General features: G+C 45.6%; 2 protein-coding genes across 2 annotated transcripts; both read right to left on the bottom strand.

Annotated features, from left to right (window-relative positions):
* Nucleotides 1-16,617: 16,617 nt before the first annotated feature.
* CUNH5orf15 (chromosome unknown C5orf15 homolog) lies at nt 16,618-25,869 on the bottom strand. Its single transcript, XM_042688782.1, has 3 exons — nt 25,696-25,869; nt 20,981-21,498; nt 16,618-18,082 (listed from the first exon to the last, which is right to left on the bottom strand). Exons 1-3 carry the CDS (start codon nt 25,829-25,831, stop codon nt 17,951-17,953), a joined length of 786 nt encoding a protein of 261 aa, XP_042544716.1. The 5' UTR covers nt 25,832-25,869; the 3' UTR covers nt 16,618-17,950.
* A 3,646-nt stretch (nt 25,870-29,515) lies between these two features.
* Nucleotides 29,516-62,704, bottom strand: Vdac1 (voltage dependent anion channel 1). The gene is made up of 9 exons (XM_042688783.1): nt 62,596-62,704; nt 49,360-49,432; nt 47,544-47,593; nt 45,872-46,024; nt 45,734-45,786; nt 37,362-37,589; nt 34,354-34,504; nt 31,542-31,599; nt 29,516-30,467 (listed from the first exon to the last, which is right to left on the bottom strand). Exons 2-9 carry the CDS (start codon nt 49,424-49,426, stop codon nt 30,376-30,378), a joined length of 852 nt encoding a protein of 283 aa, XP_042544717.1. The 5' UTR covers nt 49,427-49,432; nt 62,596-62,704; the 3' UTR covers nt 29,516-30,375.
* Nucleotides 62,705-71,485: the final 8,781 nt, after the last annotated feature.

The following is a 71,485-nucleotide window of genomic DNA, read 5'->3' as shown; positions in this document are numbered from 1 at the left end:
GAGGAAAGCAGTAAGCAGGGCTACCATATATACAGCCACACCCCCATTTTTCCAGATGATACTAAGGCCCAAGAGGTTAAAGTGGCCTGTTAGCTAAAAACATCTGAGAATCTGAGTCAGGACTTCTCATGTCCTATGGCATATGGCAAGTGCTTAACGTGTTTTGTGACTGTCACTAACCTGAAGGTCAGTTTCTGAGCTTTTGTGTCCCTAGACTAAAGACAGCTTGTTAGGCCTAAGGAAAGCGGGGCGGGGGGAGGGGGGAGAGGAGCACGGGGAGCTTGAGAGAAGACCTGCTGGTACAAGCGTTATTAGGAAGGTCTGAATGGGTAGTGGAAAGGATAGTCCTCCCTCAGGATGGTCCTCCTCAGTGCAGTACCTCATGTTATATACATGTTGTTGGGACTTTCTGCTTGGGGGAATGGGACCATGGGTGATGTCATGTGTCCAGAAAGCTACTAATGACAGTCCCAATAACCAGTAGACAGGTATTGACTGTAATTCAGTGTTTTACATCTCAGCACTTTTTTCCTTATGGATAATTTCTCTAAGATAAACATACAAGAAGAAAGAGAAGATGAAGGGCTTAAGTGTCAGCTGGGCGGAAATATTTCAGACTCCTCCTGTATCTACACTGCTTGACCATCTGAACTTGACTTAAAGGTGGCTCACACCACTTTGGTGTCCTCCGGGTAAGTTGGAGTTGGCGGGGAGGGGGGGTGGGGGAGAGTGGGGAGAGACAGGGACACATCTTCACTGTTTGCCCTGAGCTGGAGTCCCCCGGGTAGAAGAACCATGTCAGCCACCCTCCTCCCTTACTGATGTAGACCAGGAAAGTGGTCCCCAGGGATCACACCCTATACTTCTCTGTCTTTCCATGGCAGCAGTTGGTAATTGTCAGCTTTGTGAATATGTAGGGAAGGTTGTTTAGTTCTATGAGATGTTTATTCATTCAACAAGTGTTTGTTAAGTATCTACCAATGGATTAGCTTCCCACTGGGTAGGAGAGAATGCATGGATAAACATCATCATGCCTACAGCAATCCTGGCTGAGATATGATGTCTACTGAGGGCTGGGATAAAGATCAGAATAATAACAAACACCATTTGCCCAGGATTTGGTATAAAGTACATTCATTTGGCATATTTTTTATCATTTACATTTTATACATGAGGAAGACAGATCCAGAGGATGTAAGAAACTTGCCTAAAGTTACAGATAACCAGTAGGTGAAGGAGCTGAACATGGAATTCACGCATGTGCTCCCAGGGATTATTCTTTTACTCTAGGACTGTACAGAGCACTTTTCAGCAGTACAGAGTAGGGAGAATACACAAGCCAGACTCTTAAGGAGAGAAAGGTAGAGCTTGAAGTTGACTTGAACACTGTTGTAGTCATCCATGGCAAACCACTTAAACTTAAGAGTGTAAAACAATACAGTTTTCTCCCATTATCATCAACCAGTACTGACAGGCTCATTTAGGGGTCTCATTTGGGGCTCTATGTACTTAACCAGTTGGTGGCTGGAAGAGATAAGTCTTTGAAGACCTCCTCATTTACCTGTGTGGTTCTGGAGGTTGTCCCCAGCTAGGGCCGAGATGATACCTCTATGTAACCGGAACTTCCCTAAAGCCCAGCTCCTATCTACAGGAAGAGTCTTCCTGAGACAATCTGGCAAACATTACCTTGCTTTTGTAGTTTAGCCATGGAAGTGATTTAGTATCACTTCTGTACTTGATTCATTAGAAGTGCCTCAATATGACCCACCTCTATGCAGGCGGAATGGAGTTCGACTCTATACCTCTCCATTGGAAGAGTGTCAAGAAACAGGCAGACACGGCACAAACTCAGAGCAGAAGCCCAGCATAAGGATAAGAAACAAGTAGCAAAAGAGAAGGTAGGCTGAAGGGACCTTTAGAGAGAAAACTTGGAGGGATCAGTGCACCTGGATTAAGTGAAAAAGACCAGTGAGGGAAGTGTAAGGGATGCCCTATGCAGAACCGAGAAGAAGTGGCAAGAGTGTGGACTTTCTGAGAAAGCCATGTGGGCCATTCCAGGCAGTAGTATTGTAATTGATCATTGTTGGAGTTTCCCCCTTCATTATTGCTTCTCTAATTTCTTCCCTTCCTCCCTTTCTGATATTCATTTTCCCCCATGAATCTGATCCTTAAAACCCAGAACCAACCAGGCACCAGTGGCTCACTCCTGGAATCTTAGCTACTCAGGAGGCTGAGATCTGAAGATTGTGGTTCAAAGCCAGCCTGGGCAGGAAAGGCCGTGAGACTCTTATCTCCAATAAACCACCAGAAATCTGGAAATGGTGCTGTGGCTCAAGTAGTGGAGCTCTAGCCTTGAGCTGAAGAGCTGAGGGACAGTGCTCAGGCCCAAAGTTCAAGCCCCACAACCAACAAAAAGAAAAAAAAAAACAGAAGGGAAAAAAACCCAGAACCAATCTAGCTCTGTTGAGCTTGCTGAGACTTGTATGGTAGGTTAGTCCCCAGGGAAGCTAACTGAGAGATACAAGGGAACTCTGTCTACCCTCTTAGAGTATTCAGTCGATGAGTGTGAAAGAGTGTGGAACTATAATTGATTCTTTTGGGTTATTTGTTTGTTGTTATTGTAACCCAGGCCTACCTAGAACTCATTATGTAGCTCTGTCTGGCCTTGAACTCAACAGTGCCAATGAGAGGCCAACATAATAGGTACGCTAACACCTGTGACACCAAAACCTTCTATACTGTCACTGCTTTCTCTTAGAGAAAAACATTTGTAAAATGTTTAGTACTTTCAGAGTAGATCTAATAATGACACAACTTTTGTCTAAAAATGTGTTTTGAGAGTTTTCCACATGATGCAAGGCAGTGTGATAGGTTGCTTTCATCATTCCATTCTTTTCAAGTCTGAATTAGTGACAGGTTCTCTGTTGCTTTTTTTTTTTTTTTTTTTTTTGGTCGGTCATGGGGCTTGAACTCTGGGCTCTGTCCCTGAACTCTTCAGCTCAAAGCTAGCACTAGCACCACTTCTGATTCCTGGTGGTTTATTGGAGATGAGTCTCACTGACTTTGCTGCCCAGGCTGGCTTTGAACCATGATCCATCCCAAGCATGGATGATGTAGATTCCTTATGATATTGGCCTCTTTTATGACCAGAGTGGGATGCCCTGCCTTCTCTAGACTTTTATTACCACATAGGGATCAGAGACTCAGTGGTAGGCTACTTTTACACACCCAAAGCTACCTTTGAAGATGGCCATCATGTGATATTGATTGGTGAGCATCTCTTCCACAGAGAAGCTAGACAAGAAGTTATTTGGGGCTGCCAACCTCCTATTCACCAACATGGGTACCAGTGCTCCCTGGTTAAGATAAAGATGAATAAAGAAGTAAAAAACAGCTAATGATAAGATACTGATCAAAAACAAAACAAAAACAATAACAACAAAAGACCTTCAAGAGCCGGGTGTGGTGGCTCACACCTGTAATCCTAGCTATTCAGGAGGCTGAGACCTGAGGATTGCAGTTCAAAGCCAGCCTGGGCTGGAAAGTCTGTGAGACATTTAATAAACCACTCAGAAAACTGGAAGTGGCACTGTGGCTCAAATGGTAGAGCACTAGCCTTGATCTGAAGAGCTCAGGGACCACCCAGGCCCAGTTCAAGCCCCACGGCCAACAAAAAAAAAAAGAGAGAAAGAAAGAAAGAAAAAAGGAAAAGACCTTCAAGACCTTGTCCTTAAACAAGTGGCTATGGTGTCCAATTGGCTGCAGGAGATCTCACCTGCTCTCTAACTTCTAGGCCAGGTAGATGTGGTCAAATCCTCTCATCACCTGGAATTCCTTCATCACATATGGGTAATGCAGATTCTTTATAATGCTTACATTCCTTACAACCAGAGCGGCTTCTCTTTCTTCCACAGCACCCTGCTACCTGGGTGTCAGTGACTCTCTAGTAGATTGTTTTCATACGGCCAAAGCTGCCATGGTCATCACTCTCACCATGTGATATTGATTGGGAGTCATCTCCTCCCAAGAGGATCTGGGCAAGAAGCCGTGCTGTGCTGCCTTCCATATACTAACTATTCTGAGAACCTAACCTTACACTAAAGAGAAGAAAACCAACTAAAATAAGAACAAGAAAGAATAAATAGCCAGGCACCGGTGGCTCACACCAGTAGTCCTAGCTACTCAGGAGGCTGAGATCTGAGGATCACAGTTCAAAGCCAGCCTAGGCAGGAAAGGCCATGAGACTCATCTCCAATGAACCACCAGAAAACTGGAAGTGGCACCATGGCTCAAGTGGTAAAGCGCTAGCCTTGAGCTGAAGAGCTCAGGGACAGTGCTCAGGCCCAGAGCTCAAGCTTCATGACTGACAAAAAAGAATAAATATTAAAGTCATAGAAATCCAAACCAAACAACAAAGTAAGAGTCTCATCCTACAACAAGGACCAGAAGTGTTGGATTCTCAACAGAACGTCTATCTTGCTGGTCTGTTCTGTTGAGCTTCCTCATGACTGGACTTCCTTCATCCCAAATGTGGGTGATGCAGATTCTTTATGATATCTGCTTCATTTGTAACCAGTGGTTTTGCAGCCCTTTTACTGTCAGCTAGGTGTCAGTGACTCTGTGGTAACCCCATGACTGGTGATCCTCACTGTAGGATATTGACTAGTGAGTTCATCAGAACAGCTTGAGCAATAAGTGATTCTGTGCCATCATCCTTGTGCTAAGGATTGTGGGGACCTAGCCCTCACTAAATGGGGCAAATCTAAGAACTAAGTATAAACAGGAAAATACAATGAGTTAATGAAAAGGAAAGAAGGGCCTCAGGAACTTGTCCAGAAACAGGCAGCAGAGATCTCCCCAGATGGCCAGTCAAGTGGATTTGGTCAGTTACCTTGATCATCTGGAACTATATTGGCATCACTTACAGAACTTGTCTTCAAATAAGTGACTATGGTGTACCATCTGCTGTAGGGGGGGTGTCTCCTGTGCTGGCCAGATTCTAGGCCAAGTAGATAAGGTCAGACCCACTGACCACCTGGAACTCCCTGACTATGGGTGCAACCAGAACCGGCTGTTCTCCCTTCTGCTGCACTTTTACTAACACCTGGTTGACCATGGATCTCTGATAAGCCATTTTCATATGGTCATAACTGCCATGTCTCTAGCTCTCATCTTGTGATATTGATGGAGGAGCATCTCCTCATCAGAAGAGCTGGGCAAGAAACCGTGCTGTGCTGTCATCCATGTACTAACCAGATAGCTCACAGTGTGAGAAAAATAAAGTAAAACTCACTTTAAAATAAGCATAAAAACAGGAGAAAATAATTAAAACAACCAAAAGAGAGAGATTTGGAGCCTTGTCTTCCTACAATTGGCAGATGTGTTCAATTCCCTACCTTGCCTGCCAGTTTTATCACAGGTAGATGTGGTGAGCTGCCTCTTTAACAGATGTGAGTTATGCAGATTATATGTCTGCCTCATTTGCAACAAAAGTAGACTGCTCTTTTCTTTCACTGCCTCCTGACTGCCATGACTTTACATGTACGTGCAAATGACTTGCAGACAAGAAGTGTAACTTTTTAACCCTAATGCCATCTTCATTAATACTTGAAACAGGCAACAAGTGGAAACAACCAATAGCTGAATAGTTAATAAAATTTGAAGTCCATATACAATGTGATATTATTCATCCACACATATAAACAATGTGAATGGTCACAATGTGAATGGTCACAAAGGATTATTTTTATGCCATTTATGTGAAGTGTATCCAAGGAACCCAAATTATTGAAACAAAGTAGATTAAAAGTGTTCAGCAGCAGAGTGTTGGGGAAGGTATTGATCAAGGATTCTGGGTTAAATTTCAAATGTAAAAGTTTTGAAATAGTGGTATTGGTTGCACAATAATTGGAATGCAAGTAGTGTCACTGGAATTCATACTTAAATGTTTCAGATGATTTTAAAAATTGGTGAAATAGAGTCTGGAATTTAAGTAATAACAATGTACTATGGTTTGTTATTTTAACATACTGGCTATGTGCTGGAATATGAACACCTGGGGATTGAGGAGAAAAACAGGGAAACTCTGTTTACAACTTTGAAACTTTTTGGTAAGTCTAAAATTATTCTAAAACAAAACTTGTTTTTAAAGTGCAGCTGGGCCAGGTGTGGTGACAAATCTGTAACCTCAGCTCTCAAGAGATTAAGGTAGGAAGAGGTAAACTTTAAAGTCAGCCTAGTCAGCCTAGGCTATGGTGAAACACTGCTTTGAAAAAAAATAAAGAAGAGAGACCTTCATAGTATTACTCTAGATTTTCCCGGCAATCTTTCCAAGCACTATTCTATGTTTCATGTGGTACACAGAACAACATGTTTTTCTATGTATTAAAGTCACAAAAAACTTTTTAAATTGGTTCAGATTCCAAAAGTACACCAATGAAGTTACCCTAGTCCTATAAATATTTCCTAGTCTACTTTTCAAATGTGCTGTTAACCCTTTTATGGATCAAGAAGCTAGACAAAAAAAAAAAAAAAAGAAGCTAGACAAAGACAACAAAACTTTATGTGAAATGTAATATTGAAGCTGCAAATTACTAGTCTAAAGTATTTTGGCACAGTCTAAGGGGTTTTGTTACAGCAGCACAAAGGTACTGAGGCGCTTGGCATGGTTCCAGTTCTTCTATAGGAAGACACCTTCTCTGTCTATAGGATTTTTTGATTTATAGGATTTGGGTGGTACTGGGGTACAGGGCCTTGAGATTGCTATGCAAGGCTCTACCACTTGACCCCACCCCACCCTTGTCCTTTATCACTTGGAATCTATCAACCCACTGCCTTCTGGATTCCAAAGCATCTGATGAGAAACTTGATGAGGATCTTATGGGAAATTATGCTTTTTCTCTCAGCCTCACTGATATTAATACTGTGCAAGGAACTCTTAGTGGAAGTGGATATAGACGAGAAGTTGCCCACCTCTCTGCCACCAAGTGACTGTGAGTGAGGCCACGTGACCCAGTGACCCCAATGCAGTGAAGCCTACAGGAAAGGAAGGAAATGCTCAGAAGGTAGAGAAAAGCAGCACCTGCTTTTCTCTGCACCCCGGTTTCTATTTCCTGACTTCCATCTCCTCCACCTTTCAGTCCTTCCTGACCATATTTGTCACAGATGTCCCGTTTCTTAGCATCTGAGCACCCCCCTTAAGCCTCAGCTACTTGTTTGAATTTTCTCTTTATTCAGAGGGCCTGTTTCTAATCCGGGTGTCACTTTACTGTCGTTTTCAAATGGGACTCTTTGCCACCCGCTCGCACACCTAGAAGTGTACAGTAACCCACCATGTTTCAACAGAGCAAGTCCCAGAGCCCGCCCACGAGAAGGAGGGGGGCACTGGCCAGTGTCCTGGCAGCTGGAGCCAAGGGGGGCAAATCACAGGCCACGTGTCCTCGAGAAGGACGAAGGCCCCTGTCCCTTGTCCTCACAAGAGCAAAGACACAGGACGCGGGCAGCCCTCAAGAATGGAAGCCATTGGCCAGCGCCCCCCGCGTCAGCAATTCATATGCCGCAGGGCTCCTCGAGAAGGACGAGGCCATTGGCCACAATCCTCGTTGGTTCCTGAACCGCTGCCATGCCGGTGACCTCAAGCCCACCAGGAGTCCATGTAAACAAGTCCTGGAGGCCTAAGAGACGGCCAGTGGGCCTGTGCTCGGCTGTGATTGGTCCATTCCTCCCTGACGTCACTGGACCATCAGCGAATTGGCCCGTTTCCTCCCTGACGTCACTGAGGCCATTGTGTAGCAGGGTATATAAGAGGCATCTGCCCTTTATCTTTTGCCAGTTGCAACGCTGGGAGCTCTTGGTTAGTGACCCGTTGGAATAACTCGGAGCTAGATTGACGTGCTTTTGGGGGGCGTGGTGGGTGAGGGGGTGTTATTTGGGGTTGGCTTGTTGTTTATTCTGAGCTCTACGTTTGCTTATTAAGCTAATTTTCGCCTTGCTACCTGCCATCCTAACAAAGATTGGCAGGTGAGAACAAATTAACCACAAGCCCCTGGATGAGGCGCTAGTCCTCAGCGCACAATACCCTATCAAGGAGATTATTGGCACTGCTGGCCAATCACCGCCTCACAGATATCCAGGTGGGGTGAAAGTACTCCACGGAAGGGAGAGTTCTAATGTTCTGATCGAAAATGAGGTGGACATTGTTAAGAGTCTACATCACCCAAACTTGATCGGGTCCTACCAGGTGATCGAGGCAGCCAAACACGTGTATTTAGTAATGGAACTGGCCACCAAAGGAGATCTTGTGTGGTAGATCCGAAAATCCCAACGCCTATTTGAGGATGAAACCAGTAGGATCTTCAAACAGATCGTGAGGCTGTGCACTGCTTTCACCAAAAATGGAATCACACACTGAGACCTAAAGCCTAACAATGTCCTCCTGGGTGCCAACAACAGTGACCTTGGTTTGAGCACCATGGGGCAGTTGCTGGAGGAAATGTGTGGCGCCTTGATATTGCATGCCCTGGAAATCTTCCTGAGCGAAGGATCTGAAGGCTGCAAGGTGGACACCTGGAGCCTGGGTGTTCTTTTGTTTTTAATGGTCACAGGAAAATATCCATTTTATGGGGGGGCATTTTCCCCCAAATAAAGTCACAGATCCTGGAAGCAAAATACACCATTCCAACGTAAGTATCTACAGAATTATGAAATGTTAGGTTGTTAACCATGGACTCAAAGCAAAGGCCCACCACAGAACAAACCACAGTTAGGCCAAGTTGAGGAGTGTCCCTCAAATCCTGATGAGCCACTGCCAGATCACCTGGACAGCACCATTGTCACCGTGATGGGTGACCTGGGATACAACAGACGATATCTGCAGATCTCTGCTGGACAGAACATACGATGAAGTTATGGCCACATATCTGTAGATTAAAGAACATTTAAAGCAAGAGAGTTCTAGCTGAAGTTAAACCAGGCATCTGAGTGTTCCATCAGGCCCAATTCCTGCTAACCTTTCCATCTTTCCTCTCCAAGGAGGAGAGCCAGTTCTCCTGACCTGCTTCACAACTTCACCCTGTCCTTTGAATTTCAGCTGCCCCGCCCTGGCAAGTATTCAGGGCAGAAGCAATGCAGAAGTGCCACTCTGCCTGCCATTCCCCTCTTCTTCCTGTAGAGGACCCCCAATCAGCGTATATTATCCCACCATAATTCTGTGATTTCCTCTGACTTGCTCTTTTTGCCTAGAGAGCTGTTGATTAGACAAAAGAGCTCTCACTCAGAAGAGATGGACCTGTTTCATGATGAGACACAAAGAACAGGACTGGAACAAGCCTGAAATGGAATGTGGGCGATTTGCCAGCTATGGAAGTCAACAGTAGCAAGAGGAAGCTGTACAGGAATTTCACACTCCTATGTTCCTGTCATCCTAGGTTCCTATCATCCCCAGTAAAGACCTCTGACTGCTCTTTCTTCCTAGACAGAGATCAAATAGAGAATCCTCCATCAGAGGAAAATATCCTTCCCTCTGGGCTGCCCCATGCTGAGGCCATAGACTCCAGCCCGAATAGGAGATGGGGGCTTCAGAAAAGTGGTTACCATGATAGCTAATGCTCTTCTCAGAGTATGCTGCTGTGTGCAGGCCCAAAGGAACCACCATTGGAGTCAGGAACACAGTCATTCTAGAGAAAGAGGTGGAGAACCCTGAAAGAAACGAATTGAGATGCAGAAGACCCTGGGCACCATGAAGACTATCACTGAGGCAAAGGAGATTTGCCAGATGGAGCTTGCAGGAAGTTCACACTGCTGTTGTCCAACACAGCTAGCACAAACCTTGTTCTAGCACAGGAGGGACATGTGCCAACTGCCATAGGCTTTTCCATAATAGATTACTCACACAGATGGTCCACGAGGACCTGTCACCAATCTGCCATTTTCTCACAAACTGGATCATTTTTGTTTTTTGTTTTGGTTGGTCTTGGGGCTTGAACTCTGGGCCAGCTCAAGGCTAGCTCTCTAACACTTGAACCACAGTGCCACTTCCAGCTTTCTGGTGGATAATTGGAGATGAGGCCCACAGACTTTCCTGCTTGGGCTGACTTTGAACCATGATCCTCAGATCTCAGCCTCCTAAGTGGTTGAGCCACTGGTGCCCAGCTTGGTTCTTTCTTGAATACTGAATTACACACCTTTGGACATATTCCCAGTTTGATATGATGGGGTCCTAGCAGTAGGTTTATTTTGAGTTTGTCTTGAAGAATCTCCACATTGATTTCCATAGTGATTGCTCTAGTTCAAATTCCCATTGATAGAGCATGAGGGAGGGTACCTTTTGCCCCATTTCCTTACCAGCTTTTGTTATTTGTTGTTGATTGACATTCTGACTGGGTGAGGCATTTTGAAGCCAGTCCTGGCAGGAAACTCCATAGGACTCTGATTTCCAATTAATAGTCTAGTTTTGAGCTGCATTTCTTTATAGTTAAGGCTTTTAAACACTTCTTCCTGTATCTATTAGCTATTTTATTTCTTTCTCTGACAACTGACTCTGGTTAGTTGACTTTGTCCTTTTATTAATTAGATTATTTGCTCTTTTTCTGTATTTTTAGCCCTTGTATACTCTGGATGCTAGTTCTTTATCTCTTGACTAACTGATCCTCTCCCTTTAGTATTGTGTTTTGGTTCTGGTAATTGTTTCTGCTAGACAGAAAAAAATTTTAATTTCATACAATCCCATTGTTATATCGCCACAGGTGTTTACACTGTATTCCAGTCTATTTCACCCCTTCTAACACACTCCTTGCTGGCCTCCCCATGAAAAATTGCATCCCCAATAGGCTTTCTTGGTCCATTTTCATGGCTAGAAATAATCTAGTTCCACAATATTCATTTATCTTTAGATTCCCTGACATTACATCCCTGTAAGTTTTATTTAGTAGTAGTAATTGTTGTTTTGAGAGAGATTGGTCTATAATCCTATTTTTCTCTTTCTGTCTGGTTTGGAAAGAATGTAACGCTGGCTTCAGAGGACTAAGGTGGTGATCTCTTCTTTCCTTTGGTAGGAAAGGTCAGGAATGTGAAGGCTGGTTCTTCTTTAAAGGTCAGGTAGGATTTACAGTGAAGCTGTTAGGTCCTGGGGTTTTCTTTGTTGCTAGACTGTATTCCTGCTTCAGTCATTGCTCGTTGTAGACCTATTTAAGTGTCCTCTGTTCAATTTTCATGGGTCAAGCTCATCTAGAAATGTGGCCATTTCTTCTGAATTTTCTAGTTTATTTGCATGCATGTTTTCAAAGCCTTCTCTTAGGGATTTCTTGTGTTGTACACATTTTTATGTCTGTGTCTTAGTCTCTCCTCCTTTTAGTCTGATTACCTAAGGGTCTTATTTTTCTCCTCAAAGAACCAATCTTTCATATAGTTTTTGTGGTCTCCATTTCAATGATTTTTTTTTTTTTTGCCAGTCCTACGGCTTGAATTCAGGGCATGGGCACTGTCACTGAGCTTCTTTTGTTCAAGGCTAGCACTCTACCACTTGAGCCACAGTGCCACTTCTGGGTTTTTCTGTTTATGTGGTACTGAGGAATTGAACCCAGGGCTTCATGCATGTTAGGCAAGCACTCTACCACTAAGCCACACTCCCAGCCCTCAATCATTTTTTAAGTTTTAAAAATTTATATACAGCCAAATACTGGTGGCTCACACCTATAATTCTAGCTACTTAGGAAGCTGAGATCTGAAGATTGGGGTTTAAAGCCAGCTTGGGCAGAAAAGTCCCTATGAGACTCGTCTTCAAATAACCACTATAGTTCAAACCTCACTTCTGCCCAAAACAAAATGAATTTTAAAAAAGGAAAATAATGTGTTGGTGAGGATATAGAGAACATTGTTAGTGGGAATGTAAAATAGGGAGTTTGGAAGATCCCATTTAAAATAATTATACATGAGTTGTAGTAGGGGTTCATTGTGACATTTTCATACAGAGAAACAATGTATCCTTATCAACCTCCCACCTCTTAATCTTCCACATCACTGTCTCCATTCTTGAAACACTTTCAATGGATTTTATTCAACAATAAAGTAAATTAGAAAAAAACAACTTGAAATTATAAGCAACTCAAGTATCCTTCAATGTCAGACTTGAGGAGCATATTGTAGTATATATATTTTTATAATAGATGCAATATGGAAAGCAATGAGTTCTGCTGCTGAACTAACATGGTGAAGGTTGAATGACAGAAGCCAATTATAAAAGTATATAACACATAGAGTATCATTCGAGTTACGTGAAGCTGCAAACCATACTAAATGGTGGTGTTTAGGGAATGTACTTAGGTAACAAATGTAAAAATGAATGTGGGGGTGAGAAGGGGTGCAATAAAGTCAAAAGAATAATACCTGAAGGAGGACTAGCTTAAGGATCTAGGATGGTATTTGGGGTGTTAGCAAAATTCCATTTCCCTTCTTTGGCAGAAGCTACACGTGTATTACTTTACAATAACATGTTAGGGCCAGGTGCCAGTGGCTCATGCCTGTAATCCTAGCTACTCGGGAGGCTGAGATCCAAGCGAGTATTGTTGTTCAAAGCCAGCCCAGGCAAAAAAGCCCATGAGATTCTTAGCTCCAATTAACCACCAGAAAAACCAGAAGTGGCGCTGTGGCTCAAGCGGTAGAGCACTCCCCTTGAGCTGAAGAGTTCAGGGACAGTGCACAGGGCCAGAGTTCAAGCCTCACAACCCACAAAAAGAAAAAAGAAAAAACTTGTTAGGCTGACCATTGGATGAATTTTCTAGAGTATGCTCTTAAAATAAGATTTGCCAGGCACCGGTGGTTCACACCTGTAATCCTAACTACTCAGGAGGCTGAGATCTGAGGATAACAGTTCAAAGCCAGCCTGGGCAGGAAAGCCTAGGAGACTTATCTCCAATAAACCACCAGAAAACAGGTAGTGGCACTGTGGCTCAAATAGTACAACACTCACCTTGAGCTGAAGAGCTGAGGGACAGTGCCCAAGCCCAGAGTTCAAACCCCATGGCTGACAAAAAAAAAATTAAAGATTTATAATATTTTATAATCATAATAAAAGAAGTTTTAAGTGGAAGAAAAATTCTGATTTTTCTTTAAACCATATAAATCTTTCGCCTTTTACTGATAGGACTAAAATGCTATCCACCCAATGTTGAGGACTTTTGGACAATCTTTTCTTCTTACCTTTCTGGGACACTCTCAGCAACTGAGAATCTGGAGCCATACCAAGTCTGAAATCCAATCCCAGTTCTCTCTCATTTAGCCATAGGACCTTCTGCAAATTGCTTAAACTCTCTATGTGTGTCTCTTCTTCTCTGTAAAATGGGGGGGGGGGGGTGGTGATAATGGTAACTGCCTTATTGGATTGGTATGCATATCACACAGAGTCACAGTCCATGGCGTCTGTTACCATGAAAACAGCGAAATGCAGCATTGCACTGCTTCACCCTTCACAGATTCTCTTTTCCTCTGTGCCTGAAAGCACAAGGGCAGAGAGACAGCACCTGTCATGGCCTCCCAACACCCAGCACAGAACCTGAAAGAGTTCAAGCATTTGTTTCAATAGTCATGACAGAAGGTGGGCACACCTGGGGGGGGGCATTTGTGGTCCAAAGCCCAGCTCCATTCTCCCTCCCAGAGAAGTTTAGACAGGCATACCCTACAAGGAACCATCTCTCTCTGGAGTCCTGGGTACTTGGGAATCATTCACGATGATGGAAAGGACCCTTTGACTTTTTTTTTTCCCCCCTGCCAATCCTGGGGCTTGAATTCCGGTCCTGGGCACTATCTCCAACCTTCTTTTGCTCAAAGCTAGCACATTACCTCTTGAGCCACAGCACCACTTCTGGCTTTTTCTGTGTACATGGTACTGAGGAATCAAACCCAGGGCTTCATGCAGGCTAGACAAGCACTCTACCACTAAGCCACATTCCCAACTCCTTTGACCCTTTTTTTTTTTTTCCAGGGAAAAACCCAAGGATGAACAGGGAAAATAGTTGGGAAGCTCCAATGTAGCTCCATCTGTAACTTAGCAGGGTCATGAATCCTAGATAGCTCAGGATAAACCCAGTTCTGACAAGCTGTGCACCTCAAGGGAGGGGTGAGGGGGGATAGGAAGGGGAGAAGTTGGGAAGGCAGCTAGGACTTTGAGCCACTCCTGCACAATTCCCTCCCCAGCTCCCTCTTCTCTGTGTCTAAGGCTACTGCTGACTCATCCGTGGTCAGTGACGTGAATGTAAATGCCTCCTCATGTACAAAGTCCTTTCAAAAACATTCTTTTCCTCAACAGTTCTGTGAGTTAATCACCCTTCTTCCATAGTACGAGATGAGACTGATACAAAAAGCTCAGATCAAGATCAACCCTCTCCTCCCCACACCCTTGTGCATTCCGTGTTGACCTTTCTAGGGGCTGCAAAGTGACCTGGGGAAGACTCAGTTTGGGGATCAGATCCAAAGTGGGAATCCAGCTCAATCAATACTGCCTCCCTTGAGGGGGATCTCATGTATTCGGTGCTGTTAGGTTGACACAAGGGCATGTGACCAGGGGCACAAAGCATCCTGGGAGGTTATCTAGGAAGTCAAAGATTCCCAGAACCTAACATCTCTGTGGCTCCAAGCAGACAAGTGAAGGCATTTTAAGGTTTTAGAGTCGAGGAATGAGGATGGAAGAATTCTGGAGTGGGCAATGGGCCTTTCAATATATAGCTTTTTGGATGAACACAAGCAATTCTAGGACTCTGGGGAGCTGGAAGACAGGCTTAGAACTCACGGGGACATGTTACTTAACTAAAATCAGACCCCCACCGAGTCACTTCACTAGCCTAGACAGCAGGAAATCACACTACTAAGGTAGGTCATAAATTGTCCCTAGTTCATTTCTGGAATCTGTCTTGGCATCTCCTCTCTTAGTTAGTTGAATAAAATTCAATTAGTCACCAACCCATATATTCTGGCTGAAACTGGATAGACCTCAAACCTTTTCTGTTCTCTGGTAGACATCTGGTCTTCACAATAAGATGGAACTACCTCATACAGAAGCCAGGACAAATGGCTCCAGCACCAAACCAAGCTGAGAAAGCAGAAGTGCTACCATTCACCCTTCACACATATCACACACACACACACACACACACACACACACACACACACACACACAAAACAACAACAAAAAAAGTGACCTCTTTTACTTCACCAGGGAGCAGCTGGTCTGATTTGGGGGGAAAGATGGCACCTCAGTGTGAATTAGTGTCTGGTAGGAATGTGGGTGTATGATATACTATATCCTGGCCCTCATCCCCAAAGTACAGGTGTGTCCAGGACCAGATGTGTGATCCTGCGCAGAGCTAAGGCTGCCTTAGTTCCCACTGCATCTAGTTTCTCAAAAACTTTATCTAAACAATTTAATCCTGGGGCTGGGAAGGTGGCTCAGTGGTAGAGTGCTTGCCTTGCATGCATGAGGCCCTGGGTTCGATTCCTCAGCGCTACATAAGCAGAAAAGGCTGGAAGTGGCACTGTGGCTCAAGTGGTAGAATGCTAGCCTTGAGTTGGAGAGCTGAAGGGTAGCACCCAGAGTTCAGGCCCCACTACCAGCCAAAAAGAAAAAAAGAACAATTCAAGCCTGTTGCCAATGGCTCACACCTATAATCCTAGCTACTAAAGAGGCTGAGATCTGAGGATCATGGTTCAAAGCCAGTCTGGCAGGAAAGTCCATGAGACTCATCTCCAATAAACTACACAGAAAAATCAGGAAGTGGCTTTGTGGCTCAAGTGGTAGAGCGCTAGCTTTAAGCAAAAGAAGCTCAGGGACAGCGCCTAGGCTGAGTTCAAGCCCCAATTCAGGCCTGGAAAAATGCCAGGCAGTACCAAGTTGGAAGGCAGGAAGGAAGTAACAGCCATATCCTGTCCTCAAACACTCTGTGAGGCAAGTCATACATTCCACAAAAGAGCCTGTGCACACTTCTACAACTTGATTCCTAAAACCCAGTCAAGACAGGCCAGCCTGCCTGCCAGGACAAATCTTCAACGTTTATTTCCTTTTCAGCTAAGACACAGAAACTATGGGATAACCCATTATGCCATCACGGCAAACACTGAACACTGGTCTATGCAGAAAGCATACCTAGAAGATGTGAGCAGATCACAGATAGATGAGTAAGGTGCTTCAGTGTTGGCATCTCAAATGTGGGTTCTAAATTCCTCCCCTCTGGCAGCTCAAATACCTTGTCAGTCCAGCAGCATTTTCAATCTATGTTAGACATGATGCTCCAAGCCAAAGGCCATTGGATGGCAGCAGTGGAACTTGTACCGCAAACTGCAAGAAGAAATACAGTGCTACAAGGCCCTAGATGCACCAAGAATGGTCCTGCAGGCAGAGGCAGCCTTCTAGAAAAAGGGAGCCAAGGATGCTACTTTGCTAAAGTGTCAATACATGTCAGCACCCAGCAGTAAGCCTAAGAAAACTGCTGAAATGGACGCGGCATTCCTTGCAGGCAGGGTTCTACAGCTGACAGGGACTACAGGCTACTCAGGCTCACTTCCTCCCAGATGTGGGACTATGCTGTTCCTACTACATGTGGCCAGTGAAATGAAACATGCTTGGAAAAGCACTGATTTATATCTTTGCCATTTATTTTTTAAAATCTTATTCAAAATATTAAATAATACAATTTCAGATATGAAAAAAATTGCTGCAATAAAACAGTTCAGGTGTATATCCATTGTGCTTCCCTTATTGAAAGTCAGCTGTCTGCTGGAGAGGACGGTGGACGGCACTGCTACTCCAGCTCTACCCAAAGCATGTGACCACTGGCTCCTCTGGGCTTTGGTTAGCACACAGTAAAGATAAGGTTTCCATGACAACAGGGTTCAAATCACATATTTACATACTGATCAATTCTTTATGATAGAAACACAGGCTAAAGTGAAATATAGTAAATAATTTCCAGTTGCTGTAAACAACCAACAATAAAACAAGATAGGCCTGGGAAGATCAATGTGCATACATACATATATACTTGTATACATACATATATGCGTGTACACAATGTATACTATGTATGGATGGATATATATCCTTTAAGTTTACAAACCACTTCTAGTAATTTTAATTTGAAAGGCCTATATATATTAAATGATATATTTAAATGATAATGACCTAAAAGTTTATTCCATCTTATTACACAGTAAGAAACAAAGTGAACAAATGTAACTTTAAACTCTTCCCATTGCTTGAAACCTTTGAGACCAGAGCTACAAATGAACTGCTAAAATTAACTGTTCACGCATTTAGTTCTTTATCAGTTTTCACCTCTAAATTTAATTCAGTAATTCAAACCAAAAACTGCTATCTATATGATATTTTATCTTATGTTCACTGCAAACTATATTCTCTTTTGCCAGAGTTTCTGACATATTTAATGTGTTGCCTAAAACTGTGGTCAGATTGAACAAGATCACTATTTTGTGTTTTAATTCCCTAAAAATATCCAGAGTTCTCTTAAGAGAAAAAAAGTATTACTTTAATGCAAAACATTATCACACATAATACCCTTGTACTTTACAGTGTGGGACCAATAAGAAATAAGTGCTTTAAAAAATAGCATTTGGATGGCAAAGAGTAGATCTGAATCAGCAGTATTATATATGTTAGAATTTTTTTTAAGTTTGGAATCTTTTACAAGTAGTATTAATTTCAGAAAAAACAATAAATGGAAAATAATAAAAACTGTAAATATAAGGTGATGCTTAACTCATACTTTGGACACCTGATTAATTCAGCTCTAAAAGTATTTGTGACATTTAATTTCCAAAGCACCAAGGCAAAAGAGAGATCCACCTCTCATTTAAGTACCAAATGCCTGTGGCAAACATCTGCACAATATCATATATAAAAAGTCAAGCAAATAAAATGACATAATAAGCAAACTCAAATCACAGTGCTTTAAAAAATATAATCATTGGTAATCTTTAGAGAAGGCATAGCCTCATTAACATTCTGGTCTAGACGATGATATTCCACTGTTTTGGAACAAAGGCCATCCCGCCATTTCCTGCTTTGAACTAGAAGGAAAATCTGGAATAAAATAACATTAATTAGATATGCAAAAGAGAAAACAGAAGATATATTAAAACTTTTTGTAGCAAGTTCTCTCCTTCTCTCTTTCTCTGTCTCTCTTCTAGGTTCCCAATCACAAAAATGAAGTAACATCAAAAATACTATGTTGTTTTCTATCTTGTTAACAAGATCAGACAATGCTTCTGAAATGTCAGGATACTCAAAAGGTTTGGGAAGACTCCATTCCATTGGCTCTATCTTCAGAGCCTGAGCTTAGAACCTGAGGTGGAGCCCAGGAGCCTGTGTGTTTCATTAATGCCTGAGTTCATAATAAAGAAAGCTAGGCACCAAACACTGACTCCAATACTTACAAAGCTAGGAACACAGCTCAGTAACCACAAATAACTCAGTTTCTTTGCTGATTTCTATTGTTAGATTCACTGATTCTCAAAGGTAGAGGGGCATTTTGAAATTATTTGGCCCAGTTTTCTCATTTCCAAGTAACAAAATCAAGGTCTTCCAGAGGAAGATGGCTTACAAGAAATCACAAAGCCAGGGAATGGGTTCGATTCCTCAGTACCACATAAGCAGAAAAAGCCAGAAGGGCGCTGTGGCTCAAGTGGTAGAGTGCTAGCCTTGAGCAAAAGAAGCTCAGGGATACAGCCCAGGCCCCAGGACGAGAGAGAGGAGAGAGAGAGAGGAAAGAGAGAGAGGAGAGGGAGGGAGGGAGAGGGAGGGAGGGAGAGAGAAAAAGAGAGAGAGAGAGAGAGTGTACACACTGGGCGCTGCTGGCTCTTGCCTATAATCCTAACTACTCAGGAGGCTGAGAATCGAAGTTCAAGGACAGCCCGGGCAAGAAAGTCTGGGAGACTCTTATCTCCAATTAACCACCAGAAAACCTAAAGTGGCTATGTGGCTCAAGTGGGAGAGCTCTGGCCTTGAGCTGAAGAGCACAGGGACAGTGCCCAGGCCCAGAGTTCAAGCTCCACAATCAACAACAACAACAACAAAAAAAACAAACAAACCAGAAATCACAAAGCAAGCTACAAGTCAAGAATTAAGATTTCCTGAGCACTAACTATTAAAAAGGAAATATGTGCTTCATTCCCCACTAAGACTTTTGAAATGTTCAACTGCTCAACTCTGGGACTGTGATGAGTTGTGCCCTCATGTTAAATGAACCACCTATCTATGCCTCATTTGCCTCATGGAACCAAACAAACACCAGCACAGAAATGCTCACTACAATATTATTTCTGAACCAAAAAGAGAAATAACCTAAATGTCTAACAGGAAAATAACTGAATTGATTCACCACACTTTTTAAATATTATAAAAAATGCTCATGATTTATTAGACAAAAATCAAAATACAAAACTCTATGAGATATGAAGCTGGGCACTAGTGGCTCACACCTATAATTCTAGCTGAGATCTGAGACTCAAGGTTCAAAGCTAAGCCCAGGCTGAAAACTCTGTGACACTCTTATCTCCAACTAACCAGTAAATTAAAGCTACAAGTGGAGATGTGGCTCAAGTGGTAGAGCATCAGTCTTGAAAGAAAAGGCCAAAGGAGGGCATAAAGACCTAAGTTCAAGCTCCAGTACTAGCACCAAAAAAAAAACCAAAAAAAAAAAACACAAAAACTATCTAAAAGTTGTAACATACATATACATTTATATTTGTAGACCAGGAACACATTAAATGTTGTATAGGCTATATTCAATTTTTCCTCAATGTCTCCAAAATCATTTTTTGTTTGTTTTTTTGTTTTCGTTGGTCATGGGGCTTGAATTCTGGACCTGGGCACTGTCCCTCAGCAATTCAGCTCAAGGCTAGCATTCTACCACTTGAGCCACAGCATCACTACACATTAAATGTTAATAATGCTCTAGATAGTAATGAGTTGCTTAAATTCTTTCTTTTCCCCTGAGTACTGCCCTTAAACTGCTAGCACTCTAGCACTTGAACCACAGCACCATTTCTGGCTTTTTCTGTTTATGTGGTGTTTATGTAGTTCTGAGGAATCGAACCCGGGGCTTCATGCATGCAAGACAAGCACTCTACCACTAAGCCACATTCCCAGCCCTTTCTTTGATTTTCTTGAGACCAGGTCTCATTATGTAGTTCAGATTATACTAGAATTCACTATGTAAACTGGTCTCAAATGTATGATTCCCCCAGCCATAAACTCCTGAATCCTAGGGTATAGATATGTGCCAGTATACCCAGCCTAAATTTTACTAAGCTCTTGTATTTTCTTAATTAGATAAAATAAACATGTAATACTTTCATAACCAGAAAAGCTACTGCAAAATCACTGGGGTCAACAATAAAAGGTAAAATTAGTAAATAAACTTTCTTGCTCCACAAGTATTTCCACTGGAACAGTGATACTAGATAAACCATTTTTTAAAAAATCACCAGGGAGCAAAGTATAATGACACATACCTATAATCTTAGGACTCAGGAGGCTGAAGCAGGAGAATCATGGGTTCCAGACTAGCCTTGACCACACAGAAAGATCTTGTCTCAAAACACATGCACCCATGTACACGTGCACGCGCGCGTGCGCGCGCGCGCGCGCGCGCACACACACACACACACACACACACACACACACACACACAAGTGAGCTTTGACTTTGTCCGTTCAAAGAAATAAAGACTTTTTTTATCTTTTAGCAGTATGGGGATTAAACTCAGAGAGCCTCACAGTTGCTAGGCAGGTGCTCTACTACTTGAGCTATGCTGCCAGCCTAATTCTTCCTCTATTGTCTGTAATTTGTTCAAATACATCATAGATTTATAAACTGATTAGACACCCAACTTTTTACCACCACTTTTAACCTGACTAAAAAGTAATTTGAAAATAACTGATAGTAAAACTAAAAGGACTTAAAAAGTCTCAAACTTACCTTCCTTTTGTTGTGATATGTAACATAAACAACAGCAATACAAAAAGCAAAAATAATAAGGTGGAAAAAGAAGTGGCTATCTTCCTCTTCTACTTCTGAGGATGGGGCCTTAAAAGATTTCACTGACTGTTCGATTTCCATATAACCCCTGTTTTCTTCCAAAGTCTCATCAGGCTCATCGTCCCTGGGGCTGGTGGTCCAGTCATAGTCTGGTTCTCCATAATCCCCATTGTCCAGAGAGTCTTTGACGGTAGATGGAGAACTATTCAGTGTGAGAAGATCCTCCTCCTCCATGCTAGGATCCTCATTGTTCTCAGCCTCCTCTTGGGACAGTGAGGTAGTAGGTGAGGGACGGGGAGCTACAGATGTTCCTCTACTTTTCCCTGTACTAGTTGGAGGAGGGAGAGTGGTACTGATTTGAGAAACAGAAGGTTTGGTTTTGTTTTCCTGTGAGAAAGTATTCGTGTTTGAAGAAGAAATATCTGTATTTTGTACAGGTTGGCCAGTGGGCTCTGTTCCTAATACATAGGAAATAAAGATAAACATTATATAAGAATCTCCACCTTTAACTCCACTAAGCAAAAAGCTTCTGTACCCATTTTCACTAAGCATTCCTCTTTGCTAAGAGTTATAACTTTCTGCAAGGTAGTTAAATTTCAATGGCTATCTGTTATATTTCTTTAGTCTCTTGACTGCCTGGCTCATGGATTTCACTACCACAACTGGTCCCTTACTGCTATTGTTAAGTGACAGTTGCTTTGCCAGATAGTAACAATGTGCAGCATAATATCTGTAGCATAGCCTGTACTGAAAAAAGAGTCAGATCTAAATGCCCATCCCCACATTGTTTTCCTTTAACAGAGGCTGGACTTCATCACCATTTAAGATCACTCATCCCAGAACAGATGGAGAGGTGGCCTGATCCTGGCTCAAGCAGATCACACACAAAAAATAAAAGATAAGGAATTCTGACCTAATACTTTCAACACTATATAACAAATTTAAGCTATAGCCAGAGGCTGGTGGCTCACATCTGTAATCCTAGTTACTCATGAGTCTGAGATCTGAGGATTAAGGTTAGAAGTCTGCCCAGGCAGGAAAGTTTATCTCCAATAAACTATTGAGAAAAAGCTGGAAGTGGTGCTGTGGCTCAAGTGGTAAAGCAAGTGGTAAATGTTAGCCTTGAGCACAAAGAGGCTCAAGGACAGCACTCAGGCCTTGAGTTCAAACCCTAGAACTGGAAAGAAAGAAAGAGACAGAGAGAGAAGCTATACGCTGCTATAGATATCATTTCTAAATGATATTTGAACTGAAAGACTCCTTCCTTCAAATTTAAAAGAAAAAATGATACAAAGGAAGCAGAAGGAGAAAAATCCTTAAAGACAAGAATTAGAAATTGAAAGCTAAGTGACAACTAGACAAATTTTAAGATTGAGGAAGGCAATGTAGGTATAGGAAATGGCACCAAAACATATAAATTATTTTACTGTGCTGCTACCTATTCAGCACAGTGCGTTTACTGAAGTACACAAAAGGATCCGTCACATCCATCCCAGGGGACCATGCGGAGGCAGGCAGGCACAGAAGAAAGATTATTACAAGGTTTATTAGAGGAGCCATATGTGCCCCGGAGAGAACGCACATGGTAGCCTCCACTATCTAGATAGTAGTGGGGTCTGGGATAGGAAGTGAGGTAGATGGGAGTTCAGGTGGGTCTGGGTGGAGAGAGGGAAGATACAGCTGTATGGCAGGAACGGAGGGCAGGGAGGAGGCTCAGGTCTGGGTGGAGCTGAGGAACAAAGGTGGGCATAATGCTTACAGTACATGAAAAAATTTAACCATTAGGGACACAAATTAAAACCACAAGCCAGGCACTGGGGGCTCATGCCTGTAATCCTAGCTACTCAGGAGGCTGAGATCTAAGGCAAACTGTGAAGGGCATATACAGATATCCGAATACTCTTTGTATATTTGTTTTTATGTGAACTTAAAAACTTGTCTAAAGATCAGAGGTTAACAGGTGAAAAAAAATACAGCAGAGGGGCCCATCAGCTACACTGGACAGTGATGAAAATAAGCCACTCATGGGCAGCTATGGGAGGGAAGGAATGAGAAAGAAGGAACAGCTTACACTAAACAAAAGGAAATGTACATATCACCCTGTTTGGAAGAAATAGTGTACTGTCAAAGTTTGTGGAGTTCACAAGCCTTATAGGCCATGATGATAACAATTTGCCTTGTGAAGGTTAAAATGTGTTTGTGACTTTAGCTAAGTATCACTATCCCACAGTATTATGAAACTTATGTAACCACAATCTCAATAAAGTAATTTAAAAAAAAAAAACTTGTCTAAAAAAGTCTGTTCTAGGGCTGGGAAGGTGGCTCAGTGGTAGAGTTCTTGCCTTGCATGCATGAGGCCCTTGGTTCGATTCCTGAGCACCACAGAAGCAGAAAAAAAAAAGCTGGAAGTGGCCCTGTGGCTCAAGTGGTAGAGCACTAGCGTTGAAGTGAAGAGCCGAAGGACAGTGCCCAGGTCCAGAGTTCAGGCCCCACGACCGACAAAAAGAAAAAAAAAAAAGCAAACCAGTGAAAAAATAGACTATTATGGCATTTTCCAAATTTTAGTCATTACTCTACTGATACCTTCTTATGATATTAAGTTCATATTAATGGCACTTAAGGCTACTGATTTCCAACAGTCATACTTAAATAACAAGGAAGTATTTTCAATAATTCTGAAGGTAAGTGTCAATGAATACAGTATTGATTAGTAAAAGCAATGATAAACAATTCTGGGCTGGAAGTGGTGCTGTGGCTCAAGCCACAGAGCGCTCGCCTTGAGCTGAAGAGTACAGGGACAGCGCCCAAGCCCAGAATTTAAGCCCCACGACCAACAACAAAAAAAAAATTCTGGGCTGGGAATGTGGCTTAGTGGTAGAGTGTTTGCCTAGCATGCATGAAGCCCTGGGTTCAATTCCTCACTACCACATAAACAGAAAACACTGGAAGTGTCCCTGTGGCTCAAGTGGTAGAGTGGTAGCCTTGAGCAAAAGAAGCTCAGGGACAGTGCCCAGGCCCTGAGTTCAAGCCCCAGGACTTGGGGGGGGGAGGGACTGGGGGGTAACAATTCAACATTCTTTAACATGTTAAATAATCATTAGAATATTCAATGTCTAAGGAGAGAAGAAAAAAGAGAAGCAAAAAAAAAGTCTTTTCCTCAATGCTGTATAATTACAAAAGTCTCCCATCACTTGTTTTTCTTTTTTTTTTTGTCGGTCCTGGGGCCTGAACTCTGGGCCTGGGCGCTGTTCCTCAGCTCCTCAGCTCAAGGCTAGCGCTCTACCACTTGAGCCACAGCACCACTTCCAGCTTTTTCTGCTTCTGTGGTGCTGAGGAATCAAACACAGGGCCTCATGCATGCAAGGCAAACACTCTACCACTGAGCCACCTTCCCAGCCCCAACATCACTTGTTTTTTGTTTTGTTTCATAGCCAGTCCTGGGGCTTGAACTCAGGGCCTGGGCACTGTCGCCAAGCTTCTTCTGCTCAAGGCTAGCCCTCTACCACTTGAGCCACAGTGCCACTTCTGGCTTTTTCTGTGTATGTGGTATTGAGGAATTGAACCCAGGGTATCATGTGTGCTAGGCAAACACTCTATCACTAAGCCACATTCCCAGCTCACACATCACTGGTATCATATCCCAAAAGATAGCAGTTCAAAGCCAGCTCAGGCAGGACAGTCCATGAGACTCTTACTTCCAATTAATCGCAACAAAAGAAATTAAAATCAAAATTGCTACGTATCTATCAGCCTGGCTAAAATAAAACCTAATAATGACAATATCAAAAGGTGGTAAGGATGCAGAGAAAACTTGTTACTGGTAAGAAGGCAAAATAAAATAACTACTCTGGAAAACAATTTAGAAGCATGTCAAAAAAAACAACTTATCTACGCAACTAGCATCTAAGTCAAAATTTTACTCTTGGACATTTATCCCAGAGAAACAAAAATGCACGTTAAGGCAGAAACCCATACACCAATGTTTATAGCAGGTTTATTCTTCTTGGTGGTGGTCGTCATCGTGGGGATTTAAGTCAGGGCCTCTGGGCGCTGTCCCTCAGCCTTTTCAGCTCATGGCCAGCGCTCTACCACTTGGAGCCACAGCGCCACTTGCAGTTTTCTGGTGGTTCGGTGGAGGTAAGAGTCTCACAGACTTTCCTGCCTAGGCGGGCTTTGAACCCTGATCCTCCCATCTCAGCCTTGGGGGTGTAATTAGGATGACAGGCGTGAGGCACCAGCTCCGGGCTTAAATCATCCTCCTTTCCGTCTACTGCATGTTGAGTTTAGGATTTTTGAGTTCGAGCCTCGGGAGGTCCAGCACAAAAATAAATCAATAGATGAAAATAAACTGGAGATTTCCACGGCCGCCATTGGGTCAAGAGGCTCGGGACGCCGCCGCCACTCCCCCTCGCCGTACATCTCCTAACCTGTCCTCCCAGGCCTTGGGAAATCCCACCATCTCGGACCTCTCCCCGCCCCACTAGCCCCCCTACCCCCCCCCCAGCACCCGCTCCTCGCCCCGGCCGCCCAGAGACGGCTCGGTCCGCTCGGGACACCCGGAAGCGCCTTCCCCGGCCCGGCCCGGCTCCCGACCGACCCCGCGCCCCGGCCCTCGCCGTCTCCTCACGCCCGTCGGGCCACCGCGTCCCCTTTACCAGCAGGCACGGCAGAAGCCAACAGAAGCGCCAGGACGAGCGGCCCCGCCAGGCCGCCGGGGACCCGGATGCCCAACACCGGCAGCAGGTTGGTTGGCATGGCCCCTCTCATCTTCCCCAGGGCGGCAGCCGCCATAACGGAACCAGCCGGGAACCTGCGCTGTTGCTAGGTTCTGCGTCATGACGCCGGACATGCGTAAGGCGCCGCGCCCGAGCCGTCTACGTCCCAGCGTGATGACGTGGTGCCGGAGCCGCTGAAAGGGCGCCGGTCTGCCTCCCACGTGACAGGTCACTCGCGAGAGCGAACTCAAAGGAAGATGTCGATGGAGGGCAGCTGTAAGTGATGGAATTTTAATCATTCTTATCCTCCCCTGCAGTCATTTATTATCTCAACAAATACTCACTTCATAGTTCGGGTACAACAGTGAATGAACCCCAAGCATATGCAGTTTACTTCCTGGTGAGGGAGACTGTAATGTAAAGAATACATTACCTAAGATGGCAAGTATATATGTTACAGTTCTATGTATTGGTTAAGTTATATATAGCTATAGTTGATTAGTTATTAGTTTATATAGTTACCTAATTATAAACCATATATATGATAATAATAGATATAATACGCACACACGTATATGTTTATGAAGGGAAACCAGGGAAGGCAGTCCTGAAAACTAGCTTCCAGACTTTCTAAAATACACTCCTATTGCGGTTTAAATTTTGTAAGCTAAAAGCCTTGCTAGATGAAGATTCAGAAACTCCCAAGAAGTTTTGTGAGGGCCCTGACACAATGCTGTTGTTTTGCATGTTCTGTGAATGTTTCCTTCATAAACACCTACAAGCTTCCATTCATCAATTTTTAGGAAATCAATGTAGCACAAAGTCCATATTTATTGTGTCCACAGCCCTGTGTCATTTCCTCAGAAGAGTGCCGCTGTCCCCAAAGACAACCGAACTAAATCTACAAAGAAGGGCCTGTGTTCCCCATCAGGTTTCCCCACACCATTTATCTGGCCCCAGGACAGCACAGAAACACACAAACTCTTGTTAAGAAAACTAAGAAGTCATTCATCTCATTTTCAGAAGTCTACCACGAGCCCTTTGAGGGAATGGTGCCCTTACTGCAACCCTCCAGGTTAGCCAAAGCACACAATCTTGCCAAGTGCCCAGGAGTTTGAGTAGACAGAAAACACCATTCATTTTCAGGAATAAGCCGCTTCAGTCCTAACTTGTTTGGAGATTGTTTCAGACTTGAAGAAGGCTATTATAAATTTAACACACTGCAGTCCTCTCCTTTGATACTTTGCTCATTTGTCCCCATAACAAATTTGCCTCAAATCTTTTAATGAATGTTTTGCATGGTGATATATCACAACACACTGCATACAATAGGCATATAATAAATAACTTGTATGTAAAATATTTTCTCATATTCAGAGGACTCATATATATATATATATATATATATATGTATATGTATATTTCAAAATATAACAGCTGCATGTCCTTATAAGCCTGATGACATTATGACAAATACTGAGGGGCACAGTGTCTGGACAGCTTAACAAAATACTAAAAGTCTGATCATTTTTTCTTCTTTGGGAAGTATTAGGGTTTAAACTCAGGGCTTTGAGCTTATTAGACAGGCTATCATTTGAGCCATGCACCCAGCCCTTTTGGCTTTGGTCAATTTTGAGATAGGGTCTTATATGCTATTCCAGCCAGGACTGCAGTCTATTTATGCTTACCAAATAACTGGGAAGATAAGCCACCATACTCAGCATATTGGGGTCTGCTTTTACCCAGGCTAACCTTGTTTCTGACTCCTGATCTCAGCCTACCAAGTAGCATGAGCTACCTCACAAAGTTCTGATACTTTAGAAATACCACTTTCAAACATCAAAAAAGTAAAAAAAAATTCAGGGTCTGGGAATGTGGCTTAGTGGTAGAGTGCTTGCATACATGAAGCCCTGGGTTTGATTTCTTAGTACCACATACAAAGAAAAAAGCCAGAAGTGGCACTGAGGATCAAGTGGCAGAGTGCTAGCCTTGAGCGAAAGCAGATCAGGGACTGTGCCCAGGCCCTGAGTTCAAGCCCCAGTACCCCCCTCCCAAAAAAAAAAATCTGCCTAAAAGCAAAAATGGAGTTATTTGTTGAGGTTGGACAATGTGCAGGTAGAAATCACTGACATTATGGATGAAATTCTACAATCAAGTTAATTTTAAATCAGGGAGTGTCAGACTCAGAGGGATAACAGCTGTTATTTCTAAATGTGACTATCAGATGTTGATGTATGCTTACACACACACACACACACACACACACCATATTCAGTTGAAGACAAAAAAACGTGTATCAGGAACATTAAAATGGACAAATTTACACAAACATAAATTTAATTTGCATGTATGTGAACTTCTAGAGCAAACTCCAAAATGACCCCTGGCTGTGGCCTACTGGTAGAAACTTATGAATATAATGGGTTTTTTATACCTGATTAGGTTATTTCACCAAGCACGTAACTTTCTGGAAGAGAAAAATCATCCTTGGGTAGGGAGAATGCCTAATCTAATCAGCCCTTAAAAGGGACAAGGTAGCTAGGTGCCAGTGGCTTACGCCTGTAATCCTAGCCACCTGAGGATCGCAGTTCAAAGCCAGCCCAGGCAGGAAAGTCCATGAGACTCTTATCTCCAATTAACTACCAGAAAAACACAAGTGGTGCTGTGGCCCAAGTGGTAGAGCACTCACCTTGAGTTGAAGAGCTGAGGGATAGCACCCAGGCCCAGAGTTCAAGCCCACAACCAACAACAAAAACAGGGGTGGGGGGAAGGGGGACACGGTAATGGCTCATTCCTGTAATCCTGGATATGCAGAAGGCTGAGAGCTAGACAGTCAGTTTGAAACCAGAAAAAGTCCTTGTCACTCCCTCTACAATTAACTAGCAAAAATAATCCTTTACCAGATGTATGGTTCAAGTGGTAGAGCACCAGCTGTGAGCAAGAAAGCTGAGAGCATAAAGCTCTGAGTACTGACACATAAAGAAAAAAGGATGAGATCTTCCTGGAAGAGATTTCAAGTATAAGAGGAATTAGACAGGAGCAGTTTTTGTATTCTTGGTACTAGATATAAAGATAACATTCTGGTGTGCTCCAGGCCCAGAGAATGGTCCCGAGCTGTTGACAAGGAAATAAGGACTTCTACGCTACAACCAAAAAAGGACTCCTGCTAAACCATGTGGAGGATGTCAAGCATTTTGCTGATGAGAACAAAACTTGGTTGGCAACTCAGTTTCAAGCATTATGAGAACCTGTGCAGAGCCCACACACCTGCCCAGGCTCCTGCAAAAAATATAAACAAGTGAAGGTTTTATGATTTGCTTTGGAATAGGGTCTGGCTATGTAGCCCAGTCTGGCCTCAAAAATCACAATCCTGCCAGGTGCTGGTGGCTCGCACCTATAATCCTAGCTACTCCGGAGGCTGAGATCTGAGGATGACAGTTTGAAGCCAGGCAGGGCAGGAAAGTCCATGAGACTCTTATCTCCAATTGGCCACCAAAAAAAAAAAGGGGAAGTAGTGCTGTGGCTCCAAGTGGTACAGCACCAGCCTTCAGCAAAAAAGCTCAAGAACAGCATCCAGCTCTGAGTTCAAGCCCCACAACTGACCAAAAACACAACAACAACAACAAAAACAAACAACTCACAACCCTAACAGGTATATAGTCTTTTGTATAATGAGAGAAAAACCAATAAGGGAACAACGAATAAATCAAAACCAATGCTCTGTTCATTTCTATTTTTATTAATAATGACAACAGGAGGGTGAGGTTTCAATATTTTATTCAAGTTTTATTTTAAGTGATGTTAATTACAGCATTGGAAGGGGAAGGACCTAATTCCACACAAAATGGAAGACTCTATAATGTACCCATTAAATTGCTAAAAAATAAATTGAGTGGTGAGAATATAACAGAAGTCCAATTTAGATTTTTAGTGTTGTCACCATGTGATTACAGTCATACAGGCTCTTTCCAGTGTGTATCTGGAGCTCCTGGAAGTGATTTCAAACTCCGTGCAAGGGTGAAAAGAAAAACCACAACACGAAAAAGAATTATGTCCTGAATTATTGGCTTCATCATACCCACCCTCTCCACCCAAAAATGGCACGAAAAGAAATAACTAAAACACCCTGCTGACTACTTTTGGTTGTAAAAGAGGTTGGATGATGGGCTAGGGTGGAAACTGGGGCATGAAGATCTGTCTGAAAAGTCCCTTTCAGATGAGTCTTACACACCATCGAGCAATGAGAACTTCTCATCAATAAGAGTTAAGGAGAGCAAGGTTCAAATCTCAGGAAGTCACAATTTCATTCACTGACTCAATACAGATTAACAAAGAACCTACAGTTCATTATTAGTTTCCATTTGCCGCAATTCCTAGATTTAAAAACGAAGAAACCTGGCATCTTTAGAGGGGCTACTAAGTTCTCCCCTATGCTACAGCTGAAAGGATCTTTTTTGGAATCGGGTTTCTTCTGTAACACCTTAAAGCTGAATCATCTTTAAACCTGGAGATCTAACATAATATTTAGCATTCTTGCATCCCAAACAGACAACATTAAAAGGTACACTAAATTCTGAAGGTAGCTATGCTGCTTAAAATTAACAATTGTACAGTATTCATTTATGCTTGAAATTCCAGTCCTAGACCAAGCTTGTGGCCGCCGGCGTTGACATTTTTGCCATCCAGCAGAGCTGACAGCGTCAGTTTGATACCTGCAGGGCAGAAGCCAGAGAGAATAAAGGGGAAAAGATGGAGGAAAGAAAAGAGAAGTTAACCCCAAATTCAGAACTTGCTCCAAACATGATTGGTCAAAGCCAAACTACCTGACTCTTGTGCTGCTCCTTTTAGAATGCCATTTGACCAGCAGATGTCCTAGCAGGAACTTACATAAGAACTAGCCCTGTTCCACAGAGCAGAGAATCTACCCAGATACACTTCTGGGCCTCCCACTTTTTTTTCCCTCTCATTGTCTCACTACAGCAATTTAGCCTGTCTCTCACTGGTACCACACAGTTTACTGCTTGCACAATCATCCCCAGAGGAAATTCCAACCCTGAATCAGGCCTGAGGCTTGGCATTCACCTTCACAGAGTGTGCATACATGCACAGCGTGCATGCACACATAAACATAATGAATGTCCTGTGAGTAGTTTGTAATCTTAAATTTAACGGGCTAATTCTCCCAAAGGCAACTTGATTCCAACATTATGTTAGTCAACCTTACAGGGTTCAAGGTGGTGGTGCTCCTGGATCTCTCACACACCACGGACTGGCCTAGCCAGCGGTGCAGAACAGCTGCAAACCACTCATTTTATTTTATTGTCTTTGGGCAATGTGATGATTTATAAGCTAGCTGTGAGGACCTATTAGAGATAAATACCACATATTTTATACACTGCAAAGAAAGGACAGGAGAAAATAGCCCCCCAAAAAACATATCTCAGTGCCAGCAGCTCACACCTGTAATCCTACTCAGGAAGCTGAGATCTGAGGATTGCAGTTCAAAGACAACCCAGGCAGGAAAGTTTGTGAGACTTATCTCCAATTAACCACCAAAAAAACCTTGAGCTATGTGGCTCAAGTGATAGAGTATCAGCCTTGAACAAAAAGGTCACGGAGAGCACCCAGGCCCTGAATTCAAGCCCCACAACCAACCAAAAAAAAAAAAAAAAATTCCTTTACAATTATCCTACTACAGGCATTTTATAAGCAATGGCATATATCAGCAAGCCAACACCCCATTTTTTTTAACAGAGAACTGACTTCTCACAGGAGTTAAGACATACCTGGCTTTAGGGTTTGAGTGTACCCTAGTCCAATCAGGCTGGAGTTGTTCACTTTGGCCTAAATAGAAAAAGAGATAAGGCCAAGCAAGTGAAAACATGAAGGGTTTTGAAATTACATCTTGAAAGTGAATAAGAGCTTTTTAATCAACCAACTCTAAGCTTCAGAATCAAATTACCTCCCCTGGTGACCACTTCCTTTATAGGATTCATTAAATTCAATTTGAAAATGTACCAAATGTAAGCACACATTTTCCTGCTCAAGTTGTTGTGCACTCTTACACTGGAAACAAAGCAAGGGAGAATGAAGGCTTTTGGCAGGCAGTATTCCTTCTAACTATTCTGTTTTGCTCATCACATCCAATCAAGTCTCTTCTGCCTGTGTTTTAATGTGCCTCATGCTAAGGAGAGAAGTTCAGTTCCCAGTTCAGGAGAACCCAACTCTCTCCAGATTAAGCAAGCAAGAACTATTTGGCAACATGAGACTTCCTCATTCCACCCAGAGCAGGGTGCAGGCTACAGTGTCCCCTGACAACAGAAATTAGCCCAGCAGGAATCATTGCAAAAACTATAACCATTCAAGCAAGACTCATGAGAAATGCTATAGTGTAAAATGACATCTGATCAGTGATTTTTTTTTTTTTGGGGGGGGGACAATCCTGGAGCTTGAACTCAGGGCCTGGGCACTGTCCCTGAGCTTCTTTTGCTCAAGGCTAGCACTCTACCACTTGAGCCACAGAGCCACTTCCGGCCTTTTCTGTTTATGTGGTACCGGGGGATCAAACCCAGGATATCATGCATGCTAGGCAAGCACTCTACCACTAAACCACATTCCCAGCCCCAATCACTGATTTCTTTATCTTTTGTTTTTCAGACAGGAGCTCCTCTGTAGCCTAGGCTGGCCTGAAACTCTAATCTTTTTGCCTCAGCTTCCCAAGTGCTTGGATTATAGACATACACTACTATGCTGATCTAAGGACTGAATTCTTTTTCTTTTTTTTTTGTCGGTCGTGGGGCTTAAACTAAGGGCCTGGGCGCTGTCCCTGCGCTCTTCAGCTCAAGGCGAGCGCTCTACCGCTTGAGCCACACCACCATTTTCAGTTTTCTAGTGGTTAAGGAGATAAGAGTCTCACGGACTTTTCTGCCCAGGCTGGCTTTGAACCGTGATCCTCAGATCTCAGCCCCCTCTGTAGCTAGGACAGGCGTGAGCCACCAGTGTCCAGCATTCTTTTTCTTTTTGTACCAGAACTAGGACCTCCTGCTCTTACCTGGCTTTTTCACACAAATCTAGTGTTCTTATTACTTGTGCTACAGCTCCACTTCTGGCTTTTTGTTGGTTAATTGGATATAAGATTCATGGATTTTTCTGCTCCACTGGCTTTGAAACATGATTCTCAGATCTCAGCCTCCTAAATAACTAAGAAAATAGGCATGAGCCAACAGCACATTGCTATGACTGATTTTTTTTTTTTTTTTTTTGCAGGTGTAGGGGGGATCATGGGCTTGAACTCAGATGCTGTTCCTGAGCTCTTTTGCTCAAGGCTAGTTCTCTAGCTCTTTAAGCCACAGTGCAATTTCTGGTTTTCTGGGGATTAATTGGAGATAAGAGTCCCACACACTTCCTGCTTGAACTGGAATAAAACTGTGATCTTCAGATCTCAGTCTCCAGGGTAGCTAGGATTACAGGCATGAGCCACCAGTGCCTGGCCTATGACTAATTTTTTTAATGTGCACTGCAGGGACTGAAAATTAAGCTGAGCATACAGAACTCTAGGTTTCAGGCAAAGCTCCCTCTGTTACATTTTGAGTCATGGAAAAAGGTCTGGTTAGCAAGTTAGCATGGTCCAATCCAGGCCCCAATGCGAACCAATACTGTGCCTTTGACTGAGTCAGTCAACCTCTGTAAGCCTCCAGTTTCTCATACATAAAAAGAGAGATAACTTGAAAAAGAAAAGAAAATTATGTCAGGCACTGGTAGGTCATACCTATAATCCTAGCTATTCATGAGGCTAAGGTATGAAGATTATTGGGGCTAAGAAGGTTGCTCAGTGGTAGAGCGCTTGCCTTGCATGCCTGAGGCCCTGGGTTCAATTCCTCAGCAGCACATAAGCAAAAAGAAAAAAGCCGGAAGTGGTGCTGTGGCTCAAGAGGTAGAGCGCTAGCCTTGAGCTGAAGAGCTGAGGGACAGCACCCAGGCCCAGAGTTCAGGCCCCACGACCAGATCCAAAAAAAAAGGTATGAAGATTATGATCCCAAGCCAGTCTAGGCAGATGAATCCCAGAAACTCTTATATCCAGTTAACCAGCAGGAAGACAGAAGTGAAGCTGTGGCTCAAGTAGTACTGCCTAGCAGCCTTGAGCAAAAAAAAAACAAAAAACTGTGAAACCAGGCACCAGTGGCTCACGCCTATAATCCTAGTTACACATACACAGGTGGCTGAGATTTGAGGATCACAGTTCACAGCCATCCAGAGCAGGAAAGTCCATGAAGACACTTATCTCCAGTTAACCACCAAGAAGCCAGAGATGGCACTGTGGCTCAAAGTGGTAAAGCACCAGCCTTGAGCACAAAAGCTTAGGACAGTGCCTAGGCCCTGAGTTCAAGCTTGAGGACTGCCAAAAAAAAGTAACAAAGGACCTCTTCCAAATGGGATTAAATACAATAACACACATGTAAAAGGCTCCCCACAATGCCTGCATCCACAGTAAGTACTATTACTATTAACATCCAGTCTTGTTTGGAACTCTTCAATCTCTTGAGCAGAAGCACTGGACTCTAGCAATCCTGTGAGATGCATGCACCCATAGGCACCCACCGAGAAGCAGGCATCAGGGTCTATCTGATACTTGGCTGCTATTCCAAAGCGAGTGTTACTATTCCCTGCTGTCCAGGCAAGATTGACAGCGGTCTCCAACTTCTTGTTCACCTTCTGGTAAATGGAGCCACCAAACTCTGTCCCATCATTCCTGAAAAACAAACACAGAACAGTTGAATGAAAACCCAACTGCCCAGGGAAATGGGACAGAGACGAGGCAGAGGCTGAATAAGTCAACCCAATGGCAGAGATGCTAGAAATAAAATAAGCTTAACCCTTGACACTGAGATCACCAGAAGCTTGCCAAACTGCACAAATCAGGTGCTAAAGTACGCGAGGCCTGATGAGAACAAGACAGAGATAAAGAAGAGTTGCAAAGGATCAGAAGGTAATTGCTTGCTTGAGCATCACTGGGAACAAAACATCCACTCATGCTGCACAGAACCTGAAGTTTGCTTTCCAATGCTCTAGAAAATAGAAGCAGCCAAGCTCGGCGCTGGTGTTCACGCCTATAATCCTAGTTACTCAAGAGGCTGAGATCAAAGCCAGAGTTCAAAGCCAGCCAGGCAGGAAAGTCTGCTGGACTCTTATTTCCAATTACCCCCCAAAATAAATAAATAAATAAATAATTTAAAAGTTGGAATTAGACCTGTGTCTGCCACTTTGACTGAAAAAGCTAAGGAAGAACATCTATGCCCTAAGTGATTTTTGTTCAAGGCTAACATTCTACTACTTGAGCCAGCTTTTAAAACCATTACTCAGGCTGGGCACTGGTGGCTCAGTCCTCTAATCCAGACACTTGGGAGGCTGAGATCTGAGAATTGCAGTTTAAAGCCAGCCTGGGCAGGAAAGTCCCTGAGACTCTTATCTCTAATTAGCCACCAGAAAACCAGAAGTGGAGCTGTGGCTCAAAGTGGTAGAGGGCTAGCTTTGAGTAAAAAAGCTCAGGGACAGTACCCAGGCCCTGATCAACAAAAATAAAATAAAAACCATTCCCTGAAGGAGATCCCTGATCAAGCTACATTACACACACACACACACACACACACACACACACACACATATACACACAGAAATCAACTTTGTGGTCTTCTACCCACAGAAGTCTGATCAATCCCCTTACCCTTCTTCCCACCACCACACTGTTATTTGCACAGTGTCATTTGCACTCTCACATGTGGAAGTTAGATATAAAATACAAGCTGGGTGCCAGTGGCTCATGCCTGTAATCCTAGCTACTCAGGAGGCTGAAATCTGAGGATCACAGTTCAAAGCCAGCTTGGACAGGAAAGTCCATGAGCTTATCAGAAAACCAGAAGTGGTGCTATGGTTCAAATGGTAGAGCACTAGCCTTGAGCTGAAGAGCTGAGGGACAGCTCCCAGGCCCTTAGTGTGAGCCCCATGATGGACAAAAATAAAAATTAAACAAACATACATGATAACATATACAAAATTATATGCATAGATGCACAAATAAATTTACTAAAGGATGTTATATTTAGGAGACGAGACCAATAGTGTAATTCCTCTGAACAATTAACTTACTGTTTAATGAAATGAATAGCAGGAAGCTAAAACACATTCTGGGATAGGGTGGGGTACACAAATGGAAAGATGAAAGATAAGCAAATGTGGTCATTCTATTCAATGTACATGATGTAAAACGAACAGTGTAACTGGAGAACATAGATGGGAAGGAGAATGAGCAGGAAGAACTGTGGAAGGAGTGATATTGACTAAAATACATTGTACTCATAACCTGAGTCGTGGAATTGAAACAACTGCTTAATAAAAAATAATTTTTAAACTGCTATTAATGAAAGAAGTAGTTTACAAACTAACGCCTTACTGGGCTAAGTTTAAGTTGCCTATTTAGTGACCTCTAGTGGGAAGAATAAAACTCAGTAAAGTTGAAACCATAATTGCCACAGGTTAATTTGCTCAAGAAATAAAAACCAGATTTTTTTTTTTTTGTACCAATCCTGGGGCTTGCTTGAACTCAGAGCCTTGGCACTGTCCCTAAGGTTTTTCCCTCAAGGCTAGTGCTCTACCACTTGAGCCACAGTTCTACTTCTGGCTTTTTTGTAGTTAATTAGAGATAAGAGTTTCACAGACTATCCTGCCTGGGCAGGCTTTGAACTGCAATCCACAGATCTCATCCTCCTGAGTAAACTAGGACTATAAGCGTGAGCCACAGGAACCTAGCTATTTTTATACTTGAAATGTTCATTTTCCTCAGCCTAAAAATCATCACTGTCCTTCAAAACTCAAGACTGATCAGGGGCTCTCTCTAACCTCTAACCTGCCACCTTCTCTTTTCTTCACTATACAGTCTGGCAGTTGCTAAACTATTAAATGTCCATGGTGCTGAGAAAACCCTTTACACTGCACTAATAATCATCTCATCTGTCTACCACAAATCTATTTCATCAAGCACAGCATTATGCCAAGCAGAGAAATATATCTACCCACCTCCATCTTGCACCCAGAAAACTGCAGCAATGGCTCACCCCTCTGGACTCATACCTCATGCCTCTGCTGTCATTACCCAGTCATCCTGTGTACACACCAGGGTGGTACGTGTGCTTCCCAGAACAAAAGAACCAAAGACAGCCAGTATGGGTAGGTTGGTAGGTAGGAAAAACAAAAATGCTCAAAAGCCATTTGGTTCATCGAGTGCCAACAAATTCACATTACAATAATTAATAATTGAGTTTAGGATAAATAAAGCTGGGCACCAGTGGCTTATGCTTGTAACCCTAGCTATTCAGGAGGCTGAGATCTGAGGATCATGGTTCAAAGCCAATCCATAAAGGAAATACCAAGTGGAGTTGTAGCTCAAGTGGTAGGGTGCCAGCCCTGAGCAAAAAGCTAAGGGATTGAATAGTGTCCGGGTCCTGAGGTCAAGCCTTAGTACTGAAACAAAATAATAATAATAATGATAGTGACAGTGAAAAATGGCTCCCCTTTCACACACATACACTCAAACCCCACACTCAGCCACTTACACATTAGTGTGAAGCTGGAATTCATCCGTCTTGTAGCCAACAGCAAAGTTGCTCTGGGTCACTCGGGACTTTGCAGTTTCAAAATTCATCTGGTAGCCTGCCAGCCAGCCCTCATAACCCAGCACCAGAGCACCCCGGATCGAAGGCCCAGCGATGTCAAAGTCCACGTCGCAGCCCAGATTGATGTGCTCACGTTTGTACCCTGTCTTGATTTTAGCATTTTTTTTCCTGAAAGAAAAGAAAGTATATTAGAATCAGAAGCTAATTCACCTTGATACAATCAATTATACCAAGAAATTTGAATTTGTTGGTTTAGGATCCCAGTTTGAATGGGAGTAAGGAGAGTTTGGACAGGGCAAGTCAGAGCAGGGCCTAGCTCTCCCAAATAGAATGCAGTCTCTCTTGACCAAATAATCTAGCCTGAAGGAAGCCAACATCACAAAGAAGGGGCATAGGCAAAGAGGCCTGGAAAACAAGGCTAAGTAAAGTCTCCTTTCCCTAGCTACTCAAGAGGCTGAGATCTAAAGATTGTAGTTCAAAGACAACCTGGACAGGAAAGTTCAATCAGCCACCAAAAAGTAGGAAGCAGCCAGGCATCAGGAGGCTGAGATCTGAGGATCGTGGTTTTCAAAGCCAGCTCACGCAGGAAAGTTTGTGAGACTAAGTCCAATAAGCCATCAGAAAACCGAAGTGGCACTGTGGCTCAAGTGGTAGAGAGCTAGCCTTGAGCTGAAGAGCTCAGAGAAGCACCCAGGCCCAAAGTTCAAGCCCCATGATGACAAAAAAAAGTGAGAAGCAGAGGTACAGTTCAAGTGGTAGAGCACCAGCCTTGAGCTTGGAAACAACTAAGCAAGACATAGAGGCCCTGAGTTCAAGTCACTATAACTGCCTCAACCAAACAAAAATAAATAAATAAAGGAATCAAACATTTTATTCTATCCTATACTAACTATACCTCACGATAACTAAACAGTTGATACAAATTTTCTCTTTATTGGAATATTGCAGCAATAATAAAGGGATTATGAAAGGATAATCACCATTTTGTAATGAATAGCCTCACATGTACAACTCAACCAGAAGTTTACAGCACTACCTTAGTCCCTCATCTCTGTAAAAGAATATTCTCAGGGCTGGAAAGGTGGCTCAGTGGCAGAGTGCTTGCCTCGCATGCATGAGGCCCTGGGTTCGATTCCTCAGTACCACATAAGCAGAAAAAACCGGAAAAGGTGCTGTGGCTCCAGTGGTAGAGCACTAGCCTTGAGCTGAAGAGCTGAGGGACAGCGCCCAGGCCCAGAGTTCAGGCCCCATGACCGGCAAAAAAAAAAAAAAAATTCTCTTCACAGAAAATAAAGGGGGGGGGGGGGGGGGCGGGGTAGAGGAACACGTTAAATATTACCATGGAGATACAAACAGTAAAATCCAGTCTATAACTCTACAGGACAGGGGCTGGGAAGGTGGCTCAGTGGGTAGAGCGCTTGCATTGCATGCATGAGGCCCTGGGTTTGATTCCTCAGCACCACATAAGCAGGGGGAAAAAAACCCAGAAGTGGCACTGTGGCTCAAGTGGTAGAGCGCTAGCCTTGAGCTGAAGAGCTGAGGGACAGCACCCAGGCCCAGAGTTCAGGCCCCACGATCAGACCCAACCCCCCCCCCAAAAAAAACAAAAAAAACAACTCTACAGGACAGTGATCTTGTATCAACAAATAAATGGCAAGGAGGGAAAAAAAAGACAATCTAAAAAATTCAGGACTGAGGAGTGGGATAAATCAAATTTCCCAATTTTCCACAATTTTTGATTCTGTAAAAATCATGAAAGCAAGAACGTGCATTTGAACAGAGTAAAAATATGACAATATTAAAGAGTTATTATTAATTTAATTTCCTTCAATACAAGGTCTCACTAGGTAGCCCAGTTAGGCCTGAACTCAGGGTTCTCTTGTCTTAGTGTCCAGAGTCCTGGACCACCACACCTGGCAATGATTAATTTTAATTACTGTGATAATGAAAAGGAAGCTTACCACAAGAAAATATAACAAAAGCTGGGTGCTGGTGGCTCATGCTTGTAATTCTAGCTACTCAAGAGGCTGAGATCTGAAGATCACAGTTTAAAGTCAGCCCAGGCAAGAAATCCCATCACACACTCATCTCCAATTAGCCAATAAAAAGCCAGATATGGCTCAAGTAGTAGAACATCAGCCTTGAGCCAAAAAAAAAAAAAAGCTCAAGGACAGTGCCTAGGTCCTGAGTTCAAGTCCCAGGACCAGCACCCCCCAAAAAAACAAAAGTATGTAACAAAATATCTGCACATGAAACTACGTGCTACCTGTTAGTTCTTTTTTATTTTTTTTTTATATGAGGATGGAGTACAATTCTGACTATCCTTTGGCGAGTGGTCATTAGAATGGAAAGATGGGAACATGACTGGGACAGTATACTTTGTATGAACTCCTCTGCTTGAGAGTCTCCATATTTAAAAAAAGAAAAGAAACTGAAGTTTAAATAAGCTATGTTCTCAGTGAGACAAGAATTTTAGAGGTTTCAAATGAAAATAAGGCCGGGCACCAGTGGCTCATGCCTGTCATCCTAGCTTCTCAGGAGGCTGAGATCTCAGGAGGCTGAGGACCATGGTTCAAAGCCAGCCCAGGCAGGAAAGTCCGTGAGACTCTTATCTCCAATTAACTACCTGAAAACCAGAAGTGGAGCCATGGCTCAAGTGGTAGAGCACTAGCCTTGAGCTGAAGAGCTGAGGGACAGCACCCAGGCCCAGAGTTCAAGCCCTGCTACTGATTAAAAAAAAAGAAATCAAATGAAAACTAACACCTTTCTTGAATGACAAACCTTTTGCTTCTGTACATCCAGGCAGGCTTTGAAGAGAGAAGAAAACAACAACAAACAAACTATCTCTCAATAAGACAAATTCCAGCCAATCAAAACACTGAGATCTCATCTCACCCCAATCAGAATGGCTATCAAGAAAACCAGCAAGGATGTGGGAGGGAAGGAAGAAGAACCATTATACTATAGATGGGAATGTGAACTAGTGCAGATACTATGGAAATCAGTATGGAGGCTCATCACAAAACTAAAAATACATCTACCATCTGACTCTCCTATCCTGGGTATATATCTGAAGGAATGTAAGTCTGCATAGAATAAATACACCTGCGTATCCATGATTACTGCAGCATTATTCACACTAGCCAGGATATGAATCAGGCTAAGTGACAACAACTGACGAACAGATAAAGTGAATGAGAAAAGATATACACCAAGGAGGATTATTCAGCAAGGAATGAAATTATTATTTTTTTGCAGGAAAGTGGATGGAAATGGAGATCATCATGTTGTGCTAGATAAACTAGGCTCAGAAAGACAAATATCACATGTCTTCACTCATATGCAGAATCTAGACCTAGAAATAATAACAGTAATATTGTTGATAATGATGATGATAATGAGATGATTATAAAAGCAAAACTGCAGGCTGGGAAGATGGCTCTACCTTGCACGCATGAGGCCCTGGGTTCGATTCCTCAGTACCACATAAGCAGAGAAAAAAAGCCAGAAGTGGCACTGTGGCTCAAGAGGTAGAGCGCTAGCCTTGAGCTAAAGAGCTGAGGACAACGCCAAGGCCCAGAGTTCAGGCCCATGACCGGACAAAAAAAAAAAGTTAAGACTGCTGAGGGAGATCCAAAAAGGATGAGGGAAGAGAAAAAGGGAGGTTAATGGGGAATAACTATAATCAAAGGATATTTATGTATAATATGAATTTGATATATAATATGTACATAATACAAATGTAATATGCTATATATATAATATGAATGTAATATGCATTATATAAGGACATAATATGTATTATATATTACATACTGTGAATATATATATACTATAATAGCAAATTATATTCACTAAAAATTGTTAAAAAGAGGAAAAAAGTAATGAAGAAATAGTAATATAGGGGCTGGGAAGGTGGCTCAGTGGTAGAGCACTTGCCTTGCATGCATGAGGCCTTGGGTTCGATTCCTCAGAACCACATAAGCAGAAAAAAAAAAGCCGGAAGTGGCGCTGTGGCTCAAGTGGTAGAGCGCTAGCCTTGAGCTGAAGAGCTGAGGGACAAGCGCCCAGGCCCAGAGTTCAAGCCCACGACCGGACTCCCCCCACCAAAAAAAGAAATAGTAATATAAGCCATATGCTGGTAGCAAGATCTGCGGATTGAGGTTCAAAGCCAACCTAGGCAGTCCATGAGAATCTTATCTCCAATGAGTTACCAGAAAACAGGGAGTGGAGCTGTGGCTCAAAGTGATAGAGTACCAACCTTGAACAAAAGAGCTCAGGGTCAGCCTACAGGCCCTGAGTTCAAGCCCCATGACTGACAAAAAAATATATAGTAATATAGATGGTAATATAGATGAAATTTAGTCCAAGTACAGCATATACAGATACGCAAATGTCACAACAAAACCCTTTTTGTATTCTAATGCATATATGTATTATGTACACATGCATGCACGAATGCATGCATGCAGAGAGAGAGAGAGAATTTTTCTTAAAGGAAAAAAACGTTTCCAGATCTTATCTTTGTATGCCTACTCTTTGGCAGAAGAAGACTGATTGAGGTACCAAATTGGATATGGAAAGAGCTGGACTGAAAGAGCTGGTAAGAGAGAAAAGAAACCACAAATGCAGAAATCAGATATCTTACAATGACTAGATCAGAAGCTGTTGCCAACCACAAAGTGTGATGATTGTGGCAGAGACTGACCAGTGGTTTGTTCTGAGCCAGTTTGCACAATACCTCCAGTGTCTCCAGGGATCCTGGCCAGTGACTCAGGCTCCCCAAGTATAGAGGTTGGGCCGTGGCTGAAGCTTCCCCCCAAGTTTCCACTCTTCCTATCAGAGTGCATCACAGCCCTGGAGTCTTTGTTTTCTCAAACATCACTAGGGTTGTGGTTGTTGTTGTTGCTATTTAAGCTATTTAAGCAATGGTGCTAATTTGACAAGCACCCAAGGGAGGCATGACTCTGATCTGTGATTAACAAGCAAGCAGCAGGCACTCAGGGTAGGTACTGGTCCCCTAAATGATGTCTGCAGTACTACCCAGATGTGGTATATCAGAAGCCAGGTGCTCTTCCAGGCAGCACTAGAAAACCAGCGTTCATTTCCAATTTCCATCAAGAGCCAACAAAGCTTTCTTCAAATAAAATACCTAGCACCCATAACTTTCATCTTCTTAACACCCTTCTCCAATGGTCTTTTGGGGGAAACAGCTGATTAGCAGGACCAAGGAAGAGCAAGCTCAAGTGAACCTGATACATATTTTAAAAGCAAAAACAGATGAGCTCAAAAAGAAGAGACACGCACTGGAGGGTTCATGCCTAAAATCCTAGCTATTTAAGTAACTAAGATCTGAGGATCCAGGTTCAAAGCTAACCCTGGACAGTCAAGTCTTTGAAACTTTTATCTCCAACTAGCCAGCAAAAACATGAGGTTTAAGGAATGACTCAAGTGGTATAGCACCAACCCTGAGCAAAAAAAAAAAAAGAGCATAGACCCTTACTTCAAGCCCCAGAACACACACACACACACACACACACACACACACACACACACACACACACACACACACACACAGATTTAAGCCAGATGCTAGTGGCTCATGCCTGTAATCCTAGCTACTCGGGAGGCTGAGATCTGAGGATCACGGTTCAAAGCCAGCCTGGACAGAAAACTCTGTGAGACTCTTATCTCCAATAAACCATCAGAAAACCGGAAGCAGCTTTGTGGCTCAAGTGGTACAGTGCTTGCCTTGAGCTGAAGAGCTGAGGGACAGCGCCCAGGCCCAGAGTTCAAGCCTCATCACCAACAAACAAAAAAAAGAAAGAAAGAGATTTAAATGCACACTAGATTTCCATCTGTAGGAGCCCCCAATGGCCAAATCTGGGGCAAATGTGAGCCACAAAATAAATGATTAGTTATAACACAAAGAAAATTAATGTCCATGAATAAATACTAATATAAATAAGGGCTTAAATAAATAACTGAAAGCCCAGTGCTGATGGCTTATGCCTGTAAATCTTAGATACTGCCTGGGCAGGAAACTCCGTGAGACTCTTATCTCCAAATAGACACCAGAAAGTCAGAAGTGGAGCTGTGGCTCAAGTGATAGAGGGCTAGCCTTGAACACAAAAGTTAGAGGACAGCACCCAGGCCTGGCAAGAAAGGAAGAAAAGGAAGGAAGGAAGGAAGGAAGGAAGGAAGGAAGGAAGGAAGGAAAGGGGGAGGGAGGAAGGGAGGGAAGGGAAGGAAAGAGAGAGAGAGAGAGGGAGGGAGGGAGGGAGGGAGGGAGGGAGGAGAAAGAAAGACAGATAAGAAAGAACATCAGTTTGCCAAACCTGTTGCAAACCAAAATTACCAAGCCAAGTTTCTATTTGTGAACCAAAGCATGATGAGAAATAGAATATTTGCTATCTGAAAGTATCTCCCTAGGTGTTACTGGTGGCTCACACCTGTAATCCTAGCTACATAGGAGGCTGAGATCTGAGAATCACAGTTCAAAGCCAGCCTGGGCAGGCTCTGAGCACCAATTAAGCACCAAAAAATCCAGAAGTGGAGCTGGGGCTCAAGTGGTAGAGTGCTGCCTTGAGGAAATTTTAAAAGAAAAGAAAGAAAGAAAAAAAAAGGTCAGGGACAGCACCTAGACCCTGAGTTCAAACCCTAGGACTGCACCAAAAGAAAAAGAAAAATAGAAAGTATCTCCCTTAGGTATCTACTAAATACAAAAATAGTAGTATCTTTACAAAGAGACCTGTAGACATCAGTTTATCCAAATGATCAAGGTCAATAGCGGCAATGTTGACCCATTCTCTCTGATAGCAAGCCCTGAGAACACAATACTTCTACAAATTGCCAACAATGCATAAACTGAATTTAATCATGAAGAAACATCAGACTAATCCAAACTGAAGGACATTCTGCAAAACAACTAGCCATTCTTCAAAACTGTCTGGGTCAGGGCTGGGGAGTGGGACAAGGCTAAAATGCGAGAGTATTTGCCTAGCAATCACAAGGCTCTTATTCAAATCCCAGTACCACCACCCCCCCTTAACAAAAACAAAAACAAAAAACCACCTATAACATTAGCTACTCAGAAGGCTAAGATCTGAGGATCCCAATTTGAAGCCAGCCCAGGCAGGAAAGTGCATGAGATATTTATCTCCAATTAATCAACAAAAAATCCGAAGTAGAGCTGTGGCTCAAGTGATAGAGCAAAAAAGCTCAGGGACAGCACCCAATCCCTGAGTTCAAGCCCACGCACCAGGAAGACAAAGAGAGAGAGAATTTCACTAAAACACCCCAGAGCTAAATAGACCAAAAAAACACTTTTGCTTCCTGATGCAATAAACAAGCTTAATCTGTGGCCAGAGGGCCTGGGACAAAGGATCAGAAAGCCTCAGAAGCCAGCTCATGGTTAAGAACATAAGGTTTCTGGGGTTGGGAAGGTGGCTCAGTGGTAGAGTGCTTGCCTTACATGCATGAGGCCCTGGGTTCGATTCCTCAGCACCACATAAGCAAAAAGATAAAAGCCAGAAGTGGCGCTGTGGCTCAAGTGGTAGAGCACTAGCCTTGAGCTGAAAAGCTGAGGGACAGCGCCCAGGCCCAGAGTTCAGGCCTCACGACCGGACCCAAAAACAAAGAACATAAGGTTTCTGTGTCCACATGCAGGAAGCGGGGAGAAGGCCTCTCCACACCTACAGAATGGGCTAGTCTGTTTCCAAGTGTCACCTGCTGCCCTTCAGCCTTGACCATGTACCTCACCAGCAGCTCCACTCATATGAAATGCAGCATCACTAGTGAAATCCTGACACCTTCAGCCAGGGCCACAAAGACAATGTGGACTCTTTGAGAAAACATGACTGGTTGGGTACTAGTGGTTCAGGCCAGGAATCCGAGCTTCCAGGAGACTGAGATCTGAGGGCTGCAGTTCGAAACCAGCCTGAGACTCTTATTCCCAATTAACCAGCAAAATGCTGCAAAGGGAGCTGTCTTTCAAGTGATGGAGCACTAATCTGGAGCAAAGAAGAGCATAGGGACAGCACCCAAAGCCTGAGTTCAAGACCCAGGACCAGCACCAAAACAAAAAACAAAACCACACTAGCTGTTGCGTGAATAACTTTCCTAAATTAAACAGAGTTGCAACACTGTTTATTAAAGATTGAATGTTTATGTGTCCTGGGGTCAGGGGTTGGGCGGGGGTGAAGCAAAACCAGAGATCTTGAATCTATATAGGTCTAACCCTTTGTCACCAAAGGTTTCCAGAATCCGCAGCATCATAGAATGTCCTCATGGAAAACAGATGAGACACTTACCCAGTGTTTGGTGAGAAGGATGAATCGAAGGTCAGCTTCAGTCCTCGTGCAAGCTAAACAGAAAAGAAAGTAGCCAGTAGGTTTAGTGCAGCAAGCACATGTGACTAGTACCCCATGTCCTCCCGTGGGCAGCCTTACCTGATCCTCCACGGTAATCTCGGTACCTAGTGTGTTGTCAGTGTTCCACTTCTCAGTAAACGTCAGGCCATACTCAGTCCACCTGTACTTGGTTTCCAGGCTGCCATTCACTTTGGTGGTCTCGGTGTTGGCTGAGCCTGAGCTTGTGAATTCCTTCAAAAGAGAGGGGGAGTCACAGCCGGCAGCTCAGCAGCCTGGCTACCCACCACTCCTGGCCTTTAGGTGAGTGCAAAGCATGTGCAGACAAGAGCTACTTCTGGCTGGATGCCAGTGGCTCACCCCTATAATCCCAGCTACTCACATCTGAGGATCTGTGGTTTGAAGCCAGCCTGGGCAAGAAAGTCTGTGAAACTCTTAACTCCAATTAACTACCCAAAAGCTGGGAGTAGAGCTGTGACTCAAATGGTAGAGCACCAGCCTTCGGAATAAAACGCTAAGGGATAGTGTCCAGGCCTTGAGTTCAAGCCCCAGCACCCGCGCATACACATACATACACATATGCATACGCATACACACACACACACACACACACACAAAGTGCTACTTCTATAGTAGTTCACTTAGATATTGAAAATGTGAAAGGGGGTAAAGAATCTTGGAGGGAGGGTTTTTTTGGGGGGAAGGTGTTAAGAGAAAGCTTCCTTCTTCTTCTGGAGCCCTGGAGTCTATACACTAAGGTGCCTCTCTTCCATCCTTCCTTCAGACTTGGACAGAGAAAAAGACTTGAGCTAAAGCTGGTGAAGCAGTAATTCTACCTCTAAATTCTTCCCTTTTGGCAGCTGCTACAGATAGACTCTAAAAAGCTCTACTAAGATTGTTTTGTTTGTGATAATCCTGGGCTTGAACTCAGGGCCTCTCACTTGTAACTTGTACACTATCACTTGAGCCATGCCTCCAGTTCTGGTTTTGGATTTTTTTTGGGTTTTTTTAGTGGGGTTGTGGGGCTTGAACTCTAGGCCTGGGCACTGTCCCTCAGCTCTTCAGCTCAAGGCTAGCCCTTTACCACTTGAGTACTACTTCCAGTTTTGGAGATCAGAGTCACACAGACTTGCCTGCCTGAACCATGATCCTCAGATCTCAGCCTCCTTAGTTGCTAGGATTACAAGCATGAGTCACCTGTGCCTTGCTCAGTTTTGGTTTTTTGATAGGTAATTGGAGTTAAGAGTCTTGTGGAAGTGTCTGCTGGTGCTGGCTTCAAAGCTTGATCTATATCTACAGATCTCAGCCTCCTTTGTAACTAGAATTATAGACATATGACACTGACAGCTGGCCAAAGATGATGTTTTTGTTTTGAATAACATGAGTCCATTTTAAAAATTAGAAGCAATTAGGATTGGACTAGGGTATAGGTCAGTGGAAGAGTACTTGCCTAGTACCCTATATACAGGGACCTGGGTTTGATTCCCCAGCACCAAAAAAGAGAAAAGGGAAGGGGAGAGGAGGGGGACAGAGAGGAGGGGAGGGGAAAGTACAACTGAGGCCACCCTCATTTTCCTGAGCATATTAACAACTACTGAAGCAAGGTCTCCCAGCTTGGTTTTCAGAGTGTCCAATATAGAGAAGTACTGAAGTAATAACCACAAACTGTCACAATCCAAAAGAGGTCCCTGACTGGCCAGGTATCTGATGATGGATGACAAATACCATGTTCCAGGACAGTTGAACAACTTACCAATCCATTCTCAGACTTTGTTTTCAAGTCAAGTTTTATTAAACCAAATCCTAAAGAAAGAAGAAAACAACTTTTAAGTGGGTTAAATAACTGAAGCCAAGAACAGCATCTCTGGCTTCCTCATGGCTGTTTGGAAACACTTCCTAAAATGAAGCCTTTGAAGCTAGGGACTGGCGGACTCATGCCTATAACCCTAGCTACTCAGGAGGCTGAGATATTTCTTTTTTTCTTTTCTTTGTTTTTTTTCTTTTTCTTTTTGTCAGTCATGGGGCTTTACACTCTGGGTCTGGGTGCTATCCCTGAGCTCTTCAGCTGAAGACAAGCACTCTACCACTTGAGCCACAGCGCCACTTCCAGTTTTCTGGTGGTTAATTGGAGATAAGAGTCTCATAGACTTTCCTTGCCTGGGCTGGCTTTGAATCATGATCCTCAGATCTCAGCCTCCTGAGTAGCTAGGATTACAGACATGAGTCAGCAGTGCCTGACATGATCTTTCTTCTTTCTTTTCCTTCCTTCCTTCCTTCCCTCCCTCCCTCCTTCCTTCCTTCCTCTTTCTTTTTCTTTCCTTTTTGTTGTTGTTGGTGGTGGTTGTGGGGCTTGAACTCTAGGCCTGGACACTGTCCCTGCGCTCTTCAGCTCAAGGTCAGCACTCTACCTCAGGTTTTCTAGTGGTTTATTGGAGATCAGAATCTCACACACTTTTCTGCCTGGGCTGGCTTTGAACCATGATCCTCAGATCTCAGCCTCCTGAGTAGCTAGGATTACAGGCATGAGCCACCAGCACCCAGCTTCTTCCTTCCTTCCCTCCTTCCTTCCTTCCTTCCTTCCTTCCTTCCTTCCTTCCTTCCTTCCTTCCTTCCTTCCTTCTTTCCTTCCTTCCTTTCCTTTCCTTTCCCCTTCTTTCCTTCTGCCAATCATGGGGTTTGAGCTCAGGGCCTGGGCACTTTCCCTGAGCTTCTATGACTCAAAGCTAGCACTCTACCACCACCTGAACCACAGTGCCACTTCGGACTTTTTCTGTTTACGTGGTACTGAGGAATCAAACCCAGGGCTTCAAACATGCTAGGCAAGCACTCTACCACTAACCCACATTCCCAAGGCTGAGATTTTGAGGCTCCTAGTTCAAAGCCAGCCTAGGTAGGAAAGCCCCTGAAACTCTTATCTCCAATTAATCACCAGAAAACAGGAAGTTGTGCTGTGGCTCAAGTAGTAGAGCAGCAGTCTTTAATGAAAAGCTAAGGGATAGTACTCTGGCCCTGAGTTCAAGCCCCAATACTGGCATAAATAAATAAATAAATAAACAAATAAATAAAGTTAATTCATTAATTAAACATGAACATACATTTCAATAAAATAAAGCCCTCTATGGCACAGTGCCTGCCATGAAATAGCAACAGACAGATAACTAGGACTCCACCTGGCCCCTGCCTGTTGCTCCTAGCAGGGCTGGAGAGATGGTGCCTAGCAGCTGGCAGACAGAGTCATCAGGCCTCGTGGGCACAGGAGGCTAAATATAGAAGCCGAGCTCCATGGCAGGCAGCAGCAGCCACAAAGCTGCTGAACACTTGCGAGAGAGAGAGAGAGAGAGAGAGAGAGAGAGAGAGAGAGAGAGAACGAGAATGTGCACTTTACCCACAGCAATGTGCCAGCCGCCACCTACTGGCGACACAACCAGCTGCCCGAGAAGCTGATCCTGTTTCCCCAACATGGAAGTTCTCAAGCACTGATCTGATCTCCCAAATCTACCGCAGGAAAAAATGTAAGCATGCCAGACCCATTTGTGTGTGGAAGGGCCCTGGCTTCTCTTGACTCTTACCGTAGCCCTTGGTGAAGACATCCCGGGCGGATTTGCCAAGATCGGCATACGTGGGAGGCACAGCCATCTTCTGCTGCAATAAAAGAACCACCAGAATAAAGGCGCTGGTAATTATGAAAATTAGTTTACCATCAATAATGTTATTAGACACAATTAACAACCAATAAAAATTATCCACTGAGAATTCCAAGAACCCTAAGTTCCCAGGTTACGGGCAGAGAAACACAGCTGTCTGGTTGAGGGGGACAGGGGAGTAGAGCTGGAGTTTTTGTTGACAGATCAGCCTGACCTTTGACCTCTCTTCCCGGGCATCTCCAGGCCTTAACACAGGCCCAGGATATAGTAAACGTCAGTAAATATTTGCTGAATGAATTAACTGTCAAAGACACATTCCCATGAGCCAGCTATTTTACTGAACTGCAGGACACTTGCCAATAAAACAGATCATCTTACAAAATGTCGGCTGCTAGGACATAAAATGCACTGAAAAGAAATAAGTTCTTGAACCTACTATGAGCCAGAATGCATCCAACTTTTCATTACTTTTGTACTTTGAGAAACTCACTTTTAGAGTACTATATTCCTCATAGAGCAAACAGTAAATTCTAGTCAGGCAACTGGAAAAAAATTATCTACATATTACAAAAAATAAAATTAAGCCAGGCCCAATGGCTCACAACTATAATCCTAGCTACTTGTGGGGCTGAGACAGCACCCAGGCTCTGAGTTCAACCCCAGGACCAGCATAAATAAATAATACATGATGAGCAGCAGTGATTCACGCCTGTAATTCTAGCTACTCAGGAGGCTGAGATCTGAGGATTGTGGATTGTGGTTTGAAACCAGCCTGGGCAGGAAAGTCCATGAGACTCTTTTTTTTTTTTTTTTTTTGGCCAGTCGTGGGGCTTGAACTCTGGGCCTGGGCGCTGTCCCTCAGCTCTTCAGCTCAAGGCTAGTACTCTACCACTTGAGCCACAGCGCCACTTCCAGCTTTTTCTGCTTATGTGTTGCTGAGGAATCAGACCCAGGGCTTCATGCATGCAAGGCAAGCGCTCTACCACTGAGCCACCTTCCCATCCCCCATGAGACTCTTATCTCCAATTAACTACCAGAAAATCGGAAGTGGAGTCAAGGCTCAAAGTGACAGAGTACTCACCTTGAACAAAAGAGATCAAGGACAGCCACCAGGCCCCAAGTTCAAGCCCCACAACTAACAAAAATAAAATACAGACAGACAGAAATACAGCAAAACTAAATTAGAACTCTATATAAAGTTAGTCATATAAACATTCACACAAATGGACACATGTTCCTGGAAAGTGGGAGCCCCCTGAGAAAGGGCTCAAGTGATCCCAGGAAACAACCCCACAACTGAAAGTTGCCTTGTTGATCACCTTCCATTCAGATACTGCAGAAACCTGGGATAGGATGCAAAACCAAACCACTGTAAGCTCTTGCTCCAGGCCCTGTTGCAGATGCCTTGCTCACCTATGTAGCAGAGGAGAGCAGTGAGCTGTTTACTCTGTTCTATTTTTGTTGCTGCTGCTATTTCTTGCACAGGAGCAGGCCGGAACCATGGCCGGGTCAGCCCATATTATAGGGTTAAGAGCATGAGAGGAAACTGAGAAGATCCAACATAGGGCTCCCCCGCGGGCTCAGTCAGATCTGGGAATTCCTGTCCTCCCCCTTGATCTTTCCTCCCAAACTAACCCACGCAGGCACAAGTACCCCAGGTTCAGACCAGGAAAGCAGGGGCCTTGAAATCAACACCAAACAACTCAGGACTGAAAGCTGAGGTAACACAGCCCAGCAGACTTGCAGAACATCATGGCAGATAGCCCAGAACATTCTCCATCCCTTCTAGGATTAAGAAGTCATTTGTGGACAAAACACTTCTCTACAGTGCTGTCCCTCAGCCTGGGGCAAAGAAGGAACAAGCCACTGGCAGCAACCCTGAGTCCAGTAAGTGTCCCCAAAGCTCAGAAGTTTTTCCTCATCACTATTCTGTGGCCCCACCAAAAAGACTACAGGACCTACCACTGGACACAGAAGCCTTCACTTCTAGACTAGAAATCTTCCTTGGGAAAAAGGCAAAAGATCCATCGTGGGGGGGGTGTGCACACACGTGTGGGTGTGGGTGTGGCTGTGCACACGCGCATGCGTGCACGCTACTACTGGCTTTACTTTTTCACTCAAGGCTGGTGCTCTACCATATGAGCCATAGCTCCACTTCTGCCTTTTGGGTAGTTAATTGGAGAGAAGAGTCTCATAGACCTTCCTGCCTGTGTTGGCTTTGAACCATGATCCTCAGATCTCAGCCTCCTGAGTAGCTAGGATTACAGGCGTGAGTCACCAGCACCTGGCTAGGGCATCATATAATATTCCCTAAAGGCACTGTCATCACTAATCCCCAAGACCCAATATACAAAGCCACCTGTCAAAGAACATTCCTGCTACAGCAAACAGCAGCCCAGGCCACTAAGGAGATTATAGCCAAGGACAGACAAGGGGGTTAGGATGGCAGATTTCACACAAGGCTTTCTGTGGCAGTGGGCTTCCTTCCTTGAAGGCCTACCACACTTCATTTATTTAGCACCAGAACTTGCCAGTTCATTAAAACACAGTCTTCAGTACCAGCCTTTATGCTAACCATTTGGATGCTAGCTTTCTCACATGTGTGTCACACCCTTTCCAGTCCCCTTAAACACTGAGAAGGAAACAGAACCTCTTCAGTTCCAGGCCTCGGCAGGTGCACTCCCCAGTGCAGCAGCATACAGGAAAACTGTACAGGAAGGGAGTCCAACTTCTTCTGGGCCTGAGGCAACACCCACATAGAGACCATTACATTGCTGGCCTTCAGCCAAGGATCCAGTCACCAAGAGCTTGTGGCTTCCCCTTGGGCTCTTAGTATGGGCTATCCCCATTCTCTGCAGCACTTATCCAACAGGATTAAGGATTAAAGCTATACCTTGGCTTTTTCTGCTCAAGGCTGACAGAGTCTCAGATTTTCCTGGCTTCAAATTATGATCCTCAGATCTCAGCCTCCTGAGGATTACAGATATAGAGCCACCAACTCTGAGCTTGTAGTCTCCTTACAACCACCACCAACAGCACCCACAGGATTCCCACTTCACACAGTTCTCAGGATTCTGCAGGAGAAAGGACAATCTGCAGTATGTTTCCTCAGGCCAGGGCCAGAGGAAAGAGATCCCAGCATCTGTTTCCTTATCTAACAGAGACAAGATCCAGCCTCAGAAGCTGAACTCTGATCCCCTCCCCCAGCCCCTCCATCCACCAATCACTCACGGCTTCCGCTACACTGCTCAGTGGCTCAGGCACAGATGCCTCCCGAGCATCCACCCACCCCACGCCCTGAGGATTGAGCATAAAGCAGGACAGCCTGACATAAGCCAGGCAGCCTGCCCTGCATAGACAGAAGGCAGAAAGCAGCCTGGGAAGACAGGACTATAGCTCTCTGCCATAGTAAAGGCTGTAGAGCAGGACTTGGTCACTGATGACCTTGATAAGGGTCAGCAAGCCATACCCTGGTCCTCGTCCACAGTCTGCCAGTCTATCTAACCAACCCTTCCCTGGCTGACCTTGGAACAAATTACGCAAGCTCCACCCCAGTTTAAGAATGTAAATCTAGCAATACTGGAAGCTCAAGGGGAAGGGATTGTGTATCACCCCAGTACAGTCTGCACAACACATTTATATAACCTCCATCCTGGCTGGGGGCGGAGGGTGATTGTGTCACATCTTCCCTAACTCATCAGCTACAAGGCAGTGACAGCTGCTCTGCTCATTGTGCCCCCACCCCACTACACCTACCCCACCACCACACCCCTGAACTCAAAGCCCCTCAAGAGCCTGTCATGAGTAACTCTATTCAAAATGTGAAGAAAGCTATGTGTGTAGAAGCCTGTTAACTCACGCCTGTAATTCCAGCTACTCAGAAGGCTGAGACCTAAGGTTCCAAGCCAGCCAGCGTAGAAAAGTCTGAGACTTGCAGAAGTGGAGGTATGGCACAAATGGAAAAGTACCAACCTTCTAAGGGAGAGTGTCCTGACCCTGAGTTCAAGCCCCAGTACACACACACATGCACACACGCACGCGCACACACACACACTCTATGTATATAAAGATACTAAGGGGCCAGGGGCTGGTAGCTCACGCCTGTAATCCTCGCTACTCAGGAGGCTGAGGTCTGAGGACTGCAATTCAAAGCCAGCCTGGGCAGGAAAGTCTGTGAGACTCTAATCTCTAATAAAGCACTAGAAAACCAGAAGTGGCGCTGTGGCTCAAGTGGTAGAGTGCTCACCTTGAGCTGAAGAGCTGAAGTACAGAGCCCAGACCTGGAGTTCAAGCCCCACAACCAACCAAAAAAAAAGAAAAAAGATACTAAGGCCTGGTACATGATAGGTATCCAATATAAATAAATATTGAGTGAATGAATGTTCAAATGAGCAGCATAGTATTATTGTAAGTCAAGTTTGGTGGTACTCACCTTTAGTTCCAGCTACTCAGGAAGCTGAAACTGGAAGGTCTCTTGACCTCATAGAGTTCAATCCATATAGCCACATACTGTCTATATAGCTATCTGTCTGTCTATCTATGGGGAGGGGGAGAGAGAGGAGAAAGGAAGCAGGAAGGAGGGATAGCTAGGGAGGAAAGAATAAGTAAAAACTTATTGGGAAAAGAAACTTTTAGTATGTGACAGTAGAGGCAAAGAAATTGACAATATAACCAGGAAGTAGGAATTCACTGTACAAAGCAACAGCAATGCTGAGTGGGGACAAGGACAGATTCAGAACTAGCACTCCGCCACCCCCTGCCCACCACCACCTTGAGGAGGCCGAGCACTGACATAAAGAGTAATGCCACATCTGTATCTGGGAAGCTCCATCAACAGATTGGCAAAAAAAAAAAAAAAAAAACGTAAAGGAGGTATAACTGGGCCAGGTGCCAGTGGCTCAACCCTGCAATCTCAGCTACTCCCAGAAATTAAGATCCAGCAAAAGACCAGAAATAGAGCTGTGGCTCAATTGGTAAAGCTCTAGCCTTGAGAAAAAAAAAAAAAAAAAGCTCAGGAACAGCAGCCAGGCCTTGAGTTCAAGTTCAGGCCCAGGACTACCGCGAGCGCGCGCACACACACACACACACACACACACACACACACACACACACACACACACACAAAAGGCTGTGGAAAACTCACCGCTCTGTAGAGCAAGTGTGGGTAAGACACACACACTGCTCTGGAAGGCAACTGCTAGAGAACTAACCTTCATTCATTCATTCACCCTAGTGGCAGTTTCACTCCTAGGAACCTACCCCATACCAAGACCCAAGGAACCCGAAGACACATAGATAGGACTTCATCCCCAGGGTTACCTGCAACACAAAATCCAAAACTGACCTAACTGCTCATTAGCGGGGAAAGGAATGAACAAAACTTAAGGTACTGGGGCTAGGAATGTGGCTTAGCAGTAGAGTGCTTGCCTAGCATGCATGAAGCCCTGGGTTCAATTCCTCAATACCACATACACAGGAAAGGCCAGAAGTGGTGCTGTGGCTCAAGTGGTAGAATGCTAGCCTTGAGCAAAAGCAGCTCAGGAAGGTGCCCAGTCCCCCGAGTTCAAGTTCCATGGGGAGGGAGAGGAGAGGAAGGAGGTAAATTTCATGTGGTAGCACAGAAAGCTACCTATAATACAGTTGACTGAAAATCAAGTCACATGCCAGACCCTAGCAACTCATGGTTGTAATCATGACTACTCAGAGAGGATGCGATCTGCCAGACCAGGCAGGAAAGTCCACTCTTATCTCCAGGTAACCAGCAAAAAGCCAGAAGTGGAGTTGGCTCAAGTGGTAGAGTGCTTGCCTTGAGTGATAAAGAGGCAGGGCTCAGGCCCTGAGTTCAATCCTGAGTACTAGCGCACGCGAACACACACACACACACACAAAGCAAGTCACAGAAAATTTCTAATCCCATGTGATTCAAAGAAGACCTTTTTACACACACTATCTCCTTATAAATGTGTGACCAAGTGGGGAAGAGCATGGAAAGATCTCAGCCCTCTGTAAACTTGGCCTTGGAGTTACTTCTGCAGAGGCAAGATAATTGAGGGGTTCAAACAAGAATCTAGTTTTTGTTCTCACTGATTGTTTACATTGTGTACACTGATACTTTTTCTAAGAACAGGAAATGTTAAGACCACATTGCAACAGTTGTTGCAAAGTGGGACTGCCAGCAGGAAAAGCTACAAGGTAGCTTTCCAGAAACAGATTCAAACAGATCTGGGAAGTGGTAGGATTATCACCCAAAACCTATGAGGGTGCATTTCACTCTCAGGCTTAGTCACCCTGTCCAGAAGCTAGGAATACGGGAGAGTTCCCCACTTCAGTGAGCCTGATTCCTCCTCTCCCTCCTCCTCCTCTTTTTCTCCTCCTTCCCCACCTCCCAGCCCTTAGCAAAGCAGGCTCTCTTCCTGTCCATAGCATCCTGGTGTGGCTCCTTTTCTCTGCAGAGGCTCTCTTGGAAGGATCCAGAAAGGGAAGCCTTGGTACCCTCTAAGAACCAATAACCACTGTAACAACATGGCACAGACAAGACCCAAAGAGGGTGAGACACTGCCTCCAAAGGCAAATGGGGAGCTACAAGCACCCACCTGCCAGGGCATTTCCAGCCTATCTAGGTGACCACAAGACAGTGACACAGCGGAGCGCTGTGGCTCACACCTGTACCCCAGATATTCAGGAGGCTGAGATCTGAAGAGCTCAGTTTGAACCAGCCCTGACTGAAAAGTCTGTGAATCTCTTATCTAGAATTATCCAGAAAAAAACCAAAAACAAATACCTACAACAACAACAACAAAAGACAGAAAAGGATCTGTGGCTCAACTGACAGACCCAGCTTTGAGTTAAAAAGGAAACGGCATCAGTGGCTCACACATGTAATCCTAGCTACTCAGGAGGCTGAAATCTGAGGATCACAGTTCAAAGCCAGCCCCAGCAGGAACATCTGTTAAGACTCTTACCTCCAATTAGCCACCAGAGAACCAGAAGGGGCACTGTGGCCCAGGTGGAAGAGCACTAGCCTTGAGCTGAAGAGCTGAGGGACAGTGTTCAGGCCCAGAGTTCAAGCCCCACAACTGACAAAAAAAAAAAAAAAAAAAGGAATTGGCCGGGTGCTGGTGGCTCACGCCTGTAATCCTAGCTACTCAGGAGGCTGAGATCTGAGGATCGCGGTTCAAAGCCAGCCCGGGCAGGAAAGACCGTGAGACTCCTATCTCCAATAAACCACCAGAAAACCGGAAGTGGCGCTGTAGCTCAAGTGGTAGAGCGCTCGCCTTGAGCTGAAGAGCTGAGGGACAGTGCCCAGGCCCAGAGTTCAAGCCCCATGACCAACAAAAAAAAAAAAAAAAGTAGAGATCTTAGGATCGTGGTTCAAACCCAGCCCCAGCAGGAAAATCCATGAGACTTATCTCCAATTAATACCAGAAACCCAGAAGTGGTGCTGTGGCTCAAAGTGGTAAAGCACTAGCCTTGAGCACAAAAGCTCAGAGCACCCAGGCCCTGAGTTTAAGCCCATGATTGACCAAAACAAAACAAAATCTCTCCCTGGCTGTGACCTTGGGCACACCACTTATACTGATAAGGTCTCACTTTGTTCATCTATTAAAATGAGACTAGGGGCTGGGAATGTGGCTCAGTAGTAGAGTGCTTGCCTTGCATGCTTGAGGCCCTGGGCTTGATTCCTCAGCACCACATAAGCAGAAAAAGCCTGAAGTGGAGCTATGGCTCAAGTGGTAGAGGAAGAGCTGAGGGACAGCACCCAGGCCCAGAGTTCAGGCCCATGACTGAGAAGAAAAAAAATAAATAAATAAATAAATAATAGAACGGAACTAAAGGAATTGTTGCAGAAAAGCCATGAAATGAGTGTAACATCAGACCATTCTAGGGCAGAGAGACATGATTCAATGAATAGTTGCAGTGGCCATCATCTATTCTATTGGACATGCTTAGTGGCTCCAGATACACATTTCTCCTTTCCTCCATTTGAGTAGCAGTGTGAATGGTAAAGGATTGCTATCAGTGGGCTTATGGGATACATTTAACCACAGATGGGAATTCAGAAAAGAGATGGAAGGAAGGCTCGCTCCCTGCTGGGTCCCTACTCAAATTCTACCCTGCTCCAGCTCCCTCCAACCTCCAGCCTTCTCCAAGTTTCCCTAACCACCCCCTCCTTAAGAACCAGATCACAGCTGGCTCCGGTGGCTCATGCTATCTACTCAGGAGGCTAAGATCTGAGAATGACAGTTCAAAGCCAGCTTGGGAAGGAAAGTCCAGGAAACTCTTATCACCAGAAAACCAGAAGTGGCGCTGTGGCTCAAGTGGTAGAGCACTCGCCTTGAGCTGAAGAGCTGAGGGACAACGCCCAGGCCCAGAGTTCAGGCCCCCTGACCAAACAACAACAACTTAGCAGCCCAAACCTTATGCCATCATACTTTGCCATCCCAGGATTCCTCTCAGGAAGACAGAACTGTGGGAAGGTCTTTGGCCCTACTGTTTTATCAACTCTATTCCAGATGGTTTGGCCTATGAAAAAAAAAAGTGTGCCAGCCTACAGAAGGGGCATCAGACCAGCCAGTGTTAGATTAGAGCAAAAGCAACTCTACCCCTAAGAGACCAGGAAAGAAAAAAACAGCTTTGAAAGCCAGAACACACTCACAAGCTTCCCTCCCTGGAACACACACACACACACACACACACACACACACACACACACACAAGCACTTTCTCCCAAGGCAAAGGTAGAACCCAGGGCACAGTCCCTGATTTCTGATGCTGGCTCTGGGCTGGTGGCTGGGTTTGGTGGCAGCTGCCCTGCCCTCCCCCTTCTCGGACATCGCACAGCTCTGCTTTCCAGGCGTCGCTTCTATTTTAAAACACCCTGGAAGCTGGGCCATCACCAGCAGCACGGCCTTCCATGAGACTCAGAAGAATGTTTTGGACTCTGGGCAGTCTGCCTATCCACCCATGGGGCTAAAGGGAGAATGCTTGGACTGTCAGTTAATACACCAGGCTTTAGGGTCCAGGCGTAAAAGGACTCTCCTGCCTGACCTCAGGTTCCCTGGAGTCCCCCTGCCTAGCTTGGCCCCCCTTGGGGTTAACACCAACAGCAATCCAGGAATCAGGAGAACCTGAGTCCCAATCCTATCATACCACTCCAGTCATAACCTCTCTGCACCTCCTTTTCCTTCAGCTCTAACACAAGAAAGAGGCCTTGGCTCAGAGTCCTAGAGGATAATATCAATTCCTCAATAGCAAGCACACAGCCATGCATGCTGATACACAGCAGGCCCATACACCCAGCTAGGTTTTCATCTTATAGATGTACAATCTATCATCTGTGTTCTTTTGTGTTGTGAGCCTAGAGATCCAACTCAACACTCCGTCCATGTTCAGCCGGCACCCTACCACTGAGTTACTCCCGCCCCCAGCCTGCCTTCTGCATATTTCTTATGAGAATAATGGCTGCAAAGCACAGTACCCAAAAGTCACCCTGAACCACAGGGTCCAGAGTCCATCCGGTCCATAAAGAAAGCACTGTTTGGCTGACTGCTGTCCAGTCAGGTGGTAGAAGGCCTCCCACCTCAGCACGACAGTCCTCACCACCTACAGGGCAAATCCACTGAGCACTGTCCACTGCCAGCTAGCCAACGCCAGGCACCCTGAAGAGCAATTTCTCCTTTCCAAAGGCATTCACAGGTATTAGCTCCTGAAAACAGAGCGAGTGACTGCAGTATGAGAACACCAGTAACGGATAGTCAGGGAGGACCCAGCCCTACTACCACCCATCCACCTATCCAACACCTCACTTCTGTGCCCAAGCACAGAACTTACATTGCAGAGATACAGAACCTACATCGAGACACCAGGAAGGCCTTTGATGACTGTGACAATGGTGACTATGTAGCATAGTCAGAGACATGACAGAGAAACTGAGGACGGAAAAGTGACTTAACTTGTACTAGATCCTTGGGCTCAGGCCATAAGTGTTGTAAGCCCAGGATGCTCTCTAGGGCTCTTTCCTGCCAGTTGTTGGGCAGGTAGGTGGCTCACATGTAGAATCCTAGCTACTCAAGAGGCTGAGATCTGAGGATCATGGTTCAAAAACAGCCTAGCCAGGAAAGTCCATGAGACTCTTATCTCCAATAAACCACCCAAAAAAGCCATAAATAGAGCTCTGGCTCAAGTGGTAGAACACCAGGCATGAGTGAAAAGAGAGAGCACCCAGGACTTGAGTTCAAACTTCTCACACACACACACACACACACACACACACACACACACACACACACACTAAAATCCTTATGAGCAAGGAGGAATGTGCCCAGGCCCAACTGATGACCCCACTGGTCCCCTTTTCTTGGCGGCCACCACAGGAATCTGGGAAGAGCCCAAGGCCATGGACTGTAGACACACGGGGCCTACTTATGGGGCCCTACCCTCTGGGCCACCTTTTGGGCTTGGGTGACTCTTGCCCACCCATGTATCTCACACCAAGGAAAACTTCAAGGCTAGAAAGCAGCCTGAGGTGCCTCAGGAGCATCTTACTGGTAAAGATGGGGTGAGCCGGTTATCACCCCCAGCTTGGAATTTAGTACCAACTCACTGTCTGGACCCATTCAGCCTCTGCTATCCATGCCTCAATTAAACCCATTCCAGACTAGAAATAACACTAAGAAATCAGAAGCGAGTACCTCCTCTTTGGGACCAGGCATCTTATTCACAAGCCCAAGGACTCAGATAGGTACCCATCTACCTTCAAGCCCAGAATCACCAGTTGGACAACTTTTCCATGAGACTTAGAAAGTCATTGAATGAAGATACATACTATGTTTTGTTTTGTCAGTCATGGGGCTTGAACCCTGGGCCTAGGCACTGTCTCTTAGCTCTTCAGCTCAAGGCTAGCACTCTACCACCTGAGCCACCGCACCACTTCCGGTTTTCTGGTGTTTTATTTGAGGTAAGAGTTTCATGGACTTTACTGCCTGGGCTGGCTTTGAACCTCGATCCTCAGATCTCAGCCTCCTGAGTAGCTAGGATTACAGGAGTGAGCCACCAGTGCCCGGCTAAGATACTATGTTTAAAGCAGTTATTTCAAGAGAGAAACAAGCTTTTGTGTCTCACTGCTCTAAAACTATACCTACCATTATAGTTCTTTAAATACTTGTGACTCTCTGCTAGGCGAAGCTTGCCCTCCCTTCCTCCCTTCCTCCCTTCCTTCCTTCCTTCCTTTCTTTTTCTTTCTTTTTTGTGCTAGTCCTGGGGATTGAACTCAGGGCCTGCATTGATGTCCCTGAGCTTTTTTGCTCAAGGCTGATACTCTACCATACTTGAACCACATTTTGAACCACAACATTTTGCTGGTTAATTTAAAGATAAACGTCTCACAGACTTTCCCTGATTTGGCTTTGAACTGTGATCCTCAGATTCCAGCCTCCTGGGTAGCTAGGATGACAGGCATAAGCCACCAGTACCCAAGCCAAAGCTATTTTCTGAAACAGAAATGTCCAGGATCAAAGAACAAAAGTCTGGATCTTCAGCCCCTGCCTCTCAGTACTGCATATTCAGTAATTCCATGACTAATGTGATACTATGTATCACTCACTGGAATAGTCAGATTAGCCTTCTGTCAACAAAAAGGGTGGCAAAGAATGCATTTATGCCCACAGCCCCAGGACTTTCTGAAGCACCTACTTTGTGACAAGCAGCTCCACCCTAGACCCTGAAGACAAGGCCTCCAGGGCCTGGGTCTGAACCTCCAGGAGTTCAACCAGAAAGATGGAAAAGGCAGTTCTGGGTAATCTGCCTTAGCCTGGTCATCAACCTCAGTTTAGGAAAAGGGGGGGGGGGGGGTTCTGCTACTCAAGAAGGATGAGGGCTTCAGGTGGAAGCCCAATCTTCTCAGCTCTGCTCCTCCATTCAAAGTCTGCACTGGCAAATTTCGTGCCCCAACCTCAGCTGACCAATTCGTAAACTGACCAGAATTATCTTGAAAGATACCTATATATCTGAATGCTTATTTAGTAATGTGAGCCAGGGCCCACAAAATAGGACCTACTTTGGGGGGGGGGGGGGTACTCCCCATCCTCCCCAGATGCACCAAGGTAAGTTCCCGGTTTCCATGGAAGCAGTGAGTTTGACAGGCACTGTTCTGAAGGCTTCGTGTGTTAACCGGCTCACTTTGATTGTGCCCCCCTCCCCCCAAAAAAACTATCCAAAGAGAAGTATAACTGCTCCCATTTTATAGACAGAGGAAACCTGGTGGCCTAACTAGCTGTGTGACCTTGGGGACATCACCAAGGGTGCGGGTCCCAGTCAGGCTCCGAACCAGTCACATTGGAAGAATGAATGAGCCAGAATCCTTCCTGAAGGCCGAGAGAGGGCCACCTCGCTGACGGTGGGGGGGGGGGAGGAGAGGAGGGTCCTGCTTTTCAGAAGTTCAACCTCCTACCCAAGCCCGAGGTTCCCCCCCCTCCCCCCCACCCCACCCCACCCCTAGCTCCAGAGGCCTAAAAGTGGAGTCTCAGCAGCCCGGTCCGCCCGGGGAAGGCGCTGGCACGCGCTGGAGGTGCTGCGTGCCAGCTTCTTCTTCCCCGCGTGGGCCGACCAAGGCGTGCAAGAGCCGGGGGGGGGGGGGGTTCCGGGGCGGGGGTGGGGGAGGTGGGGGGGGAGTACGACTGGCTGTCAGGGAAGCGCATCCCGCAGGAGCGAGCTTGGCCAACACAACCTCGCGAGTCCAGCCTGGCGAGCGCGGCGGGCAGCCGGCCGCAGGGTCCCTACCCAAGCCTTGAGGACAGGTTCGAAGACCAGAGGGCGCCGCCGGGGAAGGTCACCTAGGCGCGCTGGGCCTCCACGCGGTGGCCCATGCCCTTCCGCCCGCAGGTCCACACACCACTTCTCGTTCTCCCCCTCACCCCCAGCGCCTCGCAGCAGCTCCGGGACCTTCGTCCTCGCGATCACCAACCTAGTTAGACCCCCCCAGATCACTCAGCGGCCCGTCCTCCGGGCCTGCGGTGCTCGCGCGGGTGACCCATCCAAGGCCTGGTCGAGCCCGGGCTCCTAAGGCCCTCCAACCCTCGCCCGGTCCTCCCGGCGATCCCCTTTCCCCCTCCCAAGAGCCCGGGTTAGGGCAGGCCACAACCAAGCCCTTTCCAGTGCGCCTACCTCGGAGGCGGTGGAGGCCGGGAGCGCAGCGGCAGCTACGGCGGGGGCTGCGGCGAGGAGGAACGGAGGGCGCGGACCGAGGGCGGGGCGGAGCGCACGGCGGCGGCGCGGACCTGCCCTCCCTCTCCCGCGCGCGCTCGCTCTCCCGGCGTGCTGGGGCTCGGCGAGCTCCGCCCTCGGCTCCGCCCCACACAGCGGCCGGGCCCCCGGGTCCCTCCCTCCCGGTCCCTTCAGCTCCCGCGAGCCCCGGGTCTTAACCTTCGGGGCCGCTCCGCGCCCGCCGCCGATGCGCGCCGGGTCCGGCGGGCGGGGTGTGCGCGTAAAGGGGCTGCGTGCGCCCGGGCACGGGGTGGCCGGAGGCGGGGACTGGCGTGCGCGCGGGTGTCTGCGTGCGTGCTCGGGGACACGCGGGGCCCTGCTGGATACTCCAGCCTGGAGGGGAGCCGTGGACCAAGGAGAGGAGGAGGAGGAGCAGGGAGGGGGGTCTTCCGGGTTGGAAAGGGCGGTGGGCTGGAGGGCCGGGACACCTCCACGCTTTAAAAAAATGGGGGGGGGCATGAGATTCCCCACATTGTACACTGCAAGACTTCCCCGGAATTAATGTGGCTCGATCAGGACAGGGCTGGATGGACAAGGTGTGTCCCTTGGCTCTCACAGGAATGGTTCCATCCATCGGGATTCTCGGGGTTCCAGCTTGGGGGGAGCAGGGGGAGATGGTTAGGACAGTATGGAGATCGTATTCCTCTCTAGCAAAACTCCTAGAGACAGACAGAGAGACAGACAGAGAGAGAGAGAGAGGCTCTCTCACTGTTCAAGGTCACCGCGGGGTCAGCAAATCAACCAGGAGCATCTCCGAGGACCCGCGCCCGGCCAGAGCCGGCCATTCGTGCTGGACTCGGGTTAGTACGCGGCACGTAGACCCGCAACTTTCTCCTCTGCTAGGCCTCTCGGATTCTCCAGTTCACCAATTGAGGTCAAGCATCTGTGCCAGCCCCAACCGCATCAGAGGTTTGAGAATTAATCCATTCCTGGATGGATGAAGACTACCCCCAACCCCATCACCTGCTGACCCAACGTTACGTTCTTCTCCGCTTCAGGCGTTTAAGGACCCGCGAAGGAGGTGCCAAGGTATAGACGCACAACAGCTGTGATTGGTAGAGACAATCGAGGCAGGCTGCTGGATGGAAACGGCAGATTTAAATGGAAAAGAGGTCAACCCGGGTTAGAAAGGGTGTTCCAGTGAGCTGAATGCAGAGAAAGAAGGAAAATGATAAGGGGAGAGAATGCAAATATGAGGTCCTACATCCTGTGTTTGGGGAGGTGCTCAGATTTGCCAAAGCCCCTTCAAGATTGGTGGGGAGTGTGGGGGAGAATGGGCCGTAGATCAGTGCTAAGAGCACTTGCTTAGCATGCAGCAGGCCCTGGGTTTGATTCTCAGCACCAACTACTTAATCCTAAGGAACCTGAAATAGCTGCTCCAGGTCCCTGGCCTGCTCCATTTACTTAGAGACTCCCAGATTTCCAACTGTACACTAAGGCCCAACACACCCCCAGAAAGGAGGGGGCAGGGGAAGCTGCTGAGTCAACTTGAGCTTTCAGTGAGGAGCAGTTTGGGAGGTCAATAGCTTCAGGGCAGGGCAGTTAAAATAAAAACGGGCCCAGGAATCTGTGTCCTAGTTGTAAGGCTAGGAACAGAACGTCCAAAGTCCACCCTGTCCTCCTGTTTCATCCCAACCCCCTTCTAAGACTTAGAAGTTCCCCTCCACTCCCCAACCTCTACCCTTGAGCCCCTTCCCCAGCTGCCCTGGGTACCAACTGTGTCATGTTCTGAGTCACTTACAGTGTGATCTTGAGATATAGATAGATAGATAGATAGATAGATAGATAGATAGATAGATAGATAGATAGATAGATAGATAGATAGATAGATAGATAGATAGATAGATAGATTCAGATCCTTAACTGCAAAGAACAAATCCTCAATAAACTGAGGACCTGGAAGCCCTGGGGTTGGAACTAATTTGGAGTAAGGTGACTCAAAGTGAGTCATCACCGATTTCCCAGCCACACCTCCTGAGGAAGACAGGAAGGCACTCCCTCAGCCACACCCCCACCCAGTCTGCCACAGCTTATTGGGCTAGAGTAAGCACCTCACTCAAGCCTAGCCAATCAAGTCCTCCCTTGCAAATTTGAACTGAGAAACAGTTTCAGTGAGAATGCTGGGAAAGCCTTGGACCTTCCCAAGTCCCTTCTGGCATCTTGAGTCTGCCGGATCTGTTGGCCTAGAGGAGCCAAAGGTGGCATTTCACGAAACCAAGGAAGGATTGCCCTCAGGAGAGAGTGGCTCTGGGCCTATTTCCTGAGTGGCCCCATTTTTCCTGTGTTTTGGTTTCTCTGCGTCATCTCAATATCCAGCTTTAGTTTGTCCCAACTCAGAAGAGTCTCTGAGAAGGATTCAAGTAGAGGTAAATCTTAACTGTGTTTTTCTTTGAGTGAATGATCCTACTTCACCTTACACAAGCTTTGTGGGGGTTAGTGTATGTACACCTATACGTGGACTGGACTGGAATTTGAACATAGGGCCTCTAAACTCTCACTTGGATTTTTTTTCATCTATCGTGGGGCTTGAACTCTGGGCACTGTAAGAGTCTCATGACTTTAATGCCCAGGCTGGCTTTGAACCCCATTCCCAGCTCTCAGCCGCCTAAGTAGCTAGGATTACAAATGGGAGCCACCTGAGACCAGCTTCTCACTTGGATTTTTGTTTGTTCGTTTGTTTTCTCAATGCTAGCACTTTACTACAATGAGCCATAGTTCCACTTCTGGCTTTTTGGTGGTTACTTGGGGATAAGAGTCTCATGGATTGTCCTGTCCAGGCTGGCTTGGAACTGGGATTCTCAGATCTCAGCATCCTGAGTAGCTAGAATAAGAGGAGCCACCCACCAACACCCAGCTCATAACACGACTTCCAAGCATATCATTATTGGTTTGCTCCTGAAGACTTGAGTGCTGGCTGAATTGAGCGAGGCATGAGGATAGGGGACTGGCTCTGACTTGTCCACTCTAAGAGTTCAACACCCAGAAAATAAATGATGAGTAACTCAAAGTAAAGATAAATGTCTGCTCTAGCGTGGCTCCCGTCCCCTCCCTGAGGACTGCACACCTTGGGGGCAGAGGGGAATCAAATGCAGTGGACAGTCAATTCTCCCTTGAAAATCGAGTTCATACCTGTGCAGGCTGGGTACTGTTTACTCTGCCTGTGCATGAGGAAGAATTGAACCTTGCCCAAGCAGAAGCCCAGCTTTTGCCCTTGGCCTCTCTAATCTTGCAGTGGCATGCAAGTGTCTTCATTTTGGATGCAAGCCATTCACAAAAACTAACAAAATGATTTAGGGTGTGAGTAGGACACATAAGATAAGTGAACAGGGCTGGGAAGGTGGCTCAGTGGTAGAGTGCTTGCCTTGCAAGCATGAGGCCCTGGGTTCGATTCCTCAGCACCACATAAGCAAAAAGAAAAAAGCCGGAAGTGGTGCTGTGGCTCAAGTGGTAGAGTGCTAGCCTTGAGCTGAAGTGCTGAGGGACAGTGCCCAGGCCCAGAGTTCAGGCCCCACAACTGGACACACACACACAAAAAAAAGATAAGTGAACAATGTGATTTAGTGTGCCGGCTAGGAATCCAGGCATGATCAGCTGATCCTTGATAGGACTGGAGTCTGAGGTAGCCAGAACAGGTAACCAATGGCAGCCAACCATGAGCCCCTAGTATGGACTGTAAGATAACAAAGCTAGGAGGGGCTTCTCTGGTTGTCAGGGCTCCTTATGTGTGGTCTCTTGTCTTTTCTGGGAGGAGGAGATTTCAGCCCTGGCCCTTCAGGTGAAGACAGCTAAAACTTTCAGCCTCTATGTACCTCCTCTCTTGGCTGATTTCACCTGTGTCCTTTCCCTGGCATAAACTGTGCCCACAGAGATCTCAATGAGTTCCGTGCCTCCTGCTAGGGAGTTATCACATGGCAGGGGGGCCTCGGTGCCCTCAGATTTTACAATTAATAGGAGCACTTAAGCTAGCCTGGATAGAGACCCTGAAACTCTTATCTCCACCAGAAAACTGGAAGTGGAGCTGTGGCTCAAGAGGTAGAGTGCCAGCCTTGAGTAAAGAAGCTGAAGGACAGCTCCCTTACTTTGAGTTCAAGCCCCCATTCCAGCATACACACACACACACACACACACACACACACACACACACTGTGCACATATTCTGACCAAGAAGGCCTGAATTCTGGTTTCTCCAGACACAGATCTTGAGCGTCTAGCTCCCCAAAAGCTACCTCCAGAAGCTGTGGACTGCTTCCTGTCTCACTACCACTCCCTCCCCTCCTCTGACCTGGCTGGAGGGGAGCTCTTTCAGACAGACAGACAACACATCAGCAGCCACACTGGCCACTAAGCTCCAAGTATCTCAGCCTTTGTCCCCACCCCATCGTCTCCTGCTCAGTTGCTCAACTCTGGCATTTCCTGCGGGAGGAAGGACGTCAGGGGATCTCTGAGGTCTCTCTTTGGTCGCACATCTCCCAGTTGCCGGGGAAGAAGTTGTGTGGGGTCCAGACAGCCCTCCTGCCACAGCCTCTGCTCTCTTGCCAAGTTCAGAAGTCTCAGATTCAAATCTAAACTTAGCAACTTTGCTGCCCCGAAGTGACAAATCCTTCCAGATTCTTACGTAAGAAGAAGGCTGGGTCCTCTCAGCCCTCCAGCTCCTCCTTGCTGCTTCCCCTTCATTTTGCCAAAGGCTCCACACAGGAGCCCCAAACAAAAACCACTGTTTTACACACACACACACACACACACACACACACACACACACACAAAGTAAATCTAAATAGATGGAAAGTCTGACTTTGCTTTTATCCAACCCAGGCAGCTCCTGGGTGATTCTGCCCGGCTCCAGGAACAGGCTTCAGTTTTCAGGAGCTTCCCAAGATAAAGCAGATGGACAGATCTTATTTCCCAGGGCTTGCAGAATACTTGTTTCCAAAGCCTTCTAGGAAAAAAAAATCAATATAAAGTCACTAAAATCTTAAGAGATACAAAGTGTCCTTAGAGGGGAGGAGGGAACAAAACAAAACAAAAATCGGCCCCAGAAAACCCCAACTTGGAATAGAAAGATGTGAAGATTCTCCAAATGAGGTACACCAGAGAGTCATCTAGAAACTGGAGAGCCTGCAGGGGGAAGGAAGGCCAATGCTCAAGGTTTTCCATTCATACTTGTAGGATGCAGCTGACACCTACACTTTTCTCAAGCACCTTGAGTGATCTTGGAGTAATAGCAGGTGCAGGGAAGAAAAAAAAAAGGATTTGAATGTTTACAGTCACAGAAAAAGGAAAGAAATTCAGGGTGAGGCTGAGGTAAATGCTACTTTTTGTTTTGGTTGTTCGTTGTTTTGTTTTTCTTGTTGTCAGTGGTGGGGCATGAGCTCAGGGCCCGAGATTGCCTCCCAGCTCATTTTGCTCAATGCTAGTGCTCTACCACTTCAGTTTTCTGGTGGTTAATTGCAAATAAGAGTCTCACAGAACCAGGCACCAGTGGCTCATGCCTGTAATCGTAGTTACTCAGGAGGCTGAGATCTGAGGTTCGTGGTTCAAAGCCAGCCCGGGCAGGAAAAGTTGGTGAGACTCTTTATCTCCCACTAGTCACCAAAAAAACTGGAAGTGGAGCTGTGGCTCAAAGTAGAACAGTGCTAGCCTTGACAAAAAAGAGCTCAGGGACAGCACCCAGGTGGGGAGTTAAAGCCTCACAACTGACCCCCAAAAAAGTCTGTCTAGCCAAGCAGAATTATTATTGTGCAAAAACCAGGATATGGCACTCAGGGTCCCTTCCTTGATATAAACCACAGAGTTTAAATGCTGAATCCAAGAAATGCTAATAAAGTGAGATCATAGGGTCTATAGGAAAAGGGGAGAAATAAAGGCCTGATTTGAGCAAACTGATAGGAAAATATCTCATTCCCAGTGATTCCCCTGCACATACTGGCTGGCCTTGAGGCTTCCTTGACCCAGTCTTTGAGGATCTTACCAGCCTGCCCAGGTCCAGCCTGGCAGGCATTTGGGTTGCTTCCCTGAGGTCCTGAGCTGATCATTCTATGGTGCATTTCTACAGCTTCGCCACCAGGTGGAAATATTCTCCAAGTCTTATGGCCTCGAAGCCTGATACATTTCTGAAAAATAAAATTCTCAAGCCAGCTTTCAGCGTGTGAACTCATCTCCTGTGTGTACTAATGAGAACACTGAGGCTGGTGAGGATATGATTCTGAGCCCAAGCTCATTTTTATGTAAAGATTTCAGATCCCCAGGATGTCAGGCTGTCTGATCTATTTCCAAACATAACTTGATCCTTGACCTCCAGGTGGCATTTGGCAATACCTGGAGAATTTTTTGTCATAAATTGGGAAGAGGAGCCCAGCATTGGTGGCTCATGGCTTTAACCCTACTCAAGAGGCTGAGATCTGAGGATTGGGATTGGAAGCTAGCCAGGGCAGCAAAGTCTATAAGACTCTTTATCTCCATTTAGTTAAAAAAAAAAAAAAAAAAGCTGGAAGTGGAGCTATGGCTCAGGTGGCAGAGCCCTGGCCTTGAACAAAAGAGCTCAAGGACAGTGCCCAGGCCCTGAGTGCCCCAGCACACACACACACACACACACACACACACACATACACACTGCCTTTTTAAAGTGATAAATATAAAACAGAAATAGCCTCTTTTTTTTTTTTTTTTTTTGGGGGTCCGGTCGTGAGGCCTGAACTCTGGGCCTGGGCGCTGTCCCTCAGCTCTTCAGCTCAAGGCTAGCGCTCTACCACTTGAGTCACAGCACCACTTCCGGCTTTTTTCTTTTTGTTTATGTGGTGCTGAGGAATCGAACCCAGGGCCTCATACATGCAAGGCAAGCGCTCTACCACTGAGCCACCTTCCCAGCCCAGAAATAGCCTCTTTATACAATCAATATAACAGTATTATGCATTTATCTTCCATTTACCCAACTTTTTGTGTTCTGGTATAATAAATTCACACCTTGTCCAGGTAGTTCTCCAGTTTTGTTGTTGTTGTTGTTAGTCCTAGGGCTTGAACTCAGAGCCTGAGCACTGTCCCTGAACTTCTTTTTTTTTTTTGGGGGGGGGGTCCAGTCATGGAGCCTGAACTCTGGGCCTGGGCGCCCATGCAAGGCAAGCGCTCTACCACTGAGCCACCTTCCCAGCCCCCCATGAACTTCTTTTGCTCAAGGCTAACACTCTACCACATGAGCCACAGTGCCACTTCCGGCTTTTCTGTTTATGTGGTACTAGGGAATCTAACCCGGGGCTTCACGAATGGTAGGAAAGCAATCTACCACTAAGCCACATTCCCAGCCTCCCACCCTCCTTTTTTTGACTACCATTTTTATGCAAGGCTGGCACTCTACCACTCAAGCCACAGCTCCACTTCCAGCTTCTGGTGGTTAATTGGAGATAAGAGTCTCACAGACTTTCCTGCCTGGTCGGGCTTTGAACCATAATCCTCAGACCTCAGCCTCTGGAGTAGCTAAGATGACAGGCTTGAAACGCTGCTGCCTGGCTTCTTCAGCATTTCAGCCATTCTGTGAATATGCATTGTGCATCAGGTTTCTCTCCCACATTGCTATGGAGTTTGTTTTTGGTCCTCTAAAGGGACTTTACCCAGAAGCCAAGCAAAATAATAAAAGAAGAAGGCCAGATTTGGCGTGGCAGGCTGAGGTGATCACACATCATCAGACAACTTCCATCAAGCCCAGAGGCCTAACCTGGCCCCAGAATCTCAGGTATGGGTCAGCGCAGAGGGCTGTAAAGATGTCCAGGGAGTATTTTACATGTGCATGCGTGCATACGCATGCATGTGTGTCTGTGCAACGCTGCCGCCCTGCTGGTGTGAGAGCTCAGAGGAGGCCCTTGCTGCGGGATGAGCAAGAAGCTGCAGGGGCGGGGTGGGCATGTGCTGTAGGGGAGGTGCAGCTGCGGGGTGGGGTGGGCATGCGCTGTGGGGAGGCCCTGCTGCAGAGTGAGCATGCGCTGCAAGAGGCCCTGCTGCGGGGCGGGTTGGGCATGCGCTGTGGGGAGACCCTGCTGCAGGGTGAGCATGCGCTGCAGGGAGTGGGTGGGCATGCGCTGTGGGGAGGCCCGGCTGTGGGGCAGAGTGAGCATGCGCTGCAGGGACGGCCACCTGAGAGGTTGCAAAGCCAGGGGCGCCCACGTTGCAGCGTGGGGCGGCCACGCCGAGGCAAGGCCATACTGGTCGCCCAAGCTGCACATCGCCAGGCCGAGGGTCGCCATCATGAGAGTCGCCTTTGTGGGTGGCCATGCTGAGGTAAGGCCATGGGGCAGGGGGTCAATGCGGCGGGCAGCCACGCTGAGGAGAGGCCACGCCCACGGGAGGCCACGCCCACGGGAGGCCACGCCCACAGGAGGCCACGCCCACGGGAGGGAAGGCCTGGTTGAGGAGCCGCCCTGCTGAGCCCACCTCAGCAGGACAGTCCCAGTTCCACACTGGCAGCCCCACATCCCAGGGCATCTCTTAGTCCTGGGCCGGGATGGTGTCCATCTTAACTGCCAGCCAGGGGACAGAGCCGCCTCCAGTCCCCCACACCATGACCGCCACATGGATCCCCCCACACACACACCATGACCCCCAAGTGGTTGTGGCTTTAAGCTCTGCTATGGGAGTGGGGGGTTCATTTATGATACAAAACAGACAAGGGATATCCCCAAGAATCTGTATTTTGCCATCCTCCCAGGTCACTCAGGTTGTAAATCATAGATTAGGCCTTTTCCCTCTTAGTCCCTAAAAGCATTACTTTCCAGTAGAACTTCCTGTCATAGTGGAACGGCCATGT

Source organism: Dipodomys spectabilis, unplaced genomic scaffold (genome assembly GCF_019054845.1).
Source record: "Dipodomys spectabilis isolate Male_0828 unplaced genomic scaffold, ASM1905484v1 ptg000119l, whole genome shotgun sequence".
Taxonomy (NCBI): Eukaryota; Metazoa; Chordata; class Mammalia; order Rodentia; family Heteromyidae; genus Dipodomys; species Dipodomys spectabilis.
The sequence above is the reverse complement of the archived record's forward strand: the minus strand, read 5'-3'. Positions and strand labels throughout refer to the sequence as shown.

Excerpts from the sequence above, each read along its gene's own strand:
- CUNH5orf15 (XM_042688782.1), bottom strand. The coding sequence starts at position 25,831 with ATGGCGGCTGCCGCCCTGGGGAAGATGAGAGGGGCCATGCCAACCAAC. Across the intron at positions 21,499-25,695 it reads GGCTTCTGCCGTGCCTGCTG|GAACAGAGCCCACTGGCCAA; the intron begins GTAAAGGGGACG and ends CCTATGTATTAG. Across the intron at positions 18,083-20,980 it reads CATATCACAACAAAAGGAAG|ATTTTCCTTCTAGTTCAAAG; the intron begins GTAAGTTTGAGA and ends ATTTTATTCCAG.
- Vdac1 (XM_042688783.1), bottom strand. The coding sequence starts at position 49,426 with ATGGCTGTGCCTCCCACGTATGCCGATCTTGGCAAATCCGCCCGGGAT. Across the intron at positions 47,594-49,359 it reads TGTCTTCACCAAGGGCTACG|GATTTGGTTTAATAAAACTT; the intron begins GTAAGAGTCAAG and ends TTCTTTCTTTAG. Across the intron at positions 30,468-31,541 it reads CACTCAAACCCTAAAGCCAG|GTATCAAACTGACGCTGTCA; the intron begins GTATGTCTTAAC and ends TCTGCCCTGCAG.